The sequence below is a fragment of the Netta rufina genome (assembly GCF_964035555.1).
Source record: "Netta rufina genome assembly, chromosome: 8".
NCBI lineage: Eukaryota > Metazoa > Chordata > Aves > Anseriformes > Anatidae > Netta > Netta rufina.
Window position 1 is genome coordinate 1,442,033 of NC_140131.1, and position 60,948 is coordinate 1,502,980.

The 60,948-nt window shown below is 49.3% G+C and overlaps 2 protein-coding genes across 2 annotated transcripts in view; one reads left to right on the top strand and one right to left on the bottom strand.

Annotated features, from left to right (window-relative positions):
• LOC311212165 (biotin-dependent 3-methylcrotonyl-coenzyme A carboxylase beta1 subunit-like) overlaps window positions 1–3,467 on the bottom strand; it is a 12,659-nt gene extending 9,192 nt beyond the window's left edge. The window contains exons 1-3 of the mRNA XM_084291341.1: window positions 3,431–3,467; window positions 2,652–2,975; window positions 752–948 (exon numbers count right to left, since the gene is read on the bottom strand). Of these exons, the coding sequence (XP_084147467.1) occupies window positions 752–948; window positions 2,652–2,971 (517 nt within the window). The 5' untranslated portion in view covers window positions 2,972–2,975; window positions 3,431–3,467. The remainder of the gene's footprint in view (window positions 1–751; window positions 949–2,651; window positions 2,976–3,430) is intronic.
• A 25,390-nt stretch (window positions 3,468–28,857) lies between these two features.
• WLS (Wnt ligand secretion mediator) lies at window positions 28,858–58,451 on the top strand. Its single transcript, XM_084291449.1, has 12 exons — window positions 28,858–28,991; window positions 40,415–40,687; window positions 48,389–48,513; window positions 49,258–49,419; window positions 50,255–50,391; window positions 50,789–50,957; window positions 51,150–51,247; window positions 51,550–51,613; window positions 51,969–52,112; window positions 53,818–53,901; window positions 55,427–55,580; window positions 56,132–58,451. The coding sequence occupies exons 1-12, from the start codon at window positions 28,886–28,888 to the stop codon at window positions 56,239–56,241; spliced, it is 1,626 nt and encodes a 541-aa protein (XP_084147575.1). The 5' UTR covers window positions 28,858–28,885; the 3' UTR covers window positions 56,242–58,451.
• The last annotated feature ends 2,497 nt before the right edge of the window (window positions 58,452–60,948 follow it).

Consider the following 60,948-nt stretch of genomic DNA (forward strand, 5'->3'; position numbering starts at 1 on the left):
AAACCGAAAAATGTAAGTCTGTGACTCAAGAAAAGACAGGATTTCACAATCCATTCTTCTAGTTGTTTTTTAAACTGGAACTGCTCTTTGAAGTGCAATGAATTGTTCATAATTTGAAAAGCATTACAAAATAAATGTCTTAGTGCCTGTGTCACACATCGACTTGGTCCCTTTTCATTCAACAGGCATCAGGTTATATGACTCATCATTCTAAATTTTTGACACAAAAATCAGTAACTGGTATGTCAAATAAATTATTAGATCTAGAATAAATTAAAACAGTTTTTTCTTTAAAGGTTTCCTCCAGATTTCCCAGCAAAGAACAACGGAAAATAATACATCAGTGGCTGAACTCTTCCATTTTGGGAAGAGTCCGAGCTCTTCCATGTTATATCCCATAAACCTGACTACACGTATCCTTCTTCGTTTCCCAGTAAGAACAAACACCGTAAGTTCGGAGAGGAAGGCCAGATGCTATGGGAAGGTGTGCAGCACACGCAGACCACAACTAACGTACACGACATACTCAGTGCACCCAGATAGCACCCCTCAAATTACGTTAAGGTTCACAATGGCCCAAAACCCTTCTTCCTTCCAGGCTGCATCTCCAGCATGGGCTGCTTCAGCCCATACCCTCAGCCCATACGCGTCTTTAGATCTAACTTGAATCATATTTAAAGATACAAACAATTAAGCAAATGAACTTCACGAATTTTCCATAACCTCTAACGTGAAACTTTCCAGCAATTACCAGTAAGGCATCCAGCAGCAGGAACATCACCATAAGGCATATTGAGGCCTGCGAGAGGAGACAGTTCGAGAAAAGACTCATCATCAAGAAGCAGCTTCAGGCGCTCACGAACAAACAGCTTCTTGTTTCTCTGAGTATGACGCAAGATGGCATTCTCTCCCCCTCCTTTACTGACCAACTCTAGCAATTCTGAGTATCTGATTTAGAAAAGAAAGTTTCAATTAATGAAAGCCACCTTAATTTACGAGATAATCTTCCGGAGATTTAGCACAGGACTTAAACGTATTGCACAGCTTTCATACCAACGCCATGAACAACATTAATTCACATTTGCGGATTATCATTTGTGAAAGGAGCTTGTTAATGACAGGTAAGGTCTGCTTAACAGAGCACTCAATTCAAAGGCATAAGTTTTCTTCCAAAGTGTAACAAAAAGCAGAGACGTGTCGTTTTAGTTTCATTATTCAGGTGTCACATTTCCAAACCCAACAAAGACCCCCCAAGAAAAGTGAAACAATATAATACAAATTAATTATATTAGAACTAAACAGAAATAACACATATACAGAAATAATATAATTCTATCTGTAGCTTTTTGATCATAGCTAGGAGACAATATTAAGCCATATTAATTAACACCTGTCCCTCCCAGGTGCTGCCTTTATGCATCCAACGCAGCATTTCACAATATATGACCCTACTTCAATCACCGTCAGCAACCCCAGACATGGAGTACTGAGGAGGGGCTGACCATCAGCTACCAGAGCAGACTTTGAGAGATGCTGCTCTACATCTTTAGCCTATAAACGTGCAAATACTGATACGGCCGTCATAATTTGCTATTCTTAATTCAGCATGGACATTTAACTCCAGGTTCCAACTACTCTAGGGAAGAACCCATTCAATGAATTCCTCCTCTCCTCCCCCTCAACATGTTGTGAAAGCTTTTTTGACAGGCCTGACGTATACTCAACAGCATGGAAGATGAACTTTAACAGAGTGAACACTGCAGTGTCACTACAATCATCAAAAAGAGACATTGATTACCATTTGCTATTATCAGGGCAGCATAAAATACAGATAATGAACTGAGCAAAACTGGAAACAAACGTGGTACCTCCAATAACTTTGGTCTTAAACAAGCAAGGCTTTATATTTATTTTAAGTCAAATATCTTTCACCAAGATGCATCATCTTTAAATAAAAATACCATCTGATGTAACTATTTACAAACCACTCTGTGCATGACTCCATTACTTTATTACAGCTTCCTGCAGACTGTAGAGGTCGAAAAACCTCAGCAGAAAAAAACTAAGGATTTTAATAGTGTTGTAAATGCCACCACAGGAGGGCACAGTGTGTTTTCCATAGCTGGGCTTTCAGCTCCCCTATCATTCCTCTGAACAAAGGCCTTTGAATTTTTGCCATCTGATCCTTAAGGCCAAATGCATGAAACACGTTTTCCTGTTTTATCAGTGAACCGTGATTAATTTCAGTAACTGTTACCCCCTCATTCAGGAGCACTCTTTAAGTGCACGGGTCACCATTTACCTCTTTACATTCAAAATCAAACCTGTGTAAATTTTATGAAGGCCTAAAAATAGTTCTTGGCATTATGTGCAGAACAATGTCATATGACAGTATTTTAAACACAGCCTGCACCTAGCTTCAGGCACCTCAGTCAACAGAAACTGACCAGGAGACAGCAAGGAAACTAAAGCTTCAAAGTGGTCAGAAAAAAATACTAATAAACTTTTTATTATTATTATTATTTTTCATCTCTGGAGTTTTGAACTAGCAATCTCCCTGGGTTCAAAGTTGCTAAAAGCACCCGTAAGTAACGCTCACATCACCTCACACGTATCAACACTCTGAAAACGTCACAAAAATCAGTCATTACCTTTTAACAACAGCCTCACTGTTCCTTAAATTTTCTTCAAACACATGCCGGTACACGGACAGGACGCGTCCATCTAACACAGGGTAGGTTTTTGCATACCGCCTACATTTTGCTTTGCTACTTACTAAACGAGCGGGGAGCAGGCTGCACGTCCTTTTCAGCCCCTCGCTTTGCGGTGTCTGTGCTGGGTGCTTGCTGCCACTGAGGCCCTTACACCTCCTTTTGAACACATGAGCTAAAGGCAGGAATCTGGGCAGCAGCAGCAGCGTGGGCTTAGGGGCGAGCTTGCACACGGAGCAGAAGGTGAGATTGTTCCACATGGCCCTAGGAGTTAAAAGAGAGGAGAAACCGCATTTACAAATTAAAATCCAGCCTCCCCAGGGCGGAAAAGGCAAGGATTAACAGGCAGAAATCAGCGAGGTGGCAGCTGCTACAGGAGTGCGGCCACGAATGGTGAAACTTCTACTTTTAACAACTTGTTTAGCGCTGTTAGAGCGGCGGGGGGCACAAAAATCCCCTCCCAAACTCTGCGTTACAGCCCCCGAGCTGCAAGCGCGGCCCCTGCGCTCCGGGACACCCCGCATGGAGCCCGCCCGGGGCAGCCGCGGGGCCTGCACCGAGGCCGGGCGGGACGAGCCGCGGGGGCCCCGCTCCTCCTGCCCGGCTCTGCCCGGCTCGGCTCGGCTCGTCCCACCGCCTCCTCCCTTCTCCTTCTCCTTCTTTTTCTCTTTCTCCTTCCCCGCACCCGCCGCGGCCTCCACCGCTCCAGCGACCCTTACGCGGGCAGCCACCGCCTCGTCCTCCCCACCGGGCCCGCCCCGGGGGCGGCTCCGCCACCCGCCCGGCCCCGGAGGCCTCAGGGCGGCCTCACGGTGTCCTCCAGGACTGTCCTGGGGAAAAGAGGCAAAAAAAGTTGATGGTGGACGGCGTTTTGGAGTGCCGGGGCTGTACCAGTAGCGGCAGAGTTGCCGGTGTCGGCGATAAGCACAACGCACATACACACAGAGCGGTTGGTGTGGAGATTACACGGGGTTTGTAGAATGGTGCCTCAGAAATACCACGCTGGGACCTCACCAAATAAATAAAGAATTCAGTGTTCTGTTAAGTACAGAATTCTGTATTCTGTTAAATACAGAATGGTAAAGGATGGCCGCAAAGTGCCTGGTCTTCCACGTCCCCCCCTTCATGCAGGGCATTACACAGAATCACCACAGAGCCATGGCAGAGACCTCCAGGATCACCCAGCGCAGCCCCTGACCTAACCCAAGTCCTCCACTGAACCACAAAAAGCTGCAGATTGCAGGAAATCCACACTTTTCAGCGACATTTGCTGTCCATAGCTCTCCATCGTTCGGTGCCGCAACTGCTCAGCTGAGATGCATAAACGCTTTCTAATTAGGCGTATATTTAAAATATTAAAATGAATTTGATTTCCTTGCCTCCGTACCTCACACTGTTTCTGGGCCGCTGTAGTCAGTTTGCTGTTGTTAGTCATGGCATAACCCCCGAGAAATTACAGCTTGTTGCCTTGCAGCCGCTTCATTAAAATGCGCTCCTGCCAGAGAGCTCTCGGCCATACATATTAATGAGGCTTCGCAGGGATAATTAAGCAGTGACTAATACACTGGTGAATGTGAGAATCCAGCGTAGGCAGGAGGAAGATTTTGTAGGTAAATACGTTGTATATGTTAATAAAAAATCTTGACAATAATCATTAAAATACGATGCGCTATAGCAATTTAAAATAGTCCCTGTTTCTCGTTTAAACTGGAAACAGGCAGGAGTGTCTGTGATGTTCTCCCTCGTATTGAGGATGGGATTGCAGGAAACCTCTCCCGTGGCCCTGTGGGGCTTCAGCAAAGCCAGGAGCTTCTCAGGAGGCTCCCTGTGTTGGCCTGGGGAAGGCAGGGAGACCCCCTATTCAGGCTGATCTGGGGCATTTCTTTTGGGAGTTGTGATTATTTTGGTTCACATCGTCCCTCCTTCCATGGCATAACCAGAACTCCCCTCTCCCAACATTTTGAGAAACTTCTAAAGCGCTGAAGGTGAAGGACAGAAGACACTTCACAGCTTTACATAGGGCTCTGGCATTTCCTAGGGCATTTTATGTGAAATGTTGAGCTCTTTGTGGAGCAGGTGATAATGGGGAAGGAAAGAGTGGTGACGGAAATTGATGTAAAGCAGGAGAATGTATCTGAGGTCAGAACTTCAAAGATGTGTTGATGGCAGTGACAGTGCTGGGTGCTCAGCTTTCCGAAGGGGGAATTGCTGATGGAAATGCCTGGGTATGTATTTAAAGTGAGATCCTTTTCTTTTTTTCTTTCTTTTTTTTTTTTTTTTTAAAGTTGACCCATATATCATTTCCCTGGATTTATTTTTTTTTTAGTACTCTGTTCTGTGAATGTGTTAGAGGGACTACTGTTCAATTATGATTTTCATGCTTCTTATTTCATTTTCCATAATTATGTGTTAGACTTTCATTATCTCTAAATGCTGGTGTTGCACAGTAAGTTCATTTTATGTGATTTTAATTTGTGGAGATTTTTCTTTTTCTTTTTTTTTTTTTTAAGAATATCATTCTCAGTTAATGCATTGGCTTATTTTACAGGTTTCCCGGAACCTGTGTTCTCAGTCAGAATATGCTGTATGTGATACAGGTTGCTTTTACTTGGATTTAAAAGGGGATTAAGCATTGTCATGCAAGCCAAACACTGCTTGCTCAGAGTAACAGATAAATAAACATTTTCTCTTCATTGCCTTCAGCCTTGACGTGTACCTGAGTGAAAGTTTATCACAAAGATAAGGCATCAGTCACCCTTTTTTTTTGTACTGGGAGGCATCCTGGTGTGAATACCAAATCCTGTAATAAGGAGCTGATGGATTTTAACTTATTTATGCTAGCCCTCAGGCTGAAATCTAGCCTTACTCTGTTGTCATAGCATGGAGCATCCTTTGGTTAATGAACACGGAAGGTAACTTGAGTGAAGTAGTAAAAAATAGCTTTTCTGAATGGGTGCAGCCCTGTGCAAGTGTTTGCAGTTGTTACTTCAAGCGCTTATTTTAGAGACTTTTGAATGATGAAAATTTAGAATATATAGAGTAGCATTTAGGAAAAATGTTAATGTGGTTGCCTACTTTAACATGAACTGCAGCTATGCCAACAAAGAAACATGCCATTTAAAGAACACTAAAGCTTTGAGTTAAGTTTTTACTCAACTTTATTTAGAAACTTGCTGGAGTGCACCGGATGCTCGGGGAAACCAGAACACACTTTTTAGATTGTCAGACCAAAGGCAGGAAGGTTCCCACAGGGCCCTGCTCCTTATGTAGCTTCTGTTTCTTATTTAGATTCTGTTTCCTAATACTGAAAAGCTTTTAGTGGCATTTTGACAATTGTGGCCTGGAAATTCATCTAAATTAAAGCAGGTTTTGTTTGTTTACTTATTACTACTAACAGACTCAGACAGCCCCACAGCATTTTTCAGGGCTTACATCATTCTGAAATGGGCTCAACTGATTCAAAACAAATTTGACAAAAAGCAATTTTCTTTGGCCACTCGGAGCATTTGTATAAATACAAAAGGAATGGCTGAGCCTTGGCTGGTTTGCTCAGCACGGTATCTGGAATTGATATGAAATATTAAGAAGCTTATTTTGGTTGCTGGAAGATAGGAGAGAACACAGGGTTTAAATGAACTGGTCTGAAGGTGTGAGAGTGAATGCAGGAGAAGTTAGGAGCCAGATCCCCAGCCAACGTAAGTAAATTTAAGGACATTCAGTCCCTTCAGTTCCACAGAATATATCAGATGGATGTAAGGCTGGTCCCATGCTGTTTAGCTTTTCATATTCGGATTACCTGGAGTTTTATGAATTCCCACATTACATTGTTCATTACAGCTATATGGGGGAGCTGCATTACAACACCTATAAAAGTTACATATTAGCACCAAATCCTTATTCACATTAATTTATCACGCAAGAAAAAGCAGAATCACTGTTTTTAACTGCAGTTTGTCCTTCCCAGACTCTCAGTCTGTCCCTAGGAAAAGCCCATGAGCACATAAAGCCAGAAGGAACTGAAAGCTGTGAAGAGAGGAAGGTAGTTGGCAGCCCAGGAGCGCTAGCTGTGCTACTTCTGTCACTGCACTGCTGCATTTTTGAGGACAGATGCATTAGCTCAAGAGGCACAAGATGTCAGCTCTCACAGCCACGTAGACAAGCAAGCTGGTAAGCAGAGATCTGGATGCTCCTGGCCTGCTCTGACAGCTCAGGAGGACTAACCTCCATCGCTCTCCTCTGAAGTCCCAGGAGAGGGAGGAGAAAGCAAGGTAGCCAGTGACAGAAATGTGGAAATGTTCATTTCTGCACTGACTGCAGAGGGAGCGTTGGGAGGTTGTTCTCATGGAGAAACAGGCTGTTATGTAGGACTACATGTGTGTTGGGAGTATTTTAAAAAAGAAGGTCCCAAAAGAATGAAGTCCTATGCAATTCAGTTCATATGTGGAAGCTCTTCTGCCTCAGACTGCCCCTCTCGTAGAAGTGCTGGGAAACTGAACTCCTGGGGAGATTAAAAGGGATGAGGGAGAGTTGTGACAGTGGCAGGCAGTTGGGCTGGGTACTTGTTTCTTGCCACAAATTACTTACAAAGCCATGAATAATTACATAATAATAAAAATAATTATAAAAACAGCTCAAGTGGAAAAGACAAGGAGTGTGTGCGCTTGCTGCATTAATGAAAAATGCAAGACACCGATTGTCTTATCCCTGTAAAATGCAGAGAACTAAAGGAGTAGCCTGACAGCACACCCAGTCCCAGCTGCAGGACTGGGCTCTGTCCTGAGTTGCGCTGATACACGCTGATGAGAAGAGACTTCAGATCTGGGAGTCCACGTAGCTGGCGATAAGAGCCAGAGGAAAAATAAATTTGACTTTCATGGTTTGGATTGGAATGGCAGAGTTGGCAAATCTCTTGCTGATTTTAGCCATGTACTTATCTCAATCATGGAATGGCTTCTGAGGAACCGTTTTATAGTTTCAATATGCAGCAACAACTATGTGAAGATCTACTGCTTCCTCCATTTTAAAAGCCTAATTAAGACTCTTCTGAAGTCATCTGAAAGCTTTTTATTGTTTAGAGGAGATGGAGATTCAGCTCCAAACAGCTAGGTTTCTCGCTGGTCTTTTATTCTGGGCAAGAGCCGATCGGTTTATTTTCCTCTGCAAATGTTTGCTGATGAGTGGTGACACCAAAGCCTCAGACCACGTTGGGCTGTTTACAGTCTCCAGAACATGGTTTTATAAGGCTCTTTCTAGCTAGTAATTGGTAACTGGATGTGGTTAGGGTAGTGAAATAAACATATGGAGGAAGAGGATGAATCATTAAGAAAATATCGTATGGATGCTGCAGGAACTGCTGATGCAGTGCATGTGTGGCAGATAAGACATACCTATTTTCTGTCATCAGGAAAATGTTACCTGAAAGAAGAATTGCATCTAACCATGTAGTTCCAGTTCTGCATTTCCACACCTTCTAGATGCATATGTTGCTTCAGCTTAGACTCCTAACCACTTATCAGCTTTTAACATGCATTATTTCTTCCTACAAACCCCTTAGAATTTGGTCCATCAGTCTGAGGGCATAGTAGAGAAGCCTACACTGCTGTAAATAGCAGTGCAGATGCATCATTAAGAGCCCCTGAAGTAGACAGCCTGCCTTACTGTGAAAAGGCATTTATGGCAGTAAAACAGTATTATATTTGTTAGTGGAGCACATTGGCATTCTCTGTCAGCAACGTTTGCGCCCACATGACATAGAAAGTGCTAAAAATACCTTCTACTGTGATTTGGTGCCACAAAAAGAGAAGAGAGTGATATAGTATAAAAATCACTGAGAAAAGCCCTTCAAGTAGTTTTCTTATCCCTTTTGCAATTTTTCAGGGTCTTGCTAGGTACCCGAAACCTGCAGAGCCTTACGTTTCTGTTGATGCTTGGCCTGGAGCCATCCAGCCTGGAGCCTGGTCCCCCCTTCCCTGGCTGAGCCATCGGCTGCACTGAGAGGAAAGAGGAGTCGAGGAAGAATGGCTGATGGCAACATTTGTGTGCACCCAAGTAAAGGGGCTGTTCATTCCTGATGAGGATTTAACCATTAAAAAAAGCCTGATTAGAAGACAAATTAAATGTTTGATTTCCTTATTGCAACTGAGTTAATAAACAGAGATATGTGATCAGTACATATGTATGTATGTGTATGTGCCAAAATGAGTGCTCCAAGCCCCTAGTGTTTATTTTATATGCAGGGAAAAATCTTTACTTAGAAGGAAGATCAAAACTTATTTCATGTCTGATTGGTACACTCCATTCATGTGTGTGCAGTTACACGCATGTGTCCCATTCAGTTTCCATCCCCAGCTCCCAAATGTCTGGTCCTGCTCTGCCACTGACCTTTGCCATAACATAATCCTCAAAAACTTGCCAAGTCCTTAGAATTTTCTATCTTTTCAGAGCCTTAAAAGTAACTCTGTTCATTCTCCCCAAAAGCTAAAATTCAGCTTCTCAGCAAAGTTGGATTGTTTTCAAGTCACTGAAGACATTTTTCAAAGACAAAGACATGCCTTAGTTTTGAACTCTGCCTGTTTGGTAGAATATCTCTAACTTGAGATCTGGCGCAAAGTGTTGGCAAGGGACTGAATATTAAACAGCAACACATAGAAAATAAGGTAAGATCTTGCAGTGATACCATAAAATTCTTCAACAGTTACTGCTTTCCCGATCCGCATGCCATGAAATGTTATCTTGACTCCTAGTTAGTATTGCCATAAAAACCACAGGGGTTTCTTCTTGCTGCTACTTGTTTTTGTTAAAATCCAGTAATTGGTAACATGTGAATTAACATTTTGAAACAGCAGAAGAACAGAGCGCACAAAAGTCAATACGAAGCGGTGCTCTGAAAAGTCAATTTAACATTTAAATCCATGACGTGCAGCGGCACTAGAAAACCGCAATCTTTAGGAAGTAATGAACTTATTACGTTTGTCCTGGTGGAAACCACCTGTGTAAACATTTACGACTAAAATGGAAACATGATAAAAAATTAATAGTCATCTCTGATCTTTTACTTGATGCTTATATTTTGGTAGATCTTCATAGAACATTATGTTGTATCTTATATGGTTTAGACTTGGTTCAAATGCACTCCCTTGCAATATTATACCCTGGTTCACTGCTTTGTTAGAATTTTATTTACTGGTAACAAGTTTAGCTTAGTTTGGTGCACTAGAAATTATGTATGTGATCCATGACATTGATTGTGTAACGGAGTGAGCAACTAATATCACCAGAAAAAGGCTGAAAAACAGAGTCAGGACGTCTTGTGAAATCTTGTGGTATGTTTAACAGATTGGGGGAATGGCTTTGAATTCTCCAGCCTCCCATGGGTTACTGCTACTGTATGGGTTAGTGACTTGGCTCGTCTTCTGCCTGGCATCCTTGACTCACTGCATTGTGGTGTGAGAAATATTTGTTCAACAATTGCAGGCACCGATGCTGCAGGGGAGCTCTTCGGCTGGGCTGGAAAGAGAGGACTGCAAGATTCACAGAGACTGTTCAATACAGCTGTTAAAGCACAGCAAGGGATAAAGCCTTCTTGAAACCTCTGTGTAAGTCACTGGGTACGTCTTTTGATTTGGAATCCATTTGAACTACAGTCACCTATGGCTTCTTCACAGCTCTCAGGCTCTCTGTTGCATAAAAAGGGCCTTCAAATGTCACCCATTTTGCCTGACACGATCCTTTCTTCAGCATTCATCCTTCATGACCACAATTTATGTGTTCAAGATGACAGAAACACCCAACAGTGTGTTCTCAGTTCTGATGGAGTCATTTTTTAGGTGTTATTATTGATAATAAAGTAAAAAAAAAAAGAACACTGGCTTTCAAATCAGAAACAACCTTGTAGTTTTAAGAAGCCATTCTGGTTAGCTGAATGAGCAGAGCTAAAGAATTTGAAGGAAATGTAAATGTCCTTGCAAGACACTTCAATCCAATCCTAGCAGCACTGTAAAATCAGGACTATAAGAGAAAGAGCTCGGTAACTGGAAGCAGAAATCTGCTGGCTCCAGAGCTGGTCCTTCTTTGGAAGGACCAGAGAAGAGCTGGATATTCTAGCAGGAAGGATATTCCAGAAAGCCAAGAAATATGCTGTGTGCAGCAGAGTGAATTTTCCACAGAACCTCAAAGGTTTCCAGGTAAATGTTTATGGCTTTGAGTATGTAATCCAGCTTTTTTTTTTATTTTTAGGAATCTGATTATCCTCTGGTCTCAGCAGAAGAACAGCAGTGTATTTAACAGCTCTATTAATGCCAGAGTAATAATTACATACCACAGGAGTGGCTATCACACTGGGAATTTTTGTACCAGAACTCCCATTGCATTATGATTCTTCAGAACTTGGGAAAAATGTTCGTTAAAGTACAAAATTAGTGAAATAGGTTTTGTAATCTGAATCTAAAACAGTATCTGTGTATTAAGAAAAGAAAAAAAAAAAGAGAGACTGTCAGCCCAGCGAAGTGATAGGGTAGTTCCAGCTGCTCAGGATAAGTCGCAGTCCATCCATTCCCAGCAAAGACTAAGGCAGAAGTGGGAGCTGTTGTCTGGTCTGAGGAATTCGTCCCCAGGAGTGGCTTACCCTGCGAGTCCGCCTTGTCTGCACATAAATCTGAGATGTAACAGAATATTGATATATTTGAAGTGATGCCTTTTCACTTCTCCCCTTGCTGCAATGTGATTCCTAAGGTGATTTTTTTCAATGTGATATTCCGAACGATCTGTTTCGTATTTATAATTGGCCAAACAATCCAGATGCTAGTTGCTGTTTTCTCCGTGATTATTTATGAATTATATTTATTACATGTATATACAAAAGCAATATTTATTCTCACAATTATACTAGATTTCAAAACATGTGCATGACATTAGGAAGACTAAACAATTACTGAATCTTGTGGTATTTGCTGCTCTGTAAATGTCTGAGATTGCAGTGAATCACAGGTGGGAAAAACAGGCCAGCTGTCACATTTCCGTCCTCTTGAAAGCACAAAGAGGCACTGGTGCGGGGGTGCTCTGCAAGGAAGTTTGCTTTTAGAGAAACTCAACCTGGGGGGGAAGTTAGTGAGAGTGGCAGTGAGAGATGTGAACCTTTGCACGTACCTAAAATCTATTTTCGTCTTAATTACAAGCGTTTGAAACCTTACCATTTTTTTCAAGCATCAGCATACTGCGATGATGTTATTTTATAGCAAGTCCTGTATAATTATAGTTAGGATTGAACCGCTCATTTCCAAATAATCCCTTGGTGCCTGTTCAGTCAGTAGGATCCCTTACGGACTCTCCTCTAAGACCAGGGTGAGTCTGCAGTGTGGCATTACTGAGCCTTCCTGCCGTTCTACCTCTGTTAGTTCTCATTTGAAAGAGGCATTGTAATGTGGTATCTCGTCCTTATCTCGCATGGCAAGAAGGGTGGGGACAGGGCACAGGACTTGGGGCAGCTGTGGTGGGAGCACCCAAACACCCTTGAACCCTCGCACCCTTGACCCTCCTGTCTTCACCCTCCACCCATCTCGGTTTGCAGCCAGCTTGTCTTTGTGCTCCCGAGCTCTTGCCCTGAGCACCGTGTGTGTGTTTCCCTGCATCTTGACTAATTGGAGCTGCAGCTGGGGACGCAGCGTGAGGCGTTTCTCTGCCCCCAGCCCCCAGCACAGAGACCAGAGCAGCAGACGTGGGCAGAGCAGGGCGAGGTGAGCGGTTTTCACGCCCCTGCCCATTACATCACTTCGGTGCTGCATGCTGGTTATTTGCTCTCTATATCACTTCCCCCCAGGGGGCTCAAAGAAATCAGCAAAGCTCCCCCGGCAGAGCTACGAATACCCAGCACAATTCATTCAGGCGCAGCAGGAAGGCCGGGGATTAATCGGAGGGGGAATGCTGTGAATTCCAGCGAGCTCTTTCTTTCCCTGGCACAGCTGGTGGCGGGGATAGTGCCACATGAAAGCCGCGCTGTCACCATCCATCATCGTTACTTGTGCGGCTGCATTCCAGGGAACGAATTGGCCTCATTTGGTAGCTCTGGTGCTGCTTCCTCCTGCCAGGTTATATGCAGGAGGAATCCAAATCCAAGCACACCTCGGTGGTCCAGTTTTCAGGCTATTTTTAGGAATTACCACACTCTCCAAGACAAAATCGGAGTGGATGCATTTTTGAACGTTAGACCAAAGCATCGTAGACACCAGAGATGGGAGGGTTTATTAACAGCCTGTCTTCTTTCCGCTTCAGAGCTGATCTCTTTCTCATCTTAAATTTGCTAAATGAGGGTCCCGTGATATAGCAGGAAAGCTGTTCTCAAGGAGGTTTTTTTTAATGGGAAATAGTTTTCTATAGGATGTCATTGTTTAGCTATGACTTATTACTGTAGCTCTTAATACTGGTAAAATATCAACCAATAGAGTGGGAATTTTCCTTGCCTTTCTTTTTGATGAATCATTAAAATGATTAATATTGCATGTATTAATCATTTTCTTTTCTCCAGTCCCATATGTATTGCTGTTACCTAGCTGTGCTGTGACCGTATGTAGGAGTCACTGGGTAGCACCCATGCTGTTAGGAGTCATTTGTTGTAGCATATTTATCATAAGAGTGCCCTGCTGAAAGGCAAACAGTGATCAAGTATCAGAATCAGTGCGATAAATGAACACTGGAGCAGCGTGTTAGGCTGGGCACTGGTTAGGGCTGCAGTGTCACTGCTCAGAAAGCTTTTCTTCCAGGTTTTCAGGCATTAAGGCAGCGATTTCCCTGCTGTGCTGGCCACAAATATTTAAATATTTGGGATTTGGGGAATCATTTCCAGTTTAACATATCTAACTCCAAAAATCTTCATTCTCTTTCAGATTCTTTATTGCTTTTTGCCATTTTGCAACTGTATATATGTTTTTTCTTTGATTTCAAAGATTCCTTGGTTCCAAAGGTTTCAAAGCATTTCCTTAAGACTTTTAGGCACCAAAGGCAATTGAGCACACTATGTGACTGCAAGCGGCTCAGGCCACGGCTACCATTTTGTTTTTATCAGAAAAAGGCATTAATTTGGATTAGTTTTCCAAAGTGCTATTATGCCAAGAACATTAATTTTAATTCAAATATTATTTTAATAATATAATACCAGGAAAATTAATTTTCCTTCAGATGCTTTGCTGTGTTCACACTTCATTGGATATAGGTAGACCTTAGGTGCTTGAGAGCAAAATCTTTTGATTGTCAGTTTCCGTCAGGACCAAGAATTGATTCCTAAGATAAGAGTGCAGTAAATATTTATTTTTGGTAGCAGTGTTAGCATAAGCAGCTCCTTCCTTTTCACACATTCCTGCCCTCACGTTCTGCTGCCGGTGAAGCCAGTGCAGTGCTTTGTGTCCGTAGGGGCTGGCTGAAGTCCTGCAGGACATCGGGGGGCTTTGCAGTTGCAGGAGCTCCCACATCCAGCTGTGTCCGTGTGGCACAGGGTGATGCGGCTACGGGGGGAAGCAGCTGGAGATGGCAAAGGGATCATACCTCAAACCACTGAAAGCTCTCACGGAACCACAGCTGGGGGCCTGGAAGAGTGAGCATGGGGATGAAGATTAACGACTTGGGGGAAGAAAATCCTAAATTGGTTTTGCTGTTGAAAAAATAAATAAATAAATAAAAAATAAAATAAAAATAAAATTATACTTGTCTGCCTTTCTATTGTAACCTCTTGTATGCCTTTCTGCTGTAACCTCATGTCCTCAGGCCTCTGAGCTTTGGCTGTGAAGAGCCGAGCAGGCCTCTTTGCTATTCAGTTGCTTTTCATGCTTCTCCCTGATCCTCTGAATATACTGATCTTGTACACGCGTATATAAAAATCTCTTATTTTAGTTATTGTTTTCCTTTCTGACCTAAAGCTTGTACTCCTGCCAGTGCATGCTTGCTCGGCACCGGGCAGGCACTGTTAAAACACTTCCTGCCGCGCTCTGCTGAACGCTTCAATCTGTCTCAGTAAAGGGAAAGAAAGGTTAATCATTCCTGGGCTTTTTAAAGAAAACCTGATTCTGTCAGGGAAAGCAATTCGTGTGGATTAACTGTGATTAACTGTGATCAACACTTTCCTCCTGTTGATTTGAGTCATACTATCTTATTTTACCCCCGTTCTTCGAAATAACTCTCTGAAAGGTTAACCTTAGTTTAGCAGTTGGGATTTTCTGAGGTTGGTAGGAACAGCCCAGTTGCAAATAATGGACTCGGATGGCGTGTCATCCCAGGAAGAAAAAATAACTCTGCCATTTCTCTCCTTTCCTCTGAAATCTCTCCAGGGGGTAGGAAGGCCGGAGGTCTCGCTGTGTGCTGCTCACCCGGTTACCCCGTCCGAGAGGCGAGGGGTGAGCAGCGCTTGTCTGACTTCTTCCCGCGCAGGATGGCTGAGCTGGGGGGAATAATTTAGTGCAGATACAGACCAACAATAAATTAGTACGCCCCCAAGAGTCTGGAAGGAACAGAGGAGGAGCAGTGAGTCAGAAGTGAGTCATAGAGCCTCCCCGGCCTTACCCGGGGATGAGGTACTGCGCGCACCACTCCTTCGTCTGGTCTGCCTCGAAAGGACAAGCGAGCCCTGAGCAGCCCTGAATATAACTGTGGAAAAATAAATGTTAGCTAGCAGCAATCACTCCTTGGCAGCAGCAGGCTTTGCTATGCTCTGCAAGATCTTCCCTGTAGCTAGTCAGTGTTTTTCTGATAAGGGAAAGGGATCGGTCGGAGGCCCCGAGCTGGTGCAGCGGTGGCAGCAGGGCAGCGGTGCAGGAGGCCTTATGGTGCTTCCCTTTCCCCTGGGTTTCCTCCGACAGCTCTTACTGCTGAGGCAGTGCCCTTGTACAGCCCAACAGACAAGGAATCTTAGGGCTACCTAATGATTAAAAGATGTTAAAACTACCTGCTTGTCGTGATCCCTGTTCTTTGCCAACGCACAAGAACGGAGTGGCTGCAAGTCTGGACTTCGGAAAAATCTTCTTACGGGACTGGGGCAGCTCTAATTCATCATAACCTTGTCAGGACTGCTTGTATTGTGTTTTGCCATGGGGCTGTGGCTGCATGTGTCTTACTAGGCACCAAAATTAAGATTTGAAACTGTTTTCAACAGCAGGTTGATGGCACTGCAATATCTTTGCAGCGCTGACCACTCCTAGCTGCTGGAATAACTGTGCTAGGTGGACTGGGGCCAGTTTGTTGTTAATTTTTACAGATTTTTTGTTTTACAGATGACAGGCATGCAGGGACTGTTGTGCGATTTGATGAGCAATCTAAGGGGAGGAGGTCGTATTCCTTTTTTTTCTCCCTTTCCTTTAGTCCAAGCGTTCTGCTTCGTCTCTATAGCTCAAAGTACAACACTCATTTTACCTTTTGGTGAGCTGATTTAACTTCCAGTCTGGCTGTGTAACTGTTGGCTCTGTAAGATAAAAATGTACTTTCTGCTTGGTTGGCGATTGGAGGGGCCCAACAAGTATGTGTGATAAGCTTGAGGAATGTGTGGCTGAGGGAAGGGGGACGGTGCCTCCCCCTGCAGTGTCAGAAGGCTACCAGGGCAGCTCGCTCCATCTCCTGTAACCTCCCCCTGAGCTTCCCACCAGGTGCCAAATCGAAACAGCTGGTTAAGAAGAAGTGAACGGGTTCTCAAAGTCAGAGGCTGGTGCAGGACGAGGACACCAGCAGGATAAAAACAAACAGATCTCAACTACTGATGCCAGCGGGTCAGGAGAGTTCCCGTTCCTCCCCAACAGACCTCTCTTGGCTGATTGTGTCCATTTCCCTGATAAAGTTCCATGAATAATGTGTCTTATGTACATTAAATTTCACATGTTTTGACAGGGGTTTTTCATAGCGATAGGTCAGTTGTAAAGATGATGAATGCCCACTGTAAAAATTCCCTTTCCTGCTTCCTGTTGACTGAGATAGGTCCTGGTAACCACCTCAGAAGATAACGCCTTTGGTCACTAAATGGTCGTAAACATTACAAATGTATGTAAAGAAATAATTTCCCCTTATTCCTATTTCATGCACACATGTAAAATGATGGTATAAAATGAGAGGTTTGGGTTAAAAAACAGTGCTAAGTTCAATTTGAGGAGAGCTAACGAACTGAGTGCAATGGACATGCTGAATGGACATTCAGCGTCAACAAAAGTGATCACACCTGGACAGAAACACGAATTTCTTTAGAAACATCTTCACAAGAGGACTATTTCTTTTCTGTGACCTCTCTGTCTGGTATCAGATGGGTGCTGTTCCACGAACAGCTCCTGGCTTCCCGCGAGCAGCATTCCTTGGTGTAGGGGCGTGGGTGGTTCTCATCGTCCCAGCAGGATGGGGCAGTAACAAGCACTCAGAAACAACCCAGGGATCTCACTGAGCATCACGTGTGATCATTGTGTGATATTCACACAACTTTATTAACCACAGCTGAGGAGGCCTGCCTGCTTTTGTTTTTTTTTTTTTTTGTATTTTTTTTTTTTTAGTAAGTGAATCCAAAAGAAATTTAGCCGCACCTATAAAAGGCAGCAATTACAGGCAGACTTTTAGACCAGACTGTTATGTGCAGCATTAGACGTGTGATCGATATCTGCGAGAGAATGTTGCTACAAATAGTCCTGCCATGGTGAGTGTACGCGGCGCTTGCTTCCTGCTAGCTCAGAATAGTTCGTGACCCAGTCACTCTGCAACGTTTCTATTGGATTTTTTTTTTCCTAATACATACAAAAGAAGCAAAGTCACTCAACGCAACTCAAAGAACAAGAAGAAGAAGAAAAAAAAAAAAAAAGCTCCAAGTTCATAGATTGCATAGCAGTATCGTTTGCTCACTAGAAGGAAATGACCTTTAACTCTGCCTTCGCCTTATGGAGCAATTTTCATTCCAAGAATACTTGTGTTTATGCAACTATAAATCAGCAGATTAAAAACAGGGGGAAGCTTTTGCCTGTGCAGCTGTTCCACAGAACTTATGTGGGTTTTTTATTATTATTTATTTATTTATTTATTTATATTATTGTAAGCCTACAAATTGATGGCCCAGATGCGGATCTCTTTGAACCACCTGCAGGGTTTGTGCCCGGACCTAATGCTGCCGCCTGGTGTCCAGGTGATGCTCGGGGCTGGGTGAGGGCCATCCCTGGACGCAGAGCTGTGCCCGTCCTGCACCATGCGAGGTCCCTGGGTAAGAGGAACAGGGATAAAACAGGCTCGTGAGCCCAGCTACACCTAGGGATCAGCTGCTTTAGGGATCCGTGAAGAACTGCTTCCATCTGCCATGTCTGCAGCAGACAGGGAGGAGGAACTTGGGTTATGAGAGAACTTGGCAATGGCTTCTGTAGGGGGAACATGAATTTTTGTGCCAAGGCCACTCTGGCGAATTCTTATTTCTTATATCTTCATCTTCCCAGCGTCAGACATCAAAGAGCGACCCCGGAGGCAGAGCGGGACCGTTTGCTGCCAGCTGAAGTCGGTGCAAACCCTGGTAGGGAGCTGTGGTGCTCTGGGGCGGGTGCGTGCCAAACTCCAGCATTAAGGGGCACTTTTTAGGAAGCAGAACTGCAGGACTTCACGGTAGCCTCCATTTAGGAAAACACAAAGTGCTCGGGACAGGAGGGAGCCAGGCCCTGCAGGGTGTGCCGGCTTGGCCGAGGTCTGCGGGGTGGTTCTGCAGCCGCGGCCGCGCTGTGGGGACGTTGCCTTTGAGGACAGGGCCCGATGAAGCACCCTGCTGCTCCGACCTGCGTCATGCTGCGATCGTGGTGAAGCTGTTTGTGTAGCTGTGCTGAGAATTAGGTTGGGAGTACTGACATCCCACACGCCGTCCTCCCCTTCTTTATGTTTAAGGTGGATGAGTTCCTCATCCAGTTCACCCCACAAAATGCTGGTACAGGATTTTGCACAGCCTCTTGGTGACCCAGATGGGACAACAGTACAGCAGGAAAACCAAAACTCCCCATCCCCATCCCAACAAAATAACTATCCTCCAGCCAGATCAGCTCCTCAGTCCGTCTCATGCTGTGCTTGTAGGAGAAGCTGTGCAGAGACAGGACGGGGTGGCTGCGGGAGCTGCACCCTGAGAAACCCAGACACTGAATGTCAAACAGTCCAGGGCTGCACCTGGAAGTGATTTTCTCTACAGCTTTATTCTCTTTCCTTCTTTCCTTCTTTCCTTCTTTCTCTCTTTCTCTCTTTCTCTCTGCAGCTTTCTTTCTGTTGGGTTTCTCTGTACGGCACCACAACCTGCTTTACCAGCATGGAGCAAGGATAATTCATACGGCCGTGGCTGGGGAGAGGAGAGGCTGTCTGAGCTGATACTGCTGCCAAAAGAAATGCCTTTGGAAAGGGAGCCAAGTAATCAGGTAAAATGCTTACTGCCTGCTGATGCCAAGCAGTGTCTTTTGCTATACTCCAAATATTTATGTCTCTGCAAAAGACATAAACATTTCAACAGCGGTCTCTTTAGCACTTATTGCCAGCACTTAATGTGAAGTTGCTGTGTTCCGTGGTCCCAAACCTCCCTAAAGATGACTAATTCCTGCTGGGCGAACTCCTGACCTGCCCAGCCAGAGGCACGTAGCCCCAGCGTAGCCCCACGGCAGGAGAAATGAGCTCCAAGAAGCATCCTCATCACCTTATTTCTCTTTTCCCTTTATTTTTCCTCTTTTATCTACTCCCACAGTGCTTAACGTGGGAGTTTGAGATTGAAAAGGTGCCTGTTTCTGTCCTGTTCAGAAATACCAGAAATCGGGGAGCAGTTTGAGCCCCAGAGCTGGGAGGGCAGCGTCAGACCCTCCTCTACCTCATCATACACTGTCCTGTGCCTCACCCTTAGACATGGTTAATGTTAAAAGCTCAGTCCAGCTGGCGTGTTAGAGCTCAGTGCTTCTTCTATAATTTATTAATAATATACACATTTAGCCTCTTTTGTTCATCTTGAAACGCTGAATTACTCACTTCTATACGCTAGCAAACTACCCATCCCATAAGAATTTCCCCAGTTAGCGTGAGTTATTGAGGAGTTGAATTAATCAGCATTATGGCAGCCAGAAGATAAAATTCCCACGCCCGTGTTGCTGCCTTTATTATCTGCAAAAAGCCTTCCTCTCGCATTTTCAGAGCTTAGTGGATGGCATGTACATGGCAGGTTACCTCTAAGTAGTATGCTCTCCAAAAAGTTTGCTCTTTTCTTAATGTTCATGAATATTTCAGGAACTTGCGCTAAGAGGTTTCAGCGCATTCCAGGACAATGATTTCAGGTTTCTCTTTTGCCTGAGGAGGAAACGTGGTCTTCTGTGACACATTCTGCATGGTTTGCATTATTCCTCTAGACAGGGCTTATTACAGTTTCAAAATCAGATGGCCTGAAAATATACTACCTCTTTATGTAGGCTGACTGAGTATATGTTCTTACAACTTTTCCTGTGATTTTCCATTCTTGTCAGTCCCTGACATGAGACGGGCATTGCATGTGGCTGTCTCTAGAAATTCATTCATTCTCCAAAGCCATGAGCAGCGCTGGAGTTAAGGAGCTGCATTTACTTTTCTCACCCTTTTGTCTCGTTATCTCTGAGTGCTTGAATGGGTAAATACACTTTGATAAAATGTTGTGATGAAATACACAGGATAACCAAATGAGTCTTTTCCAGCTGAAATGCCTGTGATTCTGTTACAGAATAACTATAGTGATTTGCATCAGCATATACTGTAGCATTTGGTAAAGGTCAGCTTCATCACAGTACAAATTAGATCTACATGTAAATGTTGGAATTTGTCATTTTGTTAGTGATGTGCTTCCTTTGCTTAGAGTGATTCATTTGAATGTAACTTAAGACCTCTTAAAAATAATACCGTTTAACAGATATATTTGCTCCCTGCCAGGGATGTGTTCCCAGAAAAGTGAACGAGCATTTAAATAAAGCAGGAAATCCATGTCAGAGTTTAAGATTTGTGCTTACACTAATTGGTTTTACTTTAAAGCCGTGCCTGACAGCAAACTGTGGAAATCATTCTAATTAAAACAACAACAGCAACAACAAAAAACCAACTGCGGAATGTGAGAGCAGTCAATATTCAGAGGTATCTGGGTCATTCCTTCTTGCAGTTGGGGCAGAGAACTCAAGGAATGCCGACAGACAAGCTCCAGCAAGTCCACCCCTTGTAATGTAACAGGATCCTGCCTTCCAGCTGAGCGAGGTGGGTTTGCACAGAAACACCGAGCTGTTAACCGGGGCAGCGGGGATGCAGACATTTCTCCAAGTTGCATTTGGGAGCAGAAGGGCAGAGGAGATAGCTGGGCTGGCTGGGAACTCAAACTGCTGTGTATGGAAGTGAATTACTGCGTTAAGACTAGAGAAGGCCCTTTTCTTTTTTCTTTACTTTTCTTTTCTTTTCTTTTCTTTTCTTTTCTTTTCTTTTCTTTTCTTTTCTTTTCTTTTCTTTTCTTTTTTCTCTTCTCTTCTCTTCTCTTGTTAATTTATTTATTTTAGAGTCTGAGTAAAACGAGGCTTACAAGATTCAGCAACACAAATTCCTTTGGCTCTTTTGCTTATATGCACATTAACTATTCTTGTTAGTTAGCGGAGTTGAATGACGCTGAAAAAGTCACAGAGACAGCAACGTGCTACTCCCGTTACAAGGCACTTCCCTGCCCTGGGACACAGAGCTCTAACTCCTAATTACAGGTGGATTAATTGGTGACAGCTGGGGCAGGTATTACTGAGCTGCACGCCGCGCTCTGCTGCCGTGCATCACCTCCTAGCAGGAGAGGGATCTGCCAGGGGTTTTTGGGGCAGCTCCATTTGCAGCCCTGTGTGGTGATGTAAGGTGACATCCGTGGCAGTTCACAGGAACGTGCTGGGTCGTGGACTGGGACAGCTGGGGAGCAGCAGGTTGCTTGGCTGGGACGTGTCCACAGGGACGGAAAGCTCCGAGGAGCACAGCTAGCAGCAGCATTGCTCTGGGCACCCCACCTCTCATCATCTGCTCTTGGAATCGGAGCCTACACTTGGCTCAGACGGAAAATAAGATTAAAAAGAAAACCATTTTCTTTCTAAATATTTCCCCATATACTGCACACACTTGTATTTTAAAGGATAAAAAAACCCTGTCTTACTCACTCTAATTCAGTCCCTAGTCTGGAGCAGCTTGCCTTGATTACATTGTACTAAATTACTCATCTTGGATATATGATTCTCTTTATTTTCTCTGCCAAGAGCAAAAATATGAGATTATTTGGCAAGAGGAATGTGTATCTGAAATGTCAAATTACAGCTCATAACTATTACGGGATAGTTTTGGCGTTAGCCCTTTGTGGTTGTTCCAAAACAGATGTCTCTTTCTAGGAGATCTTTAAAACTAATACATACTTCATGTTTGCTTTTAGCTGGTATTTCGAGAATGTCTCACAAGGACACTAGCTGGGTGCATATGTTGGTTTGGTCTAACTTTAAATTTCCCATTTCTCAAGACTTCCAAGTCTTCAACTTGCAAACTTGCATTAACTGATAATTCTGTGTACAGAGAATGCAAACGTTGAGAATTGGGATCTTATTTTATTCTTTCTTTTTTTTTTTTTTTTTTTTTTCAACAACCAATATAGCCAAACTACCTAACTGTATCTTATTTAACTGAGAAATAAAATGACACAACTAGTTCATATTTGTCAGCTTTTTCATCTACAGTAATGTTGCCACTGGAATATGATTAAATCTCCCTTGCTTTTGCCTTGTGAATTAACTAGTATCAGCTTTTACTAAAACTCAATTAAGGTCTGTTCCTTGGTGCTGTAGCTCTGAAGCAGGTACCACAGCCGCACGTGTTCAGCATGTGCACATTTGTTCACTTCTCGTGGGACTATGAAAAATGGCTGTGGTCTACATTTAGTTGTATCTGCTTAATTTGGTCCTCAGAGCTGAACTTGGAAAGGATTGGATTTGTGGGAATACAAAGGCTTAATAGAAAAATGGTAAGAGGCTGTCAAAAAACCTCTGAAATTTATTCTTTTTATTCTGAACACAGGAGGGATGGAAGCATGAAGGCTTTAGTATAAACAACTGTGCAGCTCAGCTTGTAGAAGGAATTTGCTAATGGTAAGCTTATTGTGCTGCGATAGCAAGCTGGACTTCGTTTTGTGATATTAAAGTGTCTGTATCTCATAGAAAAATAACTTTTCTTGCTGCTGGGGAGGACACAAACCTGGGAGAAGGCCGCCTTGCACGCTTGCGTGCACCAGCTTCGGCTGGTGATGCACGGCCCTCTGCAAAGTCTGCCCACACGAAATCGCTCTTGTCCAAAATGTCAGTGATGCCATTTTGACTGGTACCACAAATTCAGACCACTTTCAGCCCCCAGCTGTGGGTTAGCAGCACCTTCCACCTGGCTCCTGTGGCTTTGGAACCGTGGCTTTCTTGAAATGTTTTTGGAGAGGTGGGAGGCGGTGACGCGGGGCTGGGCGAGGGTGCTTTGCATGAGGGAAAGCTCCGGGGCCGCTGGCTGATTGCTTAATGAATCAAGCTGAAGGATTCAAGTAGAGCTGTACGTACTGCCAGATGATCATTATGTCATGGAAGGGGCTTGGAAGGAAGAACTTGGAAGTTTGGTGACAGACTGATGATGGATCTGCCTTAGACTTGTTCAGATATCCTGCTGCAGAAGCTTCGCTTCCTGCTGATTGGATTAATGGTCAAAAGAGAGAGCTTGGCAGACTCCAAAAAATGCTGAAAATTCAGGCTTTCCACAGATTCGCTTTTGATGGCTTGAGCCTTTTAACCACATGGCAATTGTAAAGACTATAAACAAGATTGAATAATCCGGTTTAAGCAATCTTTAATAAAATATAAATTATTTTAATGCACCATTATTGGCCCCTCCTTCAGGATATCACAAGTCTGCACTTTCAGGCTGACAAGCTCAAATGTGCTCTGTCAAATTACGAGCTCTGTTTTGGCTTACACACGGCCTGGAGGCCCCAGTGCCCCCGCTGAAGCCCCGTTCTGGGGCATTTTGGGCACCGCACCACGCGAGGGAGGCTTTCCCATCCGCCCAGAGCACAGCAGAGAAAAGCCAGCAGGAGTTACCTGGGCAGTTCTCTCACCTGCCCCACGCTCAGTGGATAATAGATGCTTTGCTCAGCCACCTGCCAGGCACACGGGACGTGGTGGGGAGCACGGGATGGAGAGGGGCTGGGGGGACACTGGGGACCCCCAGTGCTGCTGTGGGGCTCGGCACCCACAGGATGGGCAGAGCAGGCAATGGGAGCGTCCTGCACGGGTCTTTTGTCCTCATTGTCTGAGGTCCTGTGGGCTTTAGGGTTGTATTCATGGTGGCTGGGTAGTTCCCCTGCCAATTTTGTGCTCCTTTCTGTCCTGCTGTGTTGTCATCAGAGAGATGGTGCCAGGAGGCCGGGCCGCGGCAGGGATGGAGCTCCGGGTTGGGCGGGTAAAGGGCTGAGGAGCAGCGTGGGATCTCAGAGCAGCAGGCTGGGGGCAATCCAGTAAAAGCTGCCATAATAATAATAATAATAATAATAATAATAATAATAATAATAATAATAATAATAATAATAATAATAATAATAATAATAATAATAATAATAATAATAATAATAATAATAAAGCACCTCGCTTTGTGGATCGAGGGCTGCAAACAGTGGCAAGGTTCTACTTAAGCCAAGCTGGCTGAAGAGAAATTGATTCAGGAGCTGAGCACACTCACGTCTGCCTGGTTTTTAGGATGAAACACTGCTTATTTGTCAATTTTCTTCCTAATCCTAACTGCAACAGGCAGTTACAAGCCGTGGGACTCCATCTACTCACCCATCTGAATCCTCTCCCCCCCTCCCTTTCTTTTTTGATAGATGCCACACCAAGTTTGACATTTGAGTATCATTACACCCCACAGAAAAGGATTTTCTCACAGAGATAAATTTTTCCTCTCCATCTGTGCACTGGAAATGACACAAAACGCCCTTTTCCTGTTCTCTGAGAAAATTTTCCCTGCTACCAGCACTTGTAAGAGACGAGGAAGGTGAAGTCACCGATGCGAGCAGCGAGCGGTGAGAAGCGAGCAGTGCTTGCGAGGCTTTTCCTCGGCTTTCCCCTGTAGCAGCAAACTCCCCACTATTTATTTTTAGCAGTAACTCGGTGCTGTGTGTGAAGTGTTCCCAAAAACCCAGGCAGCTGCAGTGCTGGTGCCCAGCAGTGCCCATGCCCCCAAGAAGGTGCTGGGGAGCCCAGGGGCAGCCGGCACGCAGGGCAGCCTCACGTGGGGCAGCCGAGTGTTTCTGGCTGTGGATGGCCATAATTTACCCAGATTTTTGTCTGCTGCTACTCTATAAAATACCTATGGAGTCAGCCCAGCGCTGGGCTGGCGGGCTGCTGCTGATGTTCAAAAAACTTGCTCTTGTAAAGCCAAAACGAAGCAGCTCAATACAAAGCTTCCATGCAGCAAGATAGGTCCGAATAATTTCGGGGTGGTTTGGCTTTTTAGCTTTCTAAAAACAGAAATTATCACTACAGTCGTGCCATTTGGCCTCCACATCCTGGTCACTGATGCTTCTCTGTCCAGCCTGCACGTTGCATTTGCAGTGTGTGTCCTCCTACAATTGTGTTTGAAAAATGCCTCTAATTTCTAGCACTTTTTCCTGACAATTTCCATTAGCTATCCAACTGAAATGAGACAATGGGTGAAAAAGAAAATGCTGAAACTTTCAGCGAGCTTGATCTCTTTGAACACTGAGCATCCAAAGATGGTTTTCTTAAAACTCTTGCAGTCACTTTTAGCACGGATACATAGCACCAAAATTAGGAGCCTGGGACAATCTCACTAAGCACTTACCTGCAGCTTTAAACCCCTAAATCCTTTGAAAGCCTGGGCTCTAGGCCCAGTGCTGCAAGGAGCTCTCTGTGGAAAGGCTCCTTCCCTGCCCCGAGCTGACTGTCAGACAGGTCTTTTGCAGCTCAGGCTTTCAAAATAGCCTGGGGCAGTAAGGAAAAAGTAATTTAATAACCAGCAGGTAGGAGGTGATTGATTCTGGAGACCTTACGGAGGTGGAATTGTTATTTGTAAACAGCTGGAAAGGAAAAGCGATGGCTCGGGGTGTGCTTTCTGCTCCACCTTGGGCCAGTTTCTTCTCTGAGAGTTTTGTGGGGTCACTTTTTGGTGAAAGAGAGGCCCCAGTTCGCTGTGGTATTTGCTCTGCCCCCTTTGGGCTTGTGTCTAAAGCCACACGTGATTAAAGTGCCCAAATTTTGTGGCTTTAGAGATGTAGGAATGTGGTACACGTAGAAAGTGCCTTATAATGCTGTGTTTTTTTCCAATGTTACTGTTATTTTATTTTATTTTATTATTTTTTTTTTCTTTTCACTAAAGATGCTTTTATCATGGCAGGGTCTTAGCTCTACCTCTTACATTTTTGTACAAAGTACTTGGTAATTGTCTTGGCAAAAATCCACTGACGGGCTTTGATTTTGCAAGCACGTTGTAGAAATGATCCTGTTGGGTTCACAACAGGTACAAAGGATTTGGCCATCAGGAGCTATTTTTAAAAATGAAGTCATAACTGTAATGTAAAAAAATAATAATAATAAAAAAAATGACCAAAAGCGTTTGCTGTCACTGCTGCCTGCATTTCGTAGCACACAAAGCTGTCCTTACACTGCAACAGGGATGTCTGCATCCCCAGCAAAGGTGGCACTGGAGCCTGCTGGTTTGGGTGTGCAGCTACCACCCACACCGTGCTGCCAGCACTTACACTGCTTTACCATCTTTGATTACTGTAGATTTTTTGCACGTTTCTTCTCTTTGTTCTTGTTATCGGCCACTTGCTTTAGATTATTATTTGTTTGCACCCCTAAATGGCTGGCCCACCCTTCATTTTGCTGCTTCCTTTGCACACACGTTTGTCACCGGCTGTCTCCCTCCGGGGCACACTCCCCAGGAGCGTTTCCAGCTGCCCCCACCCAACACCAGCCTTGGCTGGTGGGATTCACTGCAGCCCCCGAGGGCACGCAGCAGAGCAGCGCTCCCGTGCTGAGCTGCAGGGCACGAGCCCATGGGCAGTGCTTGGGGCCAGGGGGGTGAGGAGCTGGTGAGGGGAGAGCCTGGCTGCTGGCCCCATCCTCATCCTCATCCCCATCCCATTTCTGGGGACGGGCCCCAGATCCGTCCCCTTCCCTAGTCTCATCCCCATCCCCATCCCATTCCATATCCCCATCCCCATCCCATCTCCATCCCAGACCCCCATCCCATATCCCCATCCCATATCCCCACCCCATATCCCCACCCCATCCCATCTCCATCCCATATCCCCATCCCATATCCCCATCTCCATCCCATATCCCCACCCCATCCCATCTCCATCCCATATCCCCATCCCCATCCCATATCCCCATCCCATCCCCATACCGTATCCCATCCCCATCCCATCCTATATCCCATATCCCCACCCCATATCCCCATCCTATCCGCATCCCATATCCCACCCCACTCCATATCCTGTATCCCCATCCCATATCCCATCCTATATCCTCATCCCCATCCCACCCCATATCACATCCCATATCCCAATCCCCACATCCCCATCCCATATCCCATCCCCATATCCCCCCCATATCCCCCCACATATCCCCACCCCGTATCCTATAACCCCACCCCATATCCCCATCCCACCCCATATTCCCACCCCATCCCATATCCCCACCCCATCCCCATCCCATCCCGTATCCCATATCCCCACCCCATATCCCCATCCCATATCCCCATCCTATCCCATCCCCATCCCATATCCCCATCCGATATCCCATCCCATATCCCCATCCCATCTCATATCCCCATCTCCATCACATCCCCAACCTGTATCCCATCCCCATCCCATCCCCATCCCACCCCATATCCCACCCCATTCCATATCCCGTATCCTCTTCCCATATCCCACCCCATATCTCCATCCTGTATCCCCATCCTGTATCCTCATCCCATACCCCATATCCCACCCCATACCCCATACCCCATACCCCATACCCCATATCCCATCCCCATCCCCTCCCCATCCCATATCCCCATCCCTATCCCCATCCCATATCCCACCCCATACCCCATATCTCCATCCTGTATCCCCATCCTGTATCCTCATCCCATACCCCATATCCCACCCCATACCCCATACCCCATACCCCATATCCCATCCCCATCCCCTCCCCATCCCATATCCCCATCCCTATCCCCATCCCATATCCCACCCCATACCCCACATCCCCACCCCATACCCCGTACCCCATATCCCATCCCATATCCCCATCCCATCCCATATCCCATATCCCCACCCCACATCCCCATCCCATATCCCCATCCTATCCCATCCCCATCCCATCCCCATCCCACCCCATATCCCACCCCATTCCATATCCCGTATTCCCTTCCCATATCCCACCCCATATCTCCATCCTGTATCCCCATCCTGTATCCTCATCCCATACCCCATATCCCACCCCATATCCCATCCCATATCCCATCCCATTCCATATCCCGTATCCCCATCCCATCTCCCACCCCATATCTCTATCCCCATCCCATATCCCCATCCCATATCCTATAACCTCACCCCATATCCCCATCCCACCCCATATCCCCACCCCATCCCATATCCCATATCCCCACCCCATATCCCCACCCCATATCCCATATCCCCATCCCATATCCCATTCCCATATCCCCCCCATATCCCCTTGCCATATCCCCATCCCATATCCTATAACATCACCCCATATCCCCATCCCATATCCCTATCCCATATCTGCATCCCCATCCCATCCCATATCCCATCCCATTCCATATCCCGTATCCCCATCCCATCTCCCACCCCATATCTCTATCCCCATCCCATATCCCCATCCCATACCCCATATCCCACCCCATACCCCCTCCCCACCCCATACCCCCCCCCCTCCCGCCCCGCCCCTCCGCGCGTTGCCTCCTCCCCCCCCAGCAGCCGCCCCCCGCGGCGGCCCCGCCCCTCCCACCCCATCCCGGCGCGGGCGCGGCGCGGGGCCGGGGCCGTGCGGCGGCGGCGGCTGCCGGGGTTGGGGGCTTAGGGTTGGGTTGGGGGGGGGGTGGGGGGGGTTGCGGGCTCTCCGTGCCCGGCACCCCACGACCCCGCGACCATGGCCGGGGCCATCATCGAGAACATGAGCACCAAGAAGCTCTGCATCGTCGGCGGCGTGCTGCTGGTCTTCCAGGTCATCGCCTTCCTCGTGGGGGGGCTCATCGGTGAGTCCGGACCCCCCCAACCCCACCCCAAACCCCTCGGTGCTCTCGGTCCCTTTGTGCTCGCTGCTCCCCCCCCCCCCCCCCCCTCGCCGCCCAGCCCGGCCAGGAGGGGCAGAGAAAAGTTTTTTTGTGTGTTTTTTTTGTTTTTTTTGGCACGGGAGGCGCTCAGCATGGCGACCGGGCCGCGGGGAGCTCGGCTGGCTTTTGGGAGCCCCCCCCCCCCCCCCCCCCCGGAGCCTTCCCCCTGCTCCCCCTCCTCGCTTTGCAGCCGCAGGAGGAGGAGGAAGAGGGAGGAACAAACCCCCCCCCCACGCCACCACCACCTCCGTTTGCACGGAGGACGAAGCCCCCTCCCTGCTCCCAGACGGAAAAAAAAAAGATTAATCAGTGCAATAAATTAATAAAAGCCGGGGAAGGGGGGGGGGGGGGGGCCATGCCGCTCGGGGCGCTCCCATTGTCTGGGCTGCGCCGGGGCCGCCCCCCCCCCTGTTTCCACCCCCTTCCCTTCCCCTCCACCCCTTTCCCCTCCGCTTTTGTCCGGCTTCGCCCCGGGGGCGCTGCTCGGGGCCCCGGGGGCTGGGGCTGGGGTTGGGGGGGGGCCAAAAATCGGGGCCGTGCAGCCGGGAGCTGCCCCGGGGGTCCCGCGCCCCCCGCCGGGCTCCCCTGCCCTGCCCCGGGGGGTGCTGAGCCCGGGGGTCCCGGGTGCTGGCCCCATGTCCCCCCCCCTGCCCCTTATCCAGGCGGTGGGGCCGCCTCGCACCCAAAATCCCCGAAACTTGAGTTGCCCTCCTTCCCCTGCCTCTCCTCCCCGCCTCCATCCCCAAGGCGTCTGCGGCCGGCTTTGGGCTAAAACCCAGCGTTTTCTGGTCTTGCGGGCCTGACCCCGTGCTGAATACCAGCGGGACTGGGTTTTTTATTTATTTTTTTTTTCATTCCCTTCCTTTCCGAAGGAGCTGGTTCGGGCGCACGTTGCCGAGCTCCGTGCTGATTCACTAGATAAATTCCTTGGCCTGTGCAGAGGAGCCATGCTCAGTGCTCCTTCATCTTAGGGCACTGCTAGAAAAACCCCTTAAAGTTCATAAAACGCTAGCTGCACGTACAAAAGGAGCACGCTGATTAGCAAGCCCCGTTGCTGTTTTCGTGCGGGGGCAGGCGTGATAAGCCTGGTGTTTGCGGGGTCCGAGCAGCCCTCTTGTTCATTCCTCTGTCCCTACAAACCCCAGCGCTGCCTCCTGTTAGTTTGTTCTCCCACCGGGTGCCTTTCCTGCTCTGAGAGCCTCGGGGCTGCACAACCCAAACCCAGGGCGGCTCCACGTGGGTTGGGTAAGGGCATCTTCCCCCCGGCAGCCAGCCCCAGGGGGCTGTTAGGGGCAGGCTTCCTTTAATTGCTGCAAAACCCCACTGCGAGGCTTTCAAAATGCTCTTCCCCTCCTGCCCTAGGGGCTCGCGTGGCTCCTACCGCGGTGACTCTTGCCCCTGAACCTCTGGAAGCCTTCCTGCGAGCTGCTGGGCTCCCTGGTGCAATTTTTGGGGAGCAATCATGGCCTGTGCCTCGCTCCCCGGGTCCCCAGCCCTGGGTGCTGCAGGCTGGTGGCCGGCACCGTGTCCCCGGGGCCACCGCAGGGTGCCCAGCTCCAGCCCCAGCCCCGTGCCCCTTCCCAAGAGGAGCCCAGCAAGAGACGTGTCGGTGGTAAATGTCCTCCTGCAGCGTCCCCGCGGGCACTGCTGGTGCTCCTGGTGGAGCACGCGGTGGGATGCGAGCCGAGGGGTCACTGAAATAGTCCTGGGCTGGTTTGATCCAGCGCACCGCACGGGCACCGAGAATCTGGTTATTTTAGTTTATCCAGGTCTAGACGAACCAAAATATGTACACAACCGGGACGCAGCTACAAAGCGAAGCCAGCCGCTCCTTTAGCAGCCGGTTAGGTCATGTTTCAAAACAATGACTAAGTGCTCTATTTTAACAGATTATTTTGCCAGTTGGAAATACACAAATGCAGCACGTTGGTACCTGATAGGGCAGCAAGGCTTCATTATCCTGAAATCATGTTTTCTGCCTGTGGTAGCTCTCAATCTAGTTCCTGAACAGCGACCTGTGTTAATGCCTGAGCTTTAATCAGGCTTGCAGACTTCCATCAGCTCTCTCGTTCAGATATAAGACTTTTATCAGCACTCCCTGGGATTTTTGCTTGAAGTGCCTGTTGGCAGCATGTGTGGGATGTACGCGTACAGGAGTCATCGCCTGGGGGTGAAGCTCCTGTGGCAGCCCAAGGGAGCTCGGCAAAGCTAAGGAGCGAGAAACCCCTCGCAGGGTCGTGTCTCTGAGCTGCTGCCCTGCTGCTGGGGGAGCTGTGGGCTCCAGGTAGCTGCACCTCTGTCCCAGAGCACCCAGCTCCCTGCCCTGCTGCGGCCCCTGCAAGGCTCTGCTCTGGGTCCGTGCTGTGCCCGCTGTTAGGCTGTATTGGCACGAGGTAATATGGGATCCATAAAAGCAGTCGCAATGAGGCCTCCTCCTTGCATTCCTGCTGTAAAGGACAGGGTGTTTGTATTACAGGAGGAAAGGATCAAACAGGGATGCTTCCTGCTATCAGTCGAGTGTTAATGGGTGAGAAACCAGGCTGGGTCTGCTTTGCATTCGGCATTCCCGCAGCTCGTGGAGGGCTGGGGCTCGATGTGAGGACAGGGCTTCTCCTGCTGAACCAGCAGCAGCACTGGTCGGTTCCTGCAGCTTCTGGAAGTTTTGAGTGGGACAAAGACAAGCGAGGACAGCCGTGTCCTGCCCCAGTGCCGGCCGGGTGCTGGAACCGGTCAGTGGCAGGCTGACCTCGATGCCTTTTGGCTGTGTTTAAACCAAAGCTCTGGATTACAAATCTTTGTCCTCTGTGTACCACGTGGGAGCTGCTTGCAGAGTCCTTGCATTCTGGAGTTCCTTTATGTGTGCCGTTTATTATTATTTTTTTTTTTTTTACTTAAAGATAAGAATACCACTGCTCAAATCTGGAGTTCATGGCCGTAGCAGGGAACTTTGTGTTGTTCTAAGCCTGCTGCAGGCTGCCATCCAGGTGCCTGCGGGCAGTGATTTACGTGTCCTGTCGGGCTGCGAGCTGCTGCCTGACCCCGTGAGAGCTGCATCAAGCACTGCACACCCTTGGACCCGATCTGACAGTCTGGGACATGGACCCACCTCTTCTCCCCGGGGATTCGGGCTGCCCCTTGTGTCCAGGAGAGGCCCCATAGGGATGGAGGGCTCGGGGTGAGCCCAGTCGCATGCACACCTAGGAGCTAGTAACCCCCCCTTGGACAACTTCTCACTACTTCTAGGACCACAGGGATGCCTCGTGAGGATTCAGATTACCCTGTTTTCCGTTCAAATGAGCTGGCTTTGGATGTAAGAGGACTTTTCTGTAGCCAAGCCAAAGAGCAGGCACACACACACACAGCAAAGTGCCGGCAGTCCCGTACCACCCGTGCATTTTACAAATTAACTGCTTGGAAAAGTGGAGGTGTCTGTTTTAGCGCATGAGTCCTCTGGGATGAGGGGGCTGCATTTGTGATCAAGCAGGTTCGCTGCCTCCTTGCCTTGGTTTAAGGTTGAAAAAAACTGGAATTGTTTTGACTGGAGCAAATAAAACTCCTGCTTGTGTGTCTCGCCCAGAGAGATAATGAGTCATGAGTATAAATGGCTGAGCAGCTATCAACAATCCCGGGTCATTATCTAAATGTCTGACTTGGCTCCTGAGCAGTGAGTTTCCAGGATTTCATTTCCTTTCCTGGGATTTCATTACCTCCCCGGGCCGGGTGGCTGTGGCGGAGCAGGGCCTGGTGCCGGCCCCTCCGGCTGCGCCGCGGGCACCGGTGCCAAGAGCGGCCCCTGCGCGGGCACATTCCTCCGGTGCTGCGGCCTTGGCAGCGGCTCTGGGAGCTGAGGAAAAAGCAGACGTGAAAGGTCACGTCTGTGCAGCTTGTGTCCGCCCGGTCCTTCTCGTTAAGAGCTGGAACTGCAGCTAAATGGGCAAACGTAGCCCAAATTGGCGGTTCTCAGGCAGAGACACGCGCTTGGGGCTTTGAGGAGCAGGCAGTAGGGGCTGTAAATCCTGTGAGTTTTTTGGTTTTTGTATTTTTTTACTTCATGCTTCTCACAGTTGCATCACCTCCGAGCTGCAGCTAATTCAGCGAGAGTTGCATCAGGGAGCTGCAGGCCTCCGGCTGATGCGAAGCGCGAAGGGCTCTTGCTCCACTCCTCCTCTTGTCACCACGCGGGCTGAATAGGCCCGGGAAGGGATTTAGCAGGAAGTCTTTTCTGCAGCACATAAAGCTGCCGGCCTTTGAAGTCTAGGCAGCTGTCTTCCACGCCTGCTCGGAGGCCCTTTGAAGGAGGGTGTGTGCCTGCACCCCAGTGCCAGCCCCTGTCTGCGAGGGGCTGAGGGGAACGCAGGGACCTCGCTGTGTCCCAGCACCCATGGACAGATGCTGCTGAGGCACTGCTGGGTGACACCGGGTCTCTGTGACTGTTTTGGGGCCGTTTCCATAGGGTTTACATCTTGCCCAGGCATAGCAAGAAATGTGTTTGGTCCTGGCTGAAATCTGACAAAGGATGGCTTGGAGGGAGATCCAAGGGCCTTCGTGGCAATTAGTACGTCAGTTCTACTGTACTTTTCTCGGTTGCTGCTGCTCTCTGAGAACTGACCCGCTGAAGAAGTCTCCAGCTTGCCTTGCTCTGAGAGGCTCTGCTCCTTCTTTCCACGGCCTCTTGCTGCAGGAGGATGCAGCAGTGGCATCCAAGAAGAAACCTCAGGCAGAGAGCTGTTGCGGTCATGCCGCATGGCGTTAACGAGCACAGGCAGTCCCAGCGGCCGCAGTAGGGCCGTTCTGCTGGCTCCAGTGCTTGTCCAGGGACCTCTGGGATCCAGCAGCTCGTCTCAGCTTGGGGCAGAAATCTCACAGCCAGGCTTCCTTCATCTGCTTGGGCAGGTTTGTTTCCGTGGCCTGAAACAAAGCAGAGCAAGAAGCTCAAAGTGCTGGCAAACCTACTGGAGAAGACAGCTAGCCATGCTGGGCTGCGGTGCTGTGACCGTGGATAGAAGCAGTGCCCCTCTTGCAAAAACCCATTCCCTCTTTACTGGGAATGAGACTACTTCTCCAGTTTTAAGCCCAGTTTGTGCTTTGTTCGAAAGAAGTGTAGTTACAGGTTCAGCAACAGCAGAATAAAAGGCGATGAACACCATGGGATGCCTTCTCTGCTTCTAGCTCCAAAGCTCGGAGGGTGAGGCACCAGGAGCTGGCACCTCTGGGTGTCCGTGGCTCTGTTTCTGACTTGCCATGTGGCTGTGGGCCTCGTGGTAAACCTCTGCCGCGCTCTGTGCTGTGTCTGATGAGGCCCCAGCAGGGCTGGAGTCCCGCTATCTTTGTAGAAAATCACTCGCAGGGTTTTGATAAATCCTGGGGCTTGAAAGGACTTTGATCTTAAAGTCTGGAGTCCAATAATACAAAAAAGAAAGACATTTCACGAGGGGAATGGGCTTCTACTAGGTAGGGTTTGTTTGTTTTGAAAATAAATTAGATTATTTTAAGAGGATGGTAATTCTGTATGTAAAAGCTGCTGTTGGTCTTCAGAAAAAAGACATGTAGGCTTGTAAAACAGTAACTAGCAATTAAAAAATAGGAATTTAAAGTTTGCATTAGTGATCACTGTCACTAGCATTAAACTGGTAGCAGCAAGGTTGGCAAAGAGAAGAAGAAGAAAAGAAGACTTTTATGCTGCAGTAAACATACATAAGTATATATAACATGATTCAGGTTCTCACCGCTCCAGCTGGAAAACCTCAGTCCGGGGGATGATAAATTAGCTTGTTTATTCCTACCCTGCTGTTGGTTAGTGTAATGAAGCAGAAGTCCATTGTGTGTGCTCATTGGGTAGTGATGGCTCTGCGCAGAAGGGGGTAATTGAGTAGAAAAGCAGAATGCTCCTGGTGCATGGGAGAAGTTAACACCACATGAGGTCAGTAGGATTCAAGCTTTAATCAATGTGGACACAATGCAATTGAGATTTTGTAAAGGGCTTGTTTATAGTGCGAGAGCAAGGGTCAGTAGTTAATTTGAAATGCTGTAGGTGCTCGAGAGGAGAAGGTACAAAATATATATCATAGAGGTGAGTGCACGTGGGGGAGAGGAGTGGATGTTGCTCTTGCGAGTGGGCTGAACGCCTTGTTTGCATGAATGAGGAGGAGGAATTTGAGAGTTTATTGCAGGAACTTTTAAAAGATCCACTTAATTTACTGAAACTAGTAATTTGAGTGATGGTGACTCAGAAAAATAGTCATATGTAATACTGTAAAGTTCACAAAGCCTCGAGCTCTTTTATCTCATAGTAAATCTGTTTAAATTTTTTCTACTTATAGAGCTAAGCTAAGTCCAAATACAGGTGTTTTTCCTCTCTGAGGACTGGTTCCTGAGGTAAGCCCACTTACAGTCAGTATCTTATTTTCTGCTTTTCATCCCAGAAGAGAGCAGGGCAGGTGGCTGCTCACACACACGGTGGAGGAGGTGGATTGCTGCGGGGACGGGACGGGCTGGCCAGAGCCCAGCAGAAGAATCCCGTTGCCAAGCTGGAGAGGTTACGTGGTTACTGTCCTAACCCCTGTCACAGTTTGAGCTGGGGCTTTGAGAACTAAACAAAAAACGAGTTCTGCAGCACATCAGTGCTGTTTGTTGACATCAGCTGTGATGTTCCTGATCCCAAGAGCAGACAAATGGCTCGTTTGTATTCCCCCATCGTGCCCAAGGCGTGCCCTCATTCTGCTGCTCTGAGCTCTGACAAGGAGCCTGCGGGCTGTAGGACTGCCAGAGGTGTGGTGCTGCTTCAGGCTTTTTCCAGCCTTCGCTTGGGCCACGAATGGAGCTGGAGTTTGGAGAGTTTTCTGTTTCATTTGCCCGTCCCGCGTGCCAGCACCAGCCAGCCTGAGAGAGACAGGGCCAAGTTTGGCTTGTGGAACAAAGGTGTGAAGGGGTGTTCATGAAAAAGTGACGTCCATTTGGAGAAAGGGCTTCATTTTCTTCTGTCTCTCTTAAAGACCTGATGGCTTTAACGTTCCCTCTCGGAAATCTGAAGGAGAAATGTCACATTTCCACGCTCGACAGCTCCTTAAGGGTTCCTTGCCACTAAAAGCCCCCCTCTGCTGCTGTGTGCTCTCAGCCAGGGCTGAGCACCGAGCTGCCACCACTGCAGCTGCTCCCCACCATCCCCAAATACCTGCGTTGTACGTTGTAATGTGCCGGCAAGGAAGCACAGTTCTGTAACACACAGCGTTGGGTATTGTTTAAAAATGTACGCTAGCAGAATTGAAGATTTTGTTGTTAACTAATTGTGCTTGTGTTGGCCGGGGAGCGGACGTTTGCTTGCCTTTTTAAGCAGCCGAGCTGGGAGGGTTAAGTCTGAAGTTCAGACTTTTGCCAAAAACAATCCCAAACTCGCTCTGTTTGTTTCATTTAATTGGCCGCAGTGCTCCGCTCATCTCAAACTGAATTAAAACTTTCCGTTCTGAGATTTCCGACAGCCGGATCTGGGAGGGTGGTGGTGACCGAGATCCACCCCTGGGGCTCAGGAGCTCAGGGCACCTGTGCAGGACACGCCGGGGGCCCACGGGTCCCTGTCCCTTCAGGGACATCGCTGCTGCCCCATTCCCGGGGTGTTTGGGACGGGGTGCCCCGTTCCTCCAGCCAGCACTGCAGTACTTCTCCCAGGAACACGGGGGTGGGAGCAGTGCTGGCGAGCCCGGAGGTGCCCCAGCTGTGCAATGAGTCGTTCTCGCTGTTTGCCTCAGCTCTCACGCTGTTTAGTCTATGGGAAGTGAAAGAATTTTGATTCCAGTTGAGATGGAGGAGGAAAACCCTCGGTGTCTGGCAGTCAGAATGGTGAGCAGTGCTGAGAAAACAAATCCTCAAGTCCTTTTCTGAATCAGCTCCTAGGATCTCGGACTTCTCTGACCGCTGCTGTCTGCAGATACAAAGCATGCTGAGATGTTTCCTGCAGCTTCTCTTCTTTGGATTTGTTCTGTAACCTTGATGCCTTTTACCTTTCAGTCAAATCGCAGCTCCTGATTCACGTGAGGCTGAGTAGTTCTGGATCATTCAGAGCTGAAACCAATTCCACTGCTGATTTCCACCTGCCCCCTCCAGTCCAGCATTACTTATCTCTGTTCCTTAGCTTGTTCCTTTAACTGCTGCCCTTTCCTCTGGGCACAGCTTGAGAAATTTCATACGCTCGAGCCCGCATATGCATGGTACGTAATAGAAAAGAGAGAAAAGCCTCGCTGGAAATTGTGAGCACTTCTTCAGTCATGAAGCAGCGGTGTGGCTGGCTCATCAGACGCCCTCCTGGGACATAGCAGGGGCTGGCCCCGGTGCTGGGTGCTCGGTGGTGCCCTTGGGGTGCCCGTGGCGAGCGAGGGGTCTGGGTGGGCTGCGGCAGGAGGAGGGGAAGGCGGCTGCCTGCTGCCCTGCCAGCAGCACGGGCAGGCTGTCCCAGCTGGCTGCGGCAGCCTTTAGGACAAAGGTGTTGGTAACATGCGTGCAAACAAGCTTCAAAGCCGGGAAATGCTATTCACTGCCCAAACTAGCATGAAAAGCAGAGAGCTACAAAAGGCAGGCTGCTCCGAGCTGCTGGCTGCGTTTTCATGTACGTGCTCGCCCGGGTGTTTGGGGAGGATTGGGTGAGGATGCCTCTCTGCCGGGCTGAGGAGGGTTTGGTGGGGACAGTCCTGCCTGCGCCCCGCGGGCATGTGCATGCTGGCTCCATGGAGATCCGTGCCTCTGCCCTGAAAGCCTCTGCAGCCAGTAATTGTGTCTGTGAGCTCGTCCCCCGAAGCTTTTTCTCTTGAGCATTGGGAAGGCATCCACGGGCAGCACGGCTCCTCCGAGCTGTGCCAAAAGCCCCGTCCTCGCCTGCTCCTGCAGCACACCCCAGCGCTCCCTGCCGCGTTACTGCTCCTCCGAGCGAGCAGGTTGGGGACAGGGGCTGAGGCTCCTCCACTCCCTTATGCAAAAGCTGCTATTTAATTATTTACAGGCAGATATATATCGCCGAATGCGTAAAACTGAACCCTCTAGCAGCCCACAGCCAGAATGGTTGAAAGCAGCCTGCTTGGCACCAGCGTGTAGCTGAAATCCCTTGATGCTAGCTTTGTTTTGCATAGCACTTTGTAATGCTGTTAGTTGACTTGGCTGCAGCTTCACAAAGCATTTTTTTTCCACTTGGTTCAACACTCGCTCGAATTTAATGGGAACGGGGCCAAACAAGTAATGCAAGCCAAGTGCCGACGTTTGTTTGGTGTGCAGTTCCTGACAAGGAATATATATAGCGATTGTCTCCTGCTCCTCCGAGCTGTAGCTTTGGCAGAGGGGCTGTGGGTGTCAGCACGCCAAGGCTTTAAAATCATAATCAGTCAGCGATGAAAACGTGTATTTATGGCTGTAATGAGCTGCATCAAAGCAGGAACCGCGAGCCTTCCCTGCAGGAGGAACAACGGCTCCTAATTCAGGGATGCCTACTTCTGCATCACACAAAGATCTTACAGGGTTTCAAAAGCTCTGAGAGCGCCCAGCCTGCTCGCTTGCCTTATTTCTCACCAGTATTCCTCACAGGCACGTGGGGCTGCAGTTTTAGCCGCTGTCACCAGGCTCTGCATCGAGAAACGACGTAAGAACGTGGCAGCGTGAGTCGCATGTTTAATGTGCCCGTGGTACATCGTGGGAGCATCCTGTAACTGTTTTTTTTTGAATGCTCGATATTTTTTTCTGCTTCTTTCTGGCATATCAAGCTCTTTTTTGGAGCTGCCTTAACCTACCAGCTCTCGGTGGCTCCCAGGGGACCACAGGGCCTTCAAAATGCTCTGAAAGTGCTGCGGATCCGTGATGCGCCTGGGCTGGGGGTTATTCTGTTATCCTACATGCTCCCTCTTTCAGTTCACGGGATAGGAACGTTTCAGTGCTTCTCATCTGCATTAGAGCGTTTTAACATTATTAAATTTGTCCTAAACTTTTTAATTGCACGCTGTTTTCATTAAAAAAAAAAAAAGGTGGGGGGTTGTTTTCCTTAATAACTGTCATTCCACAAGAAAGTGGCATTACATAACTTTAATTTTTCCAAATTCCTGTGAAAACAGAAGTAAATAAAACTTTAATAGCTTATAAAGAAAGAGTTAACCTTTTCCTTCTGCTTTCCTAAACCTGTGAAGCTGGAAGAAATTAATTAAAGCACATCCAGCGGTACTTACAGATTGCACTTCAGAAATCAGACAGTTCTGGTTTAATCACGGCAAAACATACCGGGTGTTTCAAAAGTACTGAGCTGGCTGTTGTGCAGAACAGTGCTCCTTTTTGTGACAGAAAGGGAGCAGGTCCATAAGGGACAGGAGAATTGTCACCCAGCTTCTTTCTGCCCCTCGGCTCCCTGACCCGTGGGCACCCCCAGGTCACACCGGCTCCGTTAGAGCTCCCAGTCCCCGATGTGTGCAGGTAGCATTAAAATATTCATGTCCCTAATGATGGCAGAAATGAGGCAGAGCTGCTTTCACCAGAGGGCTTTGCAGGGCAGAACTGTGAGATAAATACTTCTGAGTTTAAAAGCTGCTTCTTTCTCTTAGAGAGATTTGCATGTTGCATCCCCAGTTCTGCTTCAGTGTTTCTGACTGTTCCCTCATGGATGTAAAGCCAGGGCAGGACAATCCCCAATAGTTTTAATTAGCTGATCTGGGATGTTTTACATCCCTGCTATAATGCCAACGGGTGTCTCGTGCCCATGCATTCAGCTTGGTTCTCTTATCACTCCTTGACTCGGTAAAGAAAAATGCAGCATTATTCAGTTTGTTGGTGCTGGGAGCTGTTTGCTTCCTTGGCGTTCTGCAGCAGACATTATCCTAGGACTGTCACCCTTCCAGGAAGAGCTTTGATTCAGCAGGGAGCAAAGCCTTCCTGCTGGGGAGTTGTTTGGCTACGTGTGGTTCAGATCACTGCAGTCTGGGATGAGGTTTCGGATGGGTTCATGTCTGGGTTTGTGATACGGCGATGGGCTTTGCATAGGGGTTGGCTTGAGTGAGCCAGCTGGAAGGGTGCGTGCCCAGAGAGAGGTGCCAGTAACTTCCAGTCTGCTGCTGGTGTAACTGAGGAGTCGGAGCCTGCGCCGGCGGGTTCCTGCTGCTTCAGCTAATTCTCATTTGATCCCACTACAAAGTCAGTAATACAGCTGTAGACGTAATAAACTTAATTACTTAACTATGGGATCGTGGAGCTGTGAAGGAGCATCATTTGATGCATTTGTTTTGAATTGCCTTCAAATAGCTGAATGGGGAGCTGAGTACTTTGGTGGGGAACCCACTACGTGCAACATCTAAAGATTCGAAAAATGTGGTTTTCTCTTTCATTTACAGCTCCCAGCCCCACGACAGCTGTCCCTTACATGTCAGTGAAGTGCATTGATGTAAGAAAAAACCACCACAAAACCAAGTGGCTGATGCCCTGGGGACCCAACCACTGTGAGAAGCTCAAAGACTTCGACGAAGCAGTGAGCAGGCAGATCGAGGCCAACGACATCGTGTTTGCCGTGCACATCCCTCTCCCCAGCAAGGAGATGAGCCCCTGGTTCCAGTTCATGCTTTTCATCATGCAGCTGGACATCGCCTTCAAGATGGACAACGACCTCAGTAAGTCGCTCTGCCCTTTATCACATGCTGGCTGTGGGCTGTTTTTTTCCCCAGTGTCTGTTTTCATCCACCTGCTTTTATCCAGCACCACATGCTACCTGGTGACGTGCCCGCACGCAGTGAGGCGATGCAGCAACCTGCCCCAAGGCTGGGGGTGAGGAACGAGGCATTGCAACGTGGGCGTCTCCAGGGAAAGCTGCTTGCGCTGCGTTAGCGGGCGGCTAAGCAAATGGTGAACAGGTTCCGTGCTAAAGTACGCGGAATATCAGGACCTGCACTGGCCTAAATCCAGCAGGTTGCTTTCACAGCATGCGCTCCTGGGTTTCAGAAAGCTTTCCAAAGTATCTCAAGTTGCTGAGCACGCAGCAATGATTTGCAGTAGGTAATACTACGGAACTCTTAAAAGCTGAAAGGGACCTGTCCCACTTCTGAGCATCAACATCCTGCTCCTTGCACAGGCTCTGCACACGTGCAGCTGCTTGGTGAGTTGAATCCTGCATTCTCCGTGGGGTAAGTTTGCCTCTGGCTGGAGGAGTTTGGCCTCCGAGGAGGTGCTGGAGGCACTGCGGTGACCTGCTGGAGGCGGTGGCAGTGGGGACACCCCTGCAGAGGCTGCTCGCCTGCTGCTGTGCCACGTTGCTGGACTCTAGTTCCCCTGCCTCAGTCTGCATGGAGGTGGTGTGGTGAAAAGCAGTTTCAGGACATAATTTTAAATGTTTTTTGTATCTCTGACCCAAAACTCCTTTGTACAGATACTTCAATTGGGTGGTTGTTTCCCAGTGCCATAGATTTTAAGCCATGGTGTCTTGCTCCATGTTCACCAAGCACTTTTGTATGGTCAGTTTCTAAACTGTGAGCTGAAGTAGTCAGTAAATGAAATCATCCATCCACACGCTTACACGAGGCTTTGCCATAATTACGATTTTAATTTCTTCTGCAATTTGAGTTTGCTCACTGGCAAACTGCAGTAGCTGCACTGCCTTCCATCACATGCTGAGGTACGGGCTTGCTTGGGTCTGATAAGTGCAGATGGAAAACACTTCTTGGCCTTGAAAGGACAGAGTTCAAATTAAACATCAGAACTGTGCAGGTACAGGAACCGTGGAAGAAGCTGTCTTACTGGGGTTCAACCTCAGTACCTGAAGAAGATGAAATACGCAAAAACCCCTACAAAAGCCTGCGAGATGAAGTCAGGAGCAGCAAGGGCAGGCTGCTCTGCCCCTTGCTGAAAGAACAACTGTAGGCGTGTTTGCACATTGTGAAGTGTTTTGGAAAATCCCTCTCTCTAACAGCCATAACCTAACAACAAATAAACAATTTACTTCTCAAACTGGTCCAACCCGGGGCTTTGGCAGCTCTCTGCCTGCTGCCGTCTGCCTCTTCGCGGGCCTGGCTCGAGTGCCCGCGGGGAGCAAAGCGTCTGCGGCTCCCTCACCGCCCTGCCTGGTCAAAGGGGCCTGCTCCTCCCCAGCTGTGTGCTGTGTCGTCATCGAGGGAAGCTAAAAACGAGGTCTTCTAAAGCTTGCGTGCATGTTCTTAACCCTGTAATTATCTAACATATGGAGAGCGGCTCTGTAACTTCACCAAGGCCTCGGCTCCTTGGCTCCACCAGGCCGCTGCGCCTGGAAAGGCTCTTGGGGTGCCAGACTGCAACTCAAATTTTCTTTGAGATGAAAAAAAAAAACGGAAAACTCATCTTTTGCCACCCTCTGGTTAATAAAAGCAAGGGCTGGGGGATGAGCTGGACCAGCTTTGCAGTCTGGGGGGCTTGGTTTCTGCTCGTGGCTGCAGGTGTTCCTGGCTTGTCAGAAGTGTTGGGAGCCATGGCATGCAATGCTTTGTTTTCAGTGAGCGTTTGGCACATCTTCAGGGTTTTCTTTCATTGACTGAGGAAAGCTTAAAAATGCTGTTTTCCTACACTTTATGCCAAGCTGAAGTCAGATGTAAATTAAGTGTGAAATCTAAGCAACCAGTGAATAACACACTTCTTGCTTGCTAAATTGTGTTGTAATAAATTAAAAAAAAAAGGTAGCAAGAAAGTTGTTAACCTAAAATAATTACGTATGCGTGTCTGTATCTTGCTGCTAACTCTGCGTTAGTTTTACGAGCTTCGTTTATCAGACAACTGGAATAATCTCCCAAAGCAGGTGAGGTCACCTTATTTCTTCTCTCAGAGCAGTGTTGGGAAGATGCCTCTGCCCATAGGGGACATCTGTGTGCTCTGTGCAACCCGGGAGCAGCTGGGGGAACCCAGGCTCCATCACCCACTGGGAAGGGATTTCCCTGCAGTGGGGTGTACTGGGGGGCACCCAAAACACCCTGCTGGGATCCTGCCCTTCAGAGGAGCTGCCCTGCTGCATTCAACTGCTTGGGACCTAGCTCAGCTGTTAAACAGCTGAATTTTATTTCCCTCATGTTTATGCCTCGTGCAGAGCTGCCAGCGACTCGGACTTAATCTCGCATCCAAGTTGTCTTTGTCCTTTCCCAATGCGCTGTGCATTCAGTCATTGAAAAGCAGACCCTCTCCAGAAGAGGGGGAGGAGGCAGAAAGAGAAACTAGACGTGCTGCCCCGCACCTCCATCACAAAAGCTGTGGCGGGGGGGTTCTGTGCTGCCCCCACAGGCAGAGGGGCTGTGGGTTAGGGTTAGGGTGAGCACAGAGCTGTGGGAGGGACAGGGTGTGGGGTGACACCGTGCCGGCTGCCAGCAGCTGGGGCTCAGCCACCAGCTCCCATACAGGCTGCTTGGAGTGTTTCTCTCTTACCCTGCAATTACATCTCATTCCCATCGTTGGAACCAGCAGGCATTTCCAGGGGAGGGATGGGGGACTGGAGGGTCCCTTGGGTCCCCTGTGCCTTCCCAGCACCGCAGTCCCCTGCCAGCGCTCCTCCTGCTTCACTCCGCTCCTTGCTGCTGCATGCCCTGGATGGGGTACCACAGGGACGCACCCTGGTGGGACCTGCTGTAAGCCTGGAGGGGTGTTATTTTTTTTATTACCGCTGTTTTTTGGCCTGGCACGCTGCCCCGGGCCCTGTGCATTTGGCAAGCAGTAGTGTTCTGAGCAGGGAACATCGGCCCTGCTCCCCGAGCTGTGCCGCAGCGTGGCCGTGTGTCTGTGCTGAGCTGTAGCTCCTGCACCTCCATCCCTCGCCGAGCAGGGCCCTGCCACAGGCACGCAGGCACCGCAGAGCTGCTGCCCTGCCCCGCTGTCACCTCGGGGAAAAATAAACATGAAATGGTTTAATAGCGGTTTGGCATCGATGAGTGAGCCATCCCTCAGGAGTACAGGGTACGGCGGCGCGGGGTATCAGATAATGCTGCCTTTATTTATCGGAGGGCGTAGCAGCACGGAGGGGCCCCTGCGAGTTTTCTCTTTAAAAAAACACGCTTTCCTCCCTTTTTCTAGCTAGTGAACTTAAAATATTAATGCGTGAGGGACTTCTTGCTGCTTTGCTGTTGGAAAGGAATGGCGTACAGCATGGCTGTGCTGCGTGCTCCTGTTCGGAGTCATGTCATTTGTGTCTCTTTGGAGGTTTTTGTAACTTCAGAGAGCCAGTGAAGCACAGAGGCATATTGTAAGTAATTCTGACACCTCTGTTTGCTAGCACACACTTCTTCCCAGATAGCCGTATTAGCATGCAGCTGGCACGGAGCCATCCCCGAAACAACTTCTCTATTTTTAGACTATTGTTGTGCGAGTGAAGATCCCCTGTGCGAATAACACACTGTAAAGTGAATCATGGAAAAGATCTTGGGCACTGAATAGTCAGCAGTAAAATACTAGGGAAAAAAGGGGTGGGGAGGGTGGAGGGGCTGAGAGCAGAGAGGCACCGAGCAGCCCTGCAGCCCTTCCTGCAGCTTCTGTAGCCCCGTGCCTGGGGTGTCACTGAGAAATCTGAGCTGGGAGCACCACCGAGATCATCTCTGACTGTGCTTGGTCATCCGTGGGACATGCAGTTAGCTAAACAAACTTGTCTTTTTTAATTATTTTTTTTTTTAATTAAGATAAACCTGTGACAGCAGCGAGATTGTCGCTCTGTACCGGAGCTGCTGGTATCAGGGGTAGTTACGCAGCCCTTATCTCCGAGGTCTGCATGGCCGGGTTTGCTGAGGCATTGCTCTGCCCCAGGCCTGGCCCGGACAGCTCCATCCCTCGGTGCTGGGTCAGACAGATTCCTATCTCTGGGTTTGTACCTTTTGTCGTCAGGAAATTCTGGAGAATCTTGTTCAGCGTGCATGGAGGAACTGAGTAATGACTTTCCCTCCAGTAGCATCTACCTGAGTGCAGGTAGATGCCAGCTTCTCCTCTTCCTTCCTCCCTTGTATTTTCCCTCTTCTGCTGTGGCTCAGCCTTGAGTAATTGCAGTACTCTGCTCCCTGTCCCTGCTCTTCTGAACTCAGCCTGCCTTTGCTGCTTCTTTATAGAAAGGAAATTAGGAAGCTGTTTGCTTATCTCTTGGCTTCAGCTGCTGCCATCGACCTGAGACCCCATTAGGATTTGGCTGCTCTAATGCTGCCTGGTCCCCAGACACCCGCGTTCCCCCGCAGGGCTGTGTCCCTCCTGCCACCAGCTGGCCACAGGCTGCTTCATCGGGGTCCCAGCGCTGGGGACAAGGAGCCTGAGCTGCCAGGAGAGTGCTCAGAGGGCACCGAGGTGTCCCACAGGGAGGCCATCCCCTCACAGCAATGAGAAAACCGTCTTTGTGCAGCTCGTGCGGGTGCTGCGTGACTTCCCCCCCGCTGCTGATTTTTATCTCTGGCAGCGCGCCGTTCCCAGGGCATGGCTGAGTGTCTGGGGAAAAAGAAAAAAAAAAAAAGAAAGAAGAAAGCAGAAGTAAAAACCAACTTGACTGTCAGTCTCCTGCCTCCTGCGCCTTCCTCCCATGCACTGTTTTGACAGTAAACAGCACAGCTCTGAAACACCTCGCCTTTATCTCAAAGCCGGGCCCGGCGGGGTGTCAGCTGCTGCCTGTCTGCGGGCAGGAGGCGGCACGGGGCTCTACGAGGGCTGTGGCTGTGTTGGGAGAGGGCAGGCACCCCCACCTTGCCTGTACAGCCCTCCGTTTTAGTATTAATTAGCACCAAACCTTCTTTAGATTCATCTCTTGCCAAACAGCGTCTCACTGTCCTTGCTCGTCCCCTCTCCAAAGATTTACGTATCGGGAGCTGATGGCCCTGCAGGGCCTTCGCCCAGGCTCTGCCCTAATGGGAGAGGTTCCCCCGATGCGGAGAGTGATGGAAATTCAAAGGGGGGTTGTAACGCGTTGCTTTGAAGAGGTACGCTGGTGTGTGTTTTCTGCCGTCTGGTTTTCATCCTCAATGGCAGCAGCAGCGTTCGGATTACCCAGATGAAATAATGAAAGCTGTTTTCCTTGGATTTACTCCCAAGCATTCCAGTTGGTTTTATGGCTTCTGAAATGAAGTTTGTAGTCCTTTTTAATTGGGCCAAGTTTAACCTTATGTTCCCATTTATCTGGTTTTGCTGGTCTCCTAAAGAGCGGACCTGAGCCTGTTTGGTGGAAACCCAGCGACCTGCGGGGAGGAGCCCGCTATCAGCCTGCCGGTACGGATCGCGGGTGCGCGCAAAAACCCTCGGACAAATCCCGTTGAGTCCACACGAAGGCAGAACAGAGCCACCTCCAAACGCTGTATAAATAGCAGGGCTGAACCACAGATGCCATCCACGCCCCTTCCCATCACTTCGGATGAGTGTGCCACCACATATCCCCCACGCAAAGAAGGCCGAAGGAGATGGCCGAGACGTGGGACATGCGGCGCTCCAAAAGGTTCCCGCTCGCTCGCAGACACCAAGCAGCCCCCTTTCAGAGCTCCGAGGACCAGATTGCTTTTGGCGTGGTGCAGCGCTCCGTGCCGAACTTCCAAGCTCACCGAGCGCCGATGTTTTTCCTCGCAGCCCCTTCCCCGTGCGCAGGGTGCGGCCCCGAGAGCCGGCAGCCCCTTTTCCACGCAGCCCCTGGTGCAGAGCCGTGGGCAGTGACATTTTGCTCGCCTCCACCTCTCCCCTGCCCAGGATGCAGGTGGTGATGGAGCCCTGCTGGGAGGTGTGTGTGTGTGTCAGCTTGCCCGCGGAGGCGTCGCTGTCCCCGTGCCAGCAGGCGTGCCACCGCACCCTGCACGGGGACCCGCCGGCACCTCGGCACCGGCACGGGGAGCGAGGCACGGAGCTGGCACGGCCCTCGGCAGCTCTCCGAGGGGCTGGTGGCCGAGGGAAGCAGGCGAGGCCGCAGCGTGAGCATGCTGCAGAGCGCGTGCCTCTGGCGGAGCCTCGCCTTGGAGCTGTGCCTGGTAATTGGGAGGATTTCACATCTGGCGGAGCTGGTGCGGGCTTGCCGTGGGTTTTTAAGCTGTGTTTGTGTGTTGCTGCTTGGCAGGCTCGGACTGTAACTCTTTCAGTCTCACGAGCTGGCTTTGGGGAGCTCAGTAAGACTGCTCCAGCCCTGTTGCCTCCTTGCAGCAGCGACCTCCTGGCTGCACCCTAGCGAGAGCGTGTTTAAAGGCAGGTACACCCCGTGCTCGTGCTATGAACGGGCCCAGGAGAGGATGGGTCGGTTGTTCCCACATGAACACGAACAGCAGTGCTCTGAGGAGCTGAAAACATTGAAATACATGCTGGAGCTGCAGGTTTTCCATGTGACATTTCCATCCCTGCTGCCCCACGGTTCAGGGTGGAATTGCTGGCCTGCTGCAGCACCCGAAGCCCAGGAACCCTCCACCTCACCCCTCCTAATCCGTGATTTGCCCCTCAAGTTTTTCCTCCAGCTATGGGAGAGTACGAAACTGCTGAGCCAAGCTCGCTGTGGCTGCCCTACCTGGGTGCCTCCGTTCCGTGTGTGCTTGCTGGCGTGCAAGTTGGTGCAGCCGTGCGGGTGGAAAGCAGCCAGTGCTGGGGGGTGCAGGGGGAGGACCCCAAAGCCCTGCTGTAGAATTGCCTGGGTTAAACAATTCATGTAGGAGACATCGGTTCCTTCAGGTGGAGTTGTTTATCAGGACTTTCTTTTTTCTGGCAGGGCCAACTTTAATTTTTTTTTTTTTATTTTTTTTTTTTTATTTTTTTTTTTTAAAGGAACCGGGTAGAAGATGGATCTTCTTTATACACCTAACCATATGCAGTATATACTGTTGTATAGTTCTTTTTTGGGGTGGTTTGCTGTAAATCAAAGCTATTTCAGTGTCAATATAAGGTAAATCCTGCGCTGCAATGTCGCTGCTTCCCGAAGCAGAAGGACCTCCAGCTGCGTACCCTCGCATTACCTGCAGAAAGTGTGGCTACCAGCCTGGCTGCTTGCTGCTCTGCCAACCCACAGTGAAGTCTGATGGACTTTTTTGGTCAACTGCCTGTCTCTGCAACTGTCTCTGCTCCAGTTTTATGCGAATTATTGTTCCTAATGCTATATGAATAAGTAATGCTCTTCGCCCACAACCATAGTGCAGCAGCACATCATGGTATGTTAGCAAGACATCAGACCTCCATGACCAGGAAGAATTGGGTTCTTTCTTCTCTACCAGAGGGGAGATAAGTATTTTGAAAAATGGGATTTGAAACATATTATTCAGAATGCAAAAACTTCCATTTGTCTCCATAACCGTGTGCCTCTCGTAGGTCCCCTCCATATACAGAGGCTGTCCTCCCTTTCTGTACCGTCGGTGTCTAACGAGCTCCGTGTTTCCTTCCTCTTGCAGAAGAAAACGCAGAAATCACCCTGGATGTGTCGTTAGCGTATCGCGATAACATGTTTGATGAATGGGAAGAGATAGCACACGCAATAGAGATCAGGAAGCTGAAATGCACCTTTGGCTCTCCAAAAGTAAGGTGTTCTGATGATGCTGGGGGTGGGCTGGGGTGGGAGTCGTTCTCTTCCTTTCCTTTGTGGTGCTTTGTAGGATTGTTCAGTTGTATCTTTCAGGCTTGTCACCTTTCTCTTGGCTTAAAATCTTTGAAAACCTAATTGAAAATCTGATGAGCTCTAAATGCAGCTTGGTTCCGTTTGTGGCACAAGAGAAAGGGTGAAGCCAGGTGGTGAGGAAGAAAAGGTGGGAGGTCAAAGCACAGACCCAGGTGCAGGCAGAATTGTCCTCTAACGTTGTGGTCTGGCTGAAACTTGAAGGCTTTGGGATCTGTGTACCCAAAACCATTCCAGAGAACTTGGAGCTTCCCATCTGGTGCTTCTGTGATGGACAAAACCTTGTTCTTCAGGAGGAGCAAGGAAATAGCCCATCAGGGACACTGCAGCACTCACAGAACTGGGAGAGGTGGGGTGGGAGTTTCTTAAAATAACTTCTTAATGCCTTGACTGCAATCTGATAAGCGACAAGCACAACTAGCAATGACCCAAAACAATCAGAAACTTAAGGAAAAAGGTCCCCAACCCACTGATGAGTCTCCAGACTTGCACAGATTCTCCCCAGGCCTTCAGAGAAGGTGGGGGTGAGCAGATGGTCTCTCGGTGCCAATAATGCCCTTGGGCAAGCTGAGTGTTAGTGCCTGTGTGGCCGCCCACCACGCAGGACGTGGCTGACCACGGTCTTGGCACTTTGTGCCCTTTTGCTAGACCCTGGAGTCCGAAGGCCGTCACTACGACTGCGACTTCCTCCCCTTCATGGAGATCGGCAGCGTGGCTCACAAGTACTACCTCATCAACATCCGCCTGCCCGTCAACGAGAGGAAAGGCATCAACGTGGGCATTGGGGAGATCAAGGACATCCGCCTGGTGGTAAGTGTCTGCCTCGCTGCCCCTCCTCAGAGGGACTGCGCCCCGCGGTGCTGCCACCCGCAGCCCCTGCCTGGTTCTCCTCGATCCACAGCAGAAGTCCTGCTCTTCTTCATGGGTAGCTTCTGCCTGAAAATATTCATGGTGCCCCAACTTTCCTCCTTCACAAGGGGTCCATCCCTCTGAGGGATGGTGCAGGGACCTGTCTGCCTGTCACGGATGAGAGCGCGGGGAGATGAGGCACAGAACAGCAGGGCTCAGAGGGGACTGGCTCTCTCTCAGAGCTGGCTGTCGCCAAACAGATGCTCGAGGTGGCAGTCAGCTGTCCTTGCTCCTGCCCTCCCGTGCTGGAAAGCCTCCTCCCGCTGTCCCTTTCAGCAGCGGGCAGCCAGCAGGCTGTGGTGGCTGCAGACGGCGGTGGGAGGGCATGTGTCTGGAGAAATGCATTAATTTGGCCACTGCGTTGCCCACCAGCGGTGACTGAGCTCTATGACTATCTTGTTACTCGTCTGAGCCGTGCTGTCAGTTTTTTCCACGCTGTGTCAGAAGTGCCGCTCTCGCAGACCGCTTCCCACCTCGCGATGGACGCTGTGGGTTTTGGCATTTGTTTCCAACGGGGCTTTTGAAGCCTGCTCAGATGGCCGGGATGCCGTGTGGGCAGCTGCTCCCTTCCCTGTGGTGGTCAGACCGCGTCTTTCAAAGGGTGGTTGTGTCTGCATGTGCTCGCGTGTCAAACGCTGCGACGTGCCTGCCTCTCCTGCCACCCCTGTAAGCACAGGCGCAGAGTGATGATGTTCAAACCTGTCCAGCTGTCACGTTGCACCTCGTTCCTCCTTAGGGTATCCATCAAAACGGAGGCTTCACGAAAGTGTGGTTTGCCATGAAAACCTTCCTCACCCCCAGCATTCTGATCATCATGATCTGGTACTGGAGGAGGATCACGCTGATGACACGGGCTCCTGTCCTGCTGGAGAAGTGAGTGGGGGCGTGTGTGCCTGGGTGGGGTGACCCTGGCCGAGGTGGTGGCTGCTCCCAGGCAGGGCACGTCTTTGGGGGACAGGATTCCTCTCTTCTCCCTCTCCTGTCCACTCCCTGCACCCAGGAGCACCCAGAAACTTCAATATTGTCACCGCTTCCCCACTAACCCCCCAGAGAAGATGTTGCTTTTACCCGTGGCTGCTTGGAGGAGCTCAGTGCCAGGGGCTTTGCTGGCACGAGGTGCCACCTCCTGGCCCTGGTGACAATCTGCTGCTCCTGCCTGAACAGTGCGGGGTTTTCTTGTCACCTGCTGGGCACACCTCTGGCTGCTATGGCTCTGTGTTTTCTCCCTGCAAACTGGAAATAGATGGAGATGGTGTTTCTCCCTCTCCAGGGTGATTTTTGCTCTGGGAATTTCCATGACGTTCATTAACATCCCAGTGGAGTGGTTTTCCATTGGCTTTGACTGGACGTGGATGCTGCTTTTCGGAGACATTCGGCAAGGCATTTTCTACGCCATGCTCCTGTCGTTTTGGATCATCTTCTGCGGAGAGCACATGATGGTGGGTGTGACAGAAAGGAAGGTGGTTGCCGTGCCCCCTGCCCCTTGCAGCAATGCCTGGCAGCTCCCTTTTCCTCACTGGTTGGGATTTGGAAGCAGCGCTGTGGGGTTTCGTTCCTGGTGAGAGGACTGCTGGCTAACTCACTCTTCCTCATTTCTCCTCCTCCTGCCCACCTCCTGACCCTTCGATTAGGACCAGAACGAGCGGAACCGCCTCTCGGGGTACTGGAAGCAGGTTGGACCCATAGCTGTCGGCTCCTTCTGCCTCTTCATCTTCGACATGTGCGAGAGGTGGGTTCTGCACTGCCCTGGGGATGCACGGCAGGCCGAGGCCGGCGGCCACCTCTGAGCACGGGGCTCGAGGTGCCTTGGGGAACGAGGGCTTCGGTCCTTGGGGCTGGATTCCCTGCCTCATGAGGAAGGAAAGGGCTCCCAGTGAAGACGCTGAGGCCTTTGGGCACTTCACAGCAGCATATCTTGTCCCAGGAAGACACGTGTCCACCTCGTGTCCTCCTCGCCCACGAGGGAAAGCAGCATGGGGCTCTGCCAGCCTCTAGGCCTCCGTGACAGCTCTGTTTTTTCTCTCTTCGCAGGGGAGTGCAGCTGAAAAACCCCTTCTACAGCATCTGGACCACCGAGGTCGGCACGGAGCTGGCTGTATCCTTGACCGGGCTCTGGCAGGCCCACGTGCTCGGTGTGGGTAGAGGGGGGAGACGAGACCTTCCTCCTCCTGGCTGAGCTGTGTGGTGGGGCTCGGGCGTTGTGGGGAACCCTGGTGGTGGCTGCAAGAGGTGGTCATGGTAGGTTTGGTGCCAGGTACCTCCGGCACCGGTGCTGTGCTTGGGGACATCGAGGTCTGGGAGGCAGCAGGGGGGAGATCTAGGTCAAGGGTGCCATTGTGGCCACCCCACAGGGAGGTTATTGATGACTTTCCTGGTCATATCAGAAGTAAATCACCCTAATAATGTTTTCTGCTACTTCATGTCACTTTCCTTTAACTTGCGCTGCTCAGATGGCCTTTATTATAGTTGCAGGAATCTGCTTGTGCCTTTATTTTCTCTTCCTGTGTTTTATGGTCTTCCAAGTTTTCAGAAACATCAATGGAAAGCAGTCAAGCCTGCCGGCAATGAGCAAGGTTCGCTGTCTTCATTATGAGGTAGGCACTCCTTCTTGTACCATTTGTGTTTTCACAATGCATTTTCACCCTTAAGGACTACACTAAACCCTTCGCTGTCAATACAGGCCTGAACTGGAAAGCCTGATCCTCAGCTGCTCAAGTCCCCCAGCTGCCTTTTGTTCCTTTCAACTGCTGTTACATTTTTTCCTGTATTTGGCTCTTTGGTCCTGATACAACATTTTAATCCCTCAGGAGGGTGTGTAAGCCAGCTCTCTTTTTGCCTTTTTTTTTTTTTTTGAGTGGTTGTCATCTCCCAGTTTATCGATGTGTGTTGGGGGATAGAATAAAATTGCTGAAACTGCCCTTTAAATTACTACGGGGAGAAAGTGCTCCCTGTCCCTCAGTTTCTCCTTCTCTAATATTAACGATTGTGTTTAATGGCAAGTATTACCAAAACCACCAAGTTTTTCCATGGGACAAATTCAGATTTATGGGGTAGTCCTAACCAAATCGCAGGAGAGAAACTGTCACACAAAGGTCAAAACCCGACTTGCTCAGCTCATTTTCCCCTTTTTTAGCCTGTAATTTTGTATGTTGTTTCTGCCCTGGCTGTCTTCAGCTGCTGCAGAACATGAGGAGCTCTCTCTAGCTGCTTGAGCTGGGAGAGCCTCTTGTTTTCACGGCTGTGTAAATATTTATAAGCAGCATTGTTGTGTATAACGATGGTCACTTCTGGTTTCAACAGGCTGGTTATCACCCATCAGGGATGCACATGAAACATAGAAAATCAGACTTGAGAGAATTTGCACAAGATATTCAGCTTTTTTTTTTTTTTTTTCTTTTTTCCATCTTTCCCTTTAGCAAGAGGCACAGGATGTTAGCTTGTGTTGTAGAGCTGTTGCAGCCGTGCTGTAACTACAACCATCTGGCAAAGCACGAATCTGGCCTGGAAGAGTTAAACTAATGGTCATTTGTTGTCACTGTGGAGCCCAGTAATGACGCACACACAGACATTTCCATCAAAATTCCCCGAATGGTTTAAAAAAAAAAAAAAGAAGAAGAAGAAGAAGAAAAACAAAACCAAAACAATTTTTAAGTGAAAACTTAAAAAACTATCAAGAGCAAATACAGTACGTGGTACGATTCCCAGCCAAGAGATTTTGAGCCATAAAGTTTCTTATAATTTACATTCTTTTGTAGTGCACAAAGTAATTTTGACAAGCGTTCAGAATTGCTGCAGTTTCCTGCCAGAGGGACTCTGGAGGTGGGGATTAGCCCATACAGACCCCTGCTATCACCGTACAAGTGTCCCGTTGTCTTGCTAAAACCCGAAATCTCTCCACAGATGTTTGTTTAATGAAAGCTGTGAGCTATCAGGTAGGCTGTCCCTTGGACGAAACCTGTAGCTCAGACTGACCTGCCTCCTCTCTCACATTAACTCTTTGTAAATCAGTCACAAAGGCAGCTGTAATGGAAAGCAAGAGCTGTCCAGACATGCACACCCTGCTTGGAGCATCGGGGAGGAATGCAGACGTGTGTGGGGAACGGAGAATATTGGCTGTCATGAATGCAGCACGAAGGAGTGGGTGGAGGTTGTTTTGGTTTGGGGTTTTGTGGGTTGGACCCTTTTTTTCCTTTTCCTTTTTTTTTTTTTTTTTTATACTCGTGTCTTGTACATGCTAAAAACAAAAATGGGTTTTTGTGGATTCTGTTAACGTGACCAGTGACATTTCTCTCTAAACAGGGGCTGATTTTTAGGTTCAAGTTCCTGATGCTCATCACCCTGGCGTGCGCAGCAATGACAGTCATCTTCTTCATCGTGAGCCAGGTGAGTGTGACGAAATTCAGCTGCGTTTGAGAGCATCAGCCTTAAATTCCCCACGTGCTAGGAAGGTTGGGCTACCTGCAGCTCAGAGAGACCAGGCCTCTGTCTTACAGTTCGCTGTGATAAGTTGCTTTTTAAGAAGTTGTTTTCATGTATTTGAAACACTGAAACTTCCACAAAGGCCTTTGGCACACAGGGTCTGTGTTTTTTGAAATATCAGCCAAAACAGTTTAGTCATTTCTGAGAACTCAGCAAGAGCAAAAATGTTCTGTTCACATTAAAAGAATCTGGTGGCTTTTATACCCACAAAGAAATACCAGAATTCAGTCTGTCATGGTTTTGACTTTGCAACCCTGTTGTTTCTAGCAAGATATATACCTAGTTATTCCGAGCTGTGGTGCAGTCTCTCTGTACGCATGAGCTGATCTAGCTGTTTAAATGCACTTTGATGGTTTACTTCAAGTAACAGTCTCCTGGTAAGTGACATCTTTGAAACAGATGCTATCTTATGATTGTTCCTAAGCGTAAGCAGCTTGTAGTTTCGGGAGAACAGTTGTACAGCCTTGCAAATCCAACGTTACAGAACTGCATCTGCAGGAGCAGGGTCTCACTCACTGCATCCCTTAGGCTTTGGGGTATGTGGTGGGTCCCAGTGGAAAACACAGCAGCAGATGATTTTTGCTCGTCAAAATCTGTTCGGCTGAAGCACTGGTATGAGAAATGCCACTTGGCAATTCAATTAATCACCGAGTATTAATGACTGTAGCTGTCACTGCGTATGGGCGTAACACAAACGATCTTGTCCAGCTCCTCTTTTCAAGCTGAGCTTTTGTCTTGCCCTGAAGGCAAGGTTGTGCTGCTGTGGCTCCTCGTTGGAGCAGAACGTCCTGGTGTTTTCACGGGGAAGCTCTTCCTGTCAGGAAAAGGCATGCTGCTGCCTTGTGTCTCTCCCTTTAATGGCAAGCCAGCACTGCACTGTGAACAGTGCGTGTGTCTTCAAGTGATATTAATATTGATGATATTTTGGTAAGTCTTGACAGATCTCCATGTCTAAGGCTGATGCAGTCAGCCTGGGCCTCTCTCGTGAGGCAGAAGCAGCAAGAAGGCATTCAGCACGCTCGCTTTTCACATTATTCATGCTGCTTCCCCTTGTACAGGAGGCCTATTTATAGAAGTCTGATGTTTTCAGATGTAAGGAGTTGTCTCTGAGGTACTGCCCTTCGTGTGCCAGCCTTTGCTGAACACCCCAGCTTTGACAGCTTCTATTGCAGCCTGTGAAGGATTGTGCCACGGTTAGGAATCAAAGTTATAGGGATCCTGGTGCAACCACTCGAAGTACCATTTTTCCTGCATGCTGGGGCAGAAGAAGAGAGTGCTCCCCTGCCTGGGTGACTGACTGTTGTACACGTGTTGTCTTCATCCTTGGGGAACTGAGGCTTTTTTTGTGGGTTTGCTCCAAGCCAGAGCATCAGGGTTCACATCTGTGTGTGACTCCGGCCTTGCTGACCGTCTGCTTTCTCACGGGCAGGTGACAGAAGGCCACTGGAAGTGGGGGGACATCACGATCCAGGTGAACAGCGCCTTCTTCACCGGCATCTACGGGATGTGGAACCTCTACGTCTTCGCGCTCATGTTCCTGTACGCGCCCTCACACAAGAACTATGGGGAGGATCAGTCAAATGGTAAATGGCTCCAAATCATCTACATGGGAAGGTTACCATGAGAAGAGAGCAACAAAAAGTGGGGGGTATTTCTGTGTATCTTTCTTGCCAAAGTGCCCATGCAGCACACTGAAATGTTATGCAAACGAGGGTTTGTTCTTCAAAGCACTGCTGTTCCAGCAGACATTTTAATTATTGACTAGGCTAGACAGGTTTGAGTATTCAGGCACGGCTGTCTAAAACCTTTTAGCTCGGTTTTTGTTATTTTTTGCTATTGCCCAGTTGTGACTGCATAGCTCAAACATCGGAGTGGGAAAAGGGTTGGAACTGGGGCAAGGGGAGGATGGCAGTGCTGTTGGTTTCCTTCTGGTGGCCTCCAGTAGCACCGAAATCTTCATCTGCCAACATGCCCACATCTAAATGACCTCAATTAAAAGCGTTCGTAGAAACTGTGCATAGAACATAGTTCAGGTAGCTCCTGAGAGCCTGGGCTGAACAAAAGAGATCTTTTTGCCTTCTAATTGCACAACAGTGTATGGTGAGGGCAGCCTGACGGCATCACTGTTTCTCAGGTGACCTGGGAGTGGGCAGCGGCGAGGAGCTCCAGCTCACCACCACCATCACCCACGTGGACGGCCCCACGGAGGTTTACAAGCTGGCTCGCAAGGAGGCTCAGGAGTAAGGCCGAGATCCCGGCGGCTGAGACGCGAGACAAAGTGGAGTACACAGGACGACACAACGCCCTCCTGCAGGAGATGTGTCCGACGTAACTTGCTTTCTGAGCACCCAGCATCTAGTGTATTTTCACAGAGCAGTGAGGCCGAGCATAACATTTGTAAACTCTTTAATATGTTGTAGTTATTTCTGGGGGGAGGGATATGTATATTGTGTTACACTCGAGCACGTAAAAATCTGCTAGAAAAGCATTAATGTTGCAAAGTCACACGTTCGGGCGGTACAAGTGGCAGAGCTGGCCTTGGGCGATTTCTGCTGGGCTCTGTGTGTGTGTGCCTGCGCATGAGGATGGGGAGGACAGAGCAGAACTAAGGCTTCGTTTTGAAAACATTTAATTCACTCATCTAAAATTGTATCGAACAGTGTTTGAGGCCTTTGGTACAGCTCTGTAGCCCCACAGCAAACCTGTCACTTGAATGAAACAGAGCTGGAGAAGGGGGCAGACTGTTGGTCATAGTTAAGATGTAAAAGAAGCAGCTACCTGCTATTTCAGTAGGCTTCACAGCTGCCTGTTAAATACAGGGGAATGTCCAAACTGGATTGCAGGAGAAATGTGTGCTCCTGTCCCAGTGCCCCGAGGTACTGATCTCACAGCCAGCTCCTGCCTGTTCTCAGCCCCGTTGGCTCCCCTCGCTCTAGTCTTCCTCTGTCTCACCTTTTTGATACATCTCCTTCATTTTTCTGCTGCTTAAGTACCAGGGGCAGAAGAGCAGGGCCCCGGGGTGGACGGGAGTCGGGCCCTTTCCAGGGGAAATCCACATGGCACACACTCACGCAGACGTCTGCTCCTCAGACGTGGTCCCGCACCCCGTGCTGTGGCTGCTGGTCTGACTCAGAGCTTAAACTGGGCTGTGCTGGGGGCAAGTCACGAGGCGTGCTGGTGGCTCGGACACAGCCAGAAGGGTCGGTGCTATTCCAGACCCACCTTCTTGTAGGGCCTGGGAGAGAACTTGAGGACACGGCTGGCCTTGGTACCTGGCACTGGCACGTCTGAACCCCCCCAGTAACACGCAGCTCAACCTCCCCACCCCGCTTTTGTCCCCACAAGGTAACCTGCTGCTGCTCTCTGTTGCATTTCCCAGCGGGACCACTGCCCCAAATGCATTGCTCTGCTGCAGCCCCGGTAAGAACAGCACTCTCGAGTGGCAGTAAGATGCCCTGAATTGGAGCTACAGCTCTGAAGGAGGCTAGCACAGGTAATCTTCCATCCCCTCAGCTGCTGAGAGCCCCAGGCTGTGCACCATCAAACGGGGCTCGGCACAGCGTGCCCAGCAGACCCCATGCACAGAAGGGTTTCCCTGGCTTTATTAACTGGGGCTGTGAGGGACACTGAATGCCACACGCCAGGTGAAGTCCCTCGTGCTGCTGTGTCTGAACGTGTGGGATTGCTGTAGCACAGAAAAAGTGCTAAAAGCTCCTTAAAGAAGGAGCTTTGGATGGTTTGGGATACTTGAACTGGAACACCAACCGTTTGGGGGAAGTTTGTATTGCTGTAAAGCGGGGTGCTGGTGCCCCTGGGGGAATGGTTATAGGGAATGGTTAAAGGAAATGAAAAAGGAAGGGGGCACGCTTATTGTAGAGCACAGAGCAACTCCTGGGACCACACCTTCAGCACAGATGGCGATGTGTAACCCATTTACCTTCAGAAACAAGTGCTGGGGAGAGCAGGCACGATGCACAGCAGCAGTTCTGTTGCAGAGTGGGTTAGACGAATGCCCACAGCCCCAACTCCCTCATTGCCCTGGCTGAGCGCTCGACTTTGCAACGTTAACGTTCTTTTTACCTTGGGTTCTTACGTGATATTTATGTTGTTCCCATAGATGTGTCCATGGTTTCTTTTACAGCTTAGGGTAGCATTGCGTTTTGTAAAGGCTCTTTACAGACGGGGCATTGCAGCTTTAAAACCAAATTTTGTGTCAAACACTAACAATTTGTTTACGGGGTGTGTGTCTGTGTGAGCGTGCGCGCGTGCGTGTGTACTTTTTTTATTTCTTAATTCCTAAGCCCTACTCATCTGTCTCGGAAATAGTCCCTGGGTCTTATTAAAATATATTCTTTTTTTTTGTTTAGGTTGAGTTCACTTTTTACAGAATGCTTTTAAGCAACCTGGAAAACGTGTAGATTTGTTAATTTAAATAAAATATACCATATTGTGGATTTGTCATTGGCCTGGCTTTTCTCTCTCATCTCTCTTCGAACACTTTGTGGTGCAGAGACGCGGGGCTTTGGCACCAAGGGCTGCTTGTCCTTAAGCCCTTTGCTCCGGGACTGTTAGCAGCACCACTTCTCCCTCGTTTTGGGAGGCTCTGCTGGGGTCCTGCCGCGGAGCTGACAGCCTGGAGAGGACGTGAGGTGTTGGTTTGGCACTGCGCAGCCACTTGGTTTTCCTTCAGCTCTTCCACCACCTCAGAAATTGGGCATCTGCCTCCATCTGCTGCTGAATTCGGAGGCGCAGCCGCTTGCTGCCCATGCTTTGGGAAGGGTCCTGGGGTTTTAGCAGCACAGGACAAAACCCAGCCCGTTCCAGCACCATTCCAGCAGCTCAGGCAGCTGCAAGCAGATGCTGCAGCGACCATCACACCATTTCCATCCGTAACCTGGGAGGGAAAGGTTCCCAGCCCTTGTGCTTGGGGAGGCTGCAGTGTGACAGCCACCAGCCCGGCCGTGGAGCTGTGCAGGGCTCTGCTGGTTTCCCCAGGGCACATTTTGGGAGCCAGGGAGCCGCGAGGCCGCCCGGTATCTGCGGGCTCCGGGGGCTGCCGAGCTCCTCGGCCGCCCTCTGCCGGCACCGGGCTTCAGAGCTCGAGTTTTAAATGGGATGAGATTTTATCCTGGCTGCAATTACTGGCTCCTTCTGCCTCCCACCTCTGACATGTGAGAGGTGCCGGAGCTCCGCAGGCTGAGCCTCCCCCGAGTGCTGGGCAGGGGCTGAGCATCTCCTGATGCTCTTGGCCATTTCCCTGCTATTTTGGGCCAGCCTGATCTCGTGGAGAGGGAACGGGCTCCCACTGACGTTGCTGGAGCATCCTGGCATCCCACAGCAGCACATCTTGTCCCATAGGGCCAGAAAGAAACGCTTCCCACCTCGCTGCATCCTCACCCACCGGGTGAAGCAGCACGGGGGGAGCTGGGTGCTGTGCTCAGGATGTCCCCGTGCAGCAGCACAGTGGCTCCAGGTGCTGGATGCCCTCGTGGTGTCCTTTGAAGGTGACACACTGCTGGGTGACAGCATCCTACAGCTCCTCTGAGCCCCATCCCTCCGTGCCTGGGGCGTGGGGCAGCATCCCCTGGCTGAGGTGGTCAAAATGCTGCCCTGCCCTTTGGCTGTGTCTTCACCTGGAGCCAGGGATGGTTACACCCGCTGCGACAGCCAGGATTGGGCTCTGCTGGGCAGGGACAGCCCTTTTGTAAGCCAGCACCAGTGGCAGGCACCTTCTGGCTTTACGAATCATTTCTGTAATTCCAGAGAAAAATCCCCTCTCTGCCTTCTCTGCTGTCTCGTACCTCTCTGTAGGCATCAGCAACACCCAAACCGGCGTTGAGGCGGCGTGCCGAGGTCTGTGTCCCACGAAGAAAAGCAGTGGAAATGGAGAGCAGTGAGGATGGGGCAGCCCCAGCGCCTGGCACCGTGCTCTGCTCGCCCGAGGGGCTCTGGCAAGCAGCTGCTTCCCATTTCAAATGGAAAATCTGGTGGCTGTCAGCTCCGGCCCGAGCAAACCCTGACCAGCAGCGGGGCACGGAGCCAGCAGCTGGCGGCCACATCCTTCCTCCAGCCGCCTGCTCTGCCCTTCCCAAGGCAGGGGCTCCCCGCCGCACCCTCTCTGCCCTTCCCACCCCTTCCCCTGGTGAGGCTGGCGATGTCCATGCCCAGATGTGTCCCCGCTGGGCGGCTCGCAGCTCCCTTCCCATGGCACTCAGGGGACAGGCCAGGGTCAGGCAGGGAGCGGTGATCCGCCCGACATCGTGCCACACTTGGGAAAGGTTGTTTGGGATTGGGATATCTGCCTCTGAGCAACAGGGACTAGCCAAGAGAGCGGGTAAGCTAATAATTGCTAGTTAGCGTTTCCTTGCGGCTAATAAATACCTCATAAACACCAGAAACGATGTTTTAGAAATCGTCTCTGGAAATCCCCGTTAATGACAGGATTCGGGCGAAGCGGATGCTCGGCAGGCTGTGAGCACATCTCCCTGCCCGGCACAACGGGAGCCAAGGACCAAGAGCTGGGCACGGCCTCTGCCTGCCAGAAAACATCAGGGAGGATTGGGATGGAGCAGCGGCTGTGTCAGCAGCCCACGGGGAGCGTGCCAGGCATGGGCACCACGCATTAAGGGCTCAGCCTTCGTGCTGCAGCCCGGGGAGGGCAGATCTGGCAGGGGGAACGTTTGATGTGAGGGCAGAAATGGGCACGGAGGAGCTGGCTGCCAGCTGCCCTGCGGCAGGGATATTTGGGATTACATTGGTGTTTGAAAACCGAGATGTTTGGGGGTGGCAGGAGCCTTATCAACACCAAGAGAGAAAAGGGCTGCTGAAGGAGGGAGCGTGTTAACATGGAAGCTCCTTGAGAAAAATCCTCCGGGCTTTTTGGATAAGGCACAAACACCAGGGTAGAACAAAATAGCTCCAAAGCCCCCTCCCACCCTTGTTTGTCACCAG

Coding starts and splice junctions, on each gene's coding strand:
- WLS (XM_084291449.1), top strand. CDS start 28,886: ATGGCCGGGGCCATCATCGAGAACATGAGCACCAAGAAGCTCTGCATC. Junction 28,992..40,414: donor CCTCGTGGGGGGGCTCATCG/GTGAGTCCGGAC, acceptor TTTCATTTACAG/CTCCCAGCCCCACGACAGCT. Junction 53,902..55,426: donor TCTTCTTCATCGTGAGCCAG/GTGAGTGTGACG, acceptor TCTCACGGGCAG/GTGACAGAAGGCCACTGGAA.